Consider the following 72089-nt stretch of genomic DNA (forward strand, 5'->3'; position numbering starts at 1 on the left):
TGGGGGATCAACATCATGAGACAGTTCCCTGTGCGAAGGAAGCAGTTTAGATTCTTCATCATCGCAATTGACTACTTTACTAAATAAGTGGAAGCTGAGTCGGTAGCAATGATTTTAGAGGCCAAAATCAAAAGTTTCATATGGAAGAATATCATCTGTAGATTCGGGATCCCTAATACAATAATATCAGATAATGGGAAACAGTTTGACAACCCTAAGTTTCAAAAATTTTGCCAAGATTTAGGTATCAAAGAACCACTACTCGAATGGTCAAACCGAAGTGACGAACAAAAGTCTGCTAAAAATGATCAAAACTCGACTTAAGTGGGCAAAAAGTAAATAGCCTGAGGATTTACCAAACATCCTATGGGCATACAAAACAACCACAAGAGCATTAACAAGAGAAACACCGTTCAAACTGACGTTCGACATTGAAATTGTCATACTAGTGGAAGTAGGTTTGACAAGCATTCGGGTCAAGGCCTATAAGAACAGAGGAACCAATAGGAGCTTAGCAACAACCTAGACTTGGTAGAAGAAGTTAGAGACGAAGCTATGAAATAGATGACGAAGTACAAGGGAACAATGGCCAGATATTACAACAAAAAGGTGAAGGTCAAAAGGTTCGATACAGGCGACCCAGTCCTCAGGAAGGTTTCACAGGCAACAAAAGACCCATCCCAGGGGAAGTTAGGACTAGCGTGGGAAGGACCCTACAAAATCATTCATCATTCCAGACAAGGGTCATACTACCTAAAAACACTAGACGGTCAAGAATTACCTTGTCCATGGAACGTCGAGCACTTGAAGAGATATTATCAGTAAGAAATTCCAAAGTGTTTCAAAGTTTCTGTCTTTATCTGAATGTATTTTCATATATATTTCCATTTCATATACGATGATATATTTTTATCTCTATCAATAAAGCATGAGGAACAATATTATTTAGAAGTCATTATCGTAGTTATTTTTATTATAAAGCTATTAACTACTTTGTCATTATTACATGACTTAGGAAAAAAGTTGTTAATACATAACTACTTCGTCATTGGTATGTGACTTAGGATAAAGTTATTAATACATAACTCCTTCGTCATTAATACATGACTTAGAAAAAAAGTTATTAATACATAACTACTTCGTCATTAATACATGACTTAGAAAAAAAAAAGTTCTTAATACATAACTACTTCGTCATTGATACGTGACTTAGGATAATGTTATTAATACATAACTACTTCATCATTAATACATGACTTAGAAAAGAGTTATAATACAGAACTGCACTGTCATTGACACGTAACTTAGAAGAAAGTTATTAATACATAACCATTTTGTCATTGATACATGACTCAAAAAAAGTTAATAATACTTGATTACTTCGTCATTGATATGTGACTTAGGATAAAGTTATTAATACATAACTACTCTATCATTAATACATAGAAAAAAGTTATTAATACATAATCGCACCGTCATTGATACATGACTTAGAAAAGTTATTAATACATAATTATGTCGTCATTGATCCATGACTTAGAAAAGTTATTGGGAATAATGATATCGTCATTGACAAGTAACTGTTGAAATAAAAAAGCAATGACGAAGGAAAGCAAGCAAAGTTAAAAAATAAAAAGCAATGGAATATAAAGACACTCAGAAAACACCTGAGTAAACTATTCAAAAAAAGGAGATAAGTTTGCTCAAAACAGATGAGCCTGAGAGATTGTTCAAAAAAACAAAACAAATAAATTGACAATATTTTAAGGTAGATTAGAAGATGACGAATCGACTGCAACAGCCTCATCAACAGCAACAACCTCTCCACCTTCTCCAACTCCCTCGGTGGATTGACGATCAACTAATATCTCCTTCTCAACGGCCTCCATGTCAAGCTTTGAAAAGTCCAAATTGGGATGATGCTTGGCCAAGTACTTTCGGAAAAGTTCAAAACCTTCCACATAATAATCACACAATTTGTTCGAGTATTCGTCAGAAACTTTGAACTTCTCCACTACCTCCGAGCTAGCCTTATCAATCTTTAGAAGAGCTTCATCTATTAGCATATCCTTCAACTTGGAAAAGGCCTTCTCAATATCGATGCTTTTCTCTAGAGTCTTCAGATGATCCTTATCCTTCTTAGCCTCGTCTGAAAAAGCAGAAACTTGGCTTTTCAGCGACTTGTTCTCTGAAGAAAAAGACTCCACCTTGGACTGAGCCATTACGAATTTTTCCTCATAATCCAAGTACGTCCCAGAAATGAACAAGGATTTGCCCAATACCTGAGGAGAAGAAAGAAAGACATTGAGAAAAGAACTCAAGTAAAAAAAAAAAAAAAAGATTCGTAATTCATACCTGCATGATCTTATGTATGTGGGAAGACATCAACTTGTGAGACAGCCTCACTCCCAGAGGTGCAAGATCTTCAACAGAGATTGCCTCATGGGCCTTCAACACAACAACCCCCGCGTCTTCCCAAAAAGAGCCCGTAGGGGCCTTGTCCTTTCCCTTGGCCTTGGAGCGACCATCAGAAGGAGTGATTAGCTCTAAAGAAGAAGTAGACGAAGCTGGGCGCTGAGGTGTAGACTTAGCAACAGGCAAAGTCATCCTGGGATCATCCTTAGGTGGCTCGTTATCCCGTTGACACTTCCTCATTAGAAGGCCACCCATTAGACCAGCCTTGGCCTTCTTTTCTTGAATCTTAGTCATTTTGGCTTTACTGAATTTGGCCGTCATTCCTTAAAATTAAAAAAAAAAAAAAAAAGAGAAAAAAGAAACGATGAGCTCTAGTATACTAAACCTACTCGTGTAAATGGTGAGCCAGCATACTTACTCTTCTTGATGGTCTCGACGTTCTTTCAGACTTGATTAGAAGGCTCTGGGCCAAGGAAGTGAAGGAAGAGAGATTGAGGAGAAATGAGCTTGTCAAAATCCTTAACGGTTTCTAGGTACTCTCTAACCCTCTCCTAACAAGCGTGGTACCGTTTCTTCAGTCAAGGACGGACTTTATTTGCATAAGGAACAAATGGCGAGTCAAAACTACATACACAAAAGAATGCGAGCAAATAAACATGTATATAAAGATGCACCAGACACGAGAGTACCCCAACTACAAAGAAATTTGGGAGCGTCACACAAGTTTTCACTAGGAATTTTCTCCCAACCTTTACCAAAGACAAAGAAAAAGCTCGTCTTCCAGTTACGAAGAGAAGAAGGGGAATTGAGAATCAACCTCGAACTCCTATCCTAGGGCTTAAACTCCTAGTAACTAGGAATCTTAGATTGTCTTAAACGATAAAGGTACAAAAATTCATCTATCCTAATGGTATCTCTGTCATTAGTTGACATCCATACCACCATGCAACAAATGACTATCCTTCACGAGTTAGGGACTAACTGAGCAAGAGCAAGTAGCAAACGAAAGAAAAGCTCCCTGAAGAATGGATGGATGGGGAAACGAAGACCATTGACGAAGTCAGCCTCATAAAAGCATACTTCATCAGCGTAGGAATGAAAGGCCCTATCATCGTCATCAGGGATCCTAACCTTGACCAAAGAAGGAAATTGGAACCTATTCCTAATCCTTTTCTCATCTTTCTCCTTTAGGGAGCAACAAATGCTCCAAGCCTTACAAGGAGTAGATGGGGATGAAACCTTATGGGCTCCTCGATCCTTAGACGAGGATAGACCCGTTTCAAGCTTGCTAGTCCTAACCTCCTCAACGGACATTGTTAAGGATTAGGAAATTCCTATTGAGTGATGAACTAAGGGGAAGAGAAAAAGCAAAACAGGCCTATAAGGATAGTCTTTCCCTACAAAAAGCCTGACCCCAGGACGCTTTCTACCTATAGCTTTGAGTAGACCACACAAACGAGCAAAGAAAAAAGAAACCGATGGGCAATCCAACCTAACCAAAGAATAGTCTACCATAAAAGTACAAATACAGAGTAGAGAGCACAAAAGACTTACCAGAAAATGAAAAAGAAGGGAAGAAAACTCAGGGAGGAAGAAGAGCTCCAAGCAAACGAAATGTCAAGAAGAAAAAAGAGAAAACAGAACTAAAATGAAAAGAAAAGAAAGGGAGGGAAAAACATGGAATTACACAACGAGGCAATCCTAATAGTGCACATGTCCTATGGCAGGCGAAACATCAACTCACAATAAATGCGTCGAACACGGAACACGAAGCGACGGATGACTATGTTCCTATCTTGTCTCATAGATGAAGACACAAATAGGGGGGCAGTTGATGAGTCGAAAAATAATTTGATTGCCATTAACATAATGACGATCCAAATAAGCGTTATGCATTCATTACAAGAATTTATGTCAAGGAATAACGGACAGAGCAATGATAACAGATGAGCTGTGTACATAAAAGCACGGGTTTGTAACGTACTATTTGTTGGACTTAAATGCAGAGATTTATTTCCCTTTAGGCTTCATTTGGGAGTTCATAAGGGAATGTAATGAAATGATCATAAGGGAATGGAAAGAAATGGAATGGAATGGAATAGAATGTATTTAAGCAAGAGAAAGGAATGAAAAAGAATGGAATGTAATGGAATTAAGTAACCATGATTGGATGTTTTAAAATAAAGGAATGAAAATGAATGAAATGTAAGTAATTTTGTTTGGGAGTAACATAGAGGGAATGGAATGGATTCATTTTATGACAAAATTACTATTAGGCCCCTATTTTAAAATAAATGGTTGAATATATAGGGGTATTTTGGGAGTTTTAGTAAAAAAAATTCATTAAATCTAATTTCATTCCCTCCCATTCCTCCTAATTTCGAGGAATGAAAATTTGAGGTTTTAAGGGAACAAATAGGAATGGGTGTTCGATTTTACCCATTCTATTCCCTCCTACTTAAACTCCTACTAAGGGAATGGATTTTCCATTTCCTTCATTAAAACTCCCAAACAAGGGAAGGAAAAAATATTCTAAAATTATTTTTTTCATTCATTTCCATTCCATTCCATTCCCTCCTCCCAAATGAGAGCTTAAGGGAAATAGCAGCTATAAAAGAAAGGAAAGGAGGAACAAAAAGGTAAGCACAAAAACTTGATCCAAAAACTACTCCTATGTGAAATCCCTTTTCTAAGCCTTTTTTTTTTTACTTAATCATCGGAGGGTTTTTGACAAACACCACACCGGTGAATTCTTTTCCTAGTTTGACTCTTATTGCAGGTTTCATATTGGAGATGTACTTAACTACCTTCGTCCATCAACGTAGATGAGGAGCTCAACTGCTGACTTTTTGCATCATCAACAATTATGTCTTCCATCTCACAATGTATTCCTAATCCATGAGTTTTGAATAATTCTAGATTAAGAACACTTTCTCTATCCCTATCCAAGACACTTAATCTACATTATTTAACTATTGGTGTCCACATGGAGTGTTAGACTCAACCCAATTCCTTGTGCCCCAAGGTGAAAATGTAAAACCTTCTTCTAAGAAAAAAAATGTAGTATAACATATTGAATCACATCAAAGACATAATACTACATGATTGGCCAATATAGTAGTCCAAAAGGCATGCTTGAGATATATAAGTTTGTTGCAGAAACGTAAGGAAACATTATTCCAAATTAAAAGCACAATATTGATAGACGTTATAATGAGTAGAAACTGCACTAGATGTGGCTCACTACATAAGTAACAACTCATTAATGCCCTTAGCTGAGACGGCTTAATCTTGGATCAAGAGTGGGACATCCAAATTTAATATACAAATAGCTAAATTTCCCAATCCAATTAAATTGAAAAAAAAAAAAAAACTTTTTTTTTTAGAGAGTTTCAACTTATGGCTTCCGCTCCTGATGATATAACTCTTTATCATCAGACCAAGACACAAACCATCAGAAACTTTACTAGTTGAGCTAACTAGAACCCACTGGGAAAAAAAAAACTTAAATACGAGTAAATGGGTTTAAATTGAATCAAAAATCCTGTATTTGATATGTGACAGCTGGTCATGGTGGACTCTACTTACCTTGCAGTAATTAGCGCAACCAAATCATGCTTAGATTGGGTTTGACACAGGTAAGGAAAAACAACAGCAATTCATTGGCATCAGATTCAAACCCTAACTTCAAAGACTTGTTTCTCCAAAATTGAAGGTTTGTAGATAAGTATTAGAGAAAAACAACAACCCAACCCAACCCAACCATTGCTACTCTTGTATTCAACAAAAACAAAAACAAAAAAAGACCTTAAATTCAGAGAAAAGAGAAGAGGAAATTCCTTCAAATTAGTAGAGAATTAGAATATAAAAATTCCTTACGAATTACAAATTTTGAATTTATATCCAAAATTTAAAAGCTTAGATCAATGCCTTCACCCAAAAAAAAAATTATAAAAAAAAAAAATCCAACAAAAAGCTAACAAATTCAATCTAGGAAATATAAAAAGAGAAAACATAAAGATATAATATTAAAAAAACAGAGAGATACCAGTGATGAGGGCTTAATCATGCCAACTCTGCAACCCCTAAAATCCTTAAAGCCTTCCCTCTACTGTATGTGAGTTGTAAATTGCCACCGCCGTCCATCTCTTCTCTTCGCTTCTTGTCTGATTTGCGTCTAGGGTTTCCTGCGTATGGGTCTTGCAGTTGTGTTTTTCAAAGAATTTAATTTTGTTGGAGATTTCTAGTATCATCATTTAAAATGATGTAAAAATTGTGGTTTAAAAAGTGTTGTTGAAACACATGTTTATAGTATTCATAAAGCAAAAAATGTGTTTGGTACCATGTTTCAAATAACATGTTTCAGCATGTGAAAAAACATAATTTTGTGTTTGGTATGTGTGTGTTTTATTTTTAAAAAACTAACAAGCACAATACCATTTAATATTTTCTTATTTGAGGAGAGAGAAGTCAGTTTCTGTTTTGTCTAATTAAGTGGGCCCCATGGTTTTCAACATATTTACAAAAGTGCCATTGAGCAATATTGTTTGAAAACTGAAAACTAATAAGTGGAGTTTTCTAAATATAGTGTTTAAACACCCTAAAATGAGCAACATAACTCAAACGCTCTAGTGAAAAAATACTTTTACCAAACGCATTTTTTTTTTTGGGGCCCACAGTTTTCAGTATTTAAACACTGAAAACTGTTGTTCAAACACCCTAACCAAACAGGTCCTTAGGGCTGAGTTTGTGTTTGTGTTTGTGTATATTGGGTTTTATTTTTATTTTTATTTTTAAGATTTAAGATAAGTATCGGGTTTTTGTTTTGGGTTAAAGATATAAGATTTTTTTTTTTTTTGAGAGAGTTTCAACCTATAGCGTTCGTTCTGAATGATGCTCTTTATCATCAGACCAATACATCAATTGATTTTTGGTATAGGCAGGAATTGAACCCAAATTTCTTATTCAATCATCGAAGACTTTAACAATTGAGCTAACTGGAACCCACACATATAAGATAAGTATTGAGTTTTGTTTTGGGTGGAAAATTTGTTTTTTTATTATTATTTTAATATGGCTGTGTGAAAAATTGTGAGAGCTTCAAATCCTACATGACAACCTCCAAGGAAATTAATAAAAAGTAAAATATTGGTAAAAGGGAATTTAATAAAAAGTCATATATTGGTAAAAGGCTTCGGTTTTATTTATCTATATATATATATATATATATAGAACTTTTGAAGCTCCCACATTTTTCCACATCAGCATTATTTAAAAAATAAAACTATTAAAAAAATAAAACCCTAAAATAAAATAAAACTATTAATACATCAGCATTATTTTTGGCAGCTGTACTCTAATTCTCGGGATTTTGAAGCAAACGCGGCCACAGTCCTCATCATCCTCCTCTGCGCACTCATATGTGCTTTGGTTCTCAACTCTGCCATTTGCTTCTTCCTACGTGGTGGTGGTGGTGGCAATAATCACCAATAACCACTACCCCAAAACCAACAACAACAACAAGCCACAGTCCTTATCGTCCTCCTCTGCGCACTCATATGTGCTTTGGTTCTCAACTCCGCCATTCGTTGCTTCCTACATGGTGGTGGTGGTGGCAATAATTACCAACAACCACTACCCCAAAACCAACAAGAAGTACAACATGATGAGCGAAAGAGCACGCTAGAGAAAGAGGCAGCTGATACGTTAATTGCAGGTTCGAGCCTGGTGTTTTCGACAGGGATGAAGCTGGCTGTAATAGAAGCAAAGTGTACGATTTGCTTGTCGTAGTTCGTGGAGGGAGAGGGGATTTGTGTGTTGGGAAGGTGTAACCATGGCTTCCACGTGAATTGCATTCAACAATGGTTGTCTTCCCGCACCTTCTATCCTACTTGCCGCCGCAGCTATCTCCCTCCCTCTCTTATTCCTACACAACCCTGCAGCCAAACTAATACTGGAGAAGGACCAATTCTCTCTCTCTCTCATGATCACCCTTCAAAGTTCAAGGCTAAAAAAAAAAAACTATTAAAAAAAAAAAACTAAAACCCTAAACACCATAACTATTTCTAACCCAATAACTATTTCTCCCCGAAACAAACCCAATAAAATTTACTCTCTTTAATTCCTAAACAAAACCCAATACAAAAACCTATTTCTCAGTCTCTGTCTCTCCTTTAAACGCAAACACAAACTCAGCCCAACAAACACTACAAGACCCATACGTAGGAACCAACCTAACATTAGACTGCTGGAACGGCTACATGTAAAATCTTTTATATTAATTTTGGGTGTTTAATAGGATTTAGGTTTGGCTATTTTGTTTGATTTTGATTTAAGAAATTGGTTCAAATTTTGTTTTGATTTAGAATTGGTTTTAATCAATACTCAAAACCCTAATATAGGTTCTCCCTCAATTTTGGTTCCTTTCAATATATCAAATTTTACTACAGGATTGAAATAGTAAAAGACGGAAGGGCAAGCTACTTATATGGCTTGGGGATATGGGTTTTGGCATCAGAATCAACCCCACATCAGAATCAATCTAGGTTGGATTATAAATTGTCATGGGGTGGGATTGTGGAAACATCTGTGCTAATCGAAAATTTCAGCTTTTACTAAATGAAGCAGGCTTGATTTGATCACAGCAAGTTAGAGAGGTGTTCATTGTCCAAATGAACCTCTCTATCTCTCTCTTCTTTTTAAATAAGTGCATTCCAAATGATCGTAAAATTGTATCAGAAGTATTTAGGATAATCTAATAGAAAACTTTCCATCCTTACTGAAATAGTGAAATGGCTGTTTACCTAATTGTTCTAGAAAAAACATAGCGATTATTTACTTTTTTGTTGATGGGTTGGTTTGATTTTCTTTAAACTTTGTATTACATGTTGATATTGGTAACATAAATGTGCATACATATGTTTTGTTTGAAACATAATTTCCAATTAGCTTTTGTATAGCAAACAGTTTAGCCTTACTATAAAAATTGCTGGTGTGTCTTGAACTGAGTAGAATTTATTTAATTCAACAACTTACTTATTTTAAGATAAGTGTTAATGTAATTTAAAATTACTAGTTATTAAGCCAAGAGCAGCAGCAATTTTATCAAAGTTTGAGAATTTGACTTTTCATTGTATTGTGGTTCATCTATTTGATTTTTAAATAGTTTTTATGTTTGTATTTGTGATTAAAATGACCTGTACTCACAACCATTTTTGACAATATCGAGTCCAACCTTAGGAACAAACTCTGGTAGCCATGGTATGACTCCATTGTGCAGGTTAACCCTATCCTTTAAGAACTTTCCCGTGCATCGCATGGGTTAGCGACTAGTAGTGTATATATATAGATTAGATAAGAGGAACATTCCAATTAACTTAGCTATCAGGTAGCATTAGTGAATTCAAAAGAATTCAAAACATTAGTGAATTCTAAAGAATTCAATACATTTTTCATAAGTATTAACACGTAGCAAACAATTTTTACTACTCCTTAAATCAAATAACAAACATTTATATATACCAGTAATTTCCATATTAAAATTGCTAGAACTTTTAAAACAGAAATGATTTATAAGGAAATTTATTTGACAAGGAAATATTGCTATATACATTAGGCCACTAAAATTCATTTAGTCAGTAGTATTTATATTAGCCAACTCATCATAGAAGGTTGAATTAAAAATAAAGTTTGTCATTATAAGAAATTAAAAATTGACGTATTTGAAAATATTAAGATTATATTTGAATTTCAATAATAACAAAGTAACTGATATAGCCATTAATAGATAAAAATTAGTATAATCAATTCACTTAAAAATAAATTTTAATATTTTTATCAAAATAATCCAACAGAATTTTAATGCTTGCACCTAACCTTTGAGTAAAGGACATAACAAACTTCCTACGGGCTGCTTTAAAAAAAAATGGGGGTAAAAAAGGGTTCCTATGGATGAATCTATTGCATACATAACAAGGATCAACATTAAGTCCATATCTCTTTGCACTGATAATGGATGAGCTCATTACATCGTTCTAAGAGAAAGTCCTTTGATGTATGCCTTTTGTAGATGATATAGTTCTAGCAAATGAAACTAGAAGCAGAGTTAATGCCAAGTCAGAAATTTGACAAGATGTTATAGAATTTAAACACTTTAGATTAAGTATGACTAAATAGAATACATGGAATGTAAGTTTAGTAAAAGTAGAAACAAAAATGAAAGGGTAGTAATACTTAATGATCAAGAGATACTAAAGAATGACAATTTTCTATTTCTTAGATCAATAATTCATAAAGATGGAGAAATTGAAGAGTGTTTGAATTATAGGATATGAGCAAGGTAAATGAAGTGGAGAAGTGCATCAAGTAGAGAAATAGTGATATGATCCAAGTTGAGGGAACAAAAAATGTAGAGCAAACCAAAAATCACTTTGGTAGAAGTGTGGGCACAAGCACCTGCAATAGTTTCTCGTGGGAAGTACGCATTGGCCTAGTGGACTAGGTGGATGGATGGATAATGGAGTCGCCACTTAGATTAGGTCTAGGAACCATTTGTATAGCGCCTTTATGTGAAGGACTAATCTTACCAGATTGCGTGTCTGGAGTTTAGGTATGGGGATATGAAGAAGTTAGGCACTCAACCCCATCCAACCTATGGGTCAGCCTCCACTTATTATGTTCCACATCCTGATTCCATCAAAGGATCCTCTAATAGGTTATCTTATCCACACACACACACACACAAACCCCAAGCCTACCCTAACATGCATCTAACATCCAACATGACATCTCATTCATATTACATTCATGGCATAATATCACAAGGCAGCAATGTAAACATACATCCACAAATACCTCAACATATATTTAGACATGGCATCCATATACATCCTATCATTCATCTAGCATTCAATACTTTATATAACCAAGGGCAATAAACATCATATGGCAATAGCATCAAGCAAAGTAGTAAGATTGGATTCATCCAAAGGCAACACACATCGACCAAGCATGTCCACCATATCAAGTTCATTATCAAAATCAAACACATGTTCATATAATTATGCATGACTTACCTCACTTACCTTACTGTATTGTCATCTTAGCACCTATACATCAATGCATGTTCATATTTTTCATCAAAGCATATAAACCCTAATTATTAATCTAACAAATTAAATAAATAAAATGTGTTATTCTACTGACCTTAAACCTAAGCATGTGAAATATAAACTAAACAAACTCTAAACATGTGATTAAAACTAAGCAAAACAACAAAATAACAAAAACCCTAAATTTGGGTTTTTGGGCACAAGTATGCGTACGCATGTATGAAGCATGCACACGCATACCTACCTAGAAAGTTAGTTTTAAGATATCAATCAAAACAACAATTAAACACAACCTAGCATGTTCCTAATACGAAAGCTATAAAACCTAACCTAAAGTAGAGATATAAAAACAATAAACAAACAAAAATGAGAGAGACAAGTTTAGACCATTACCTCAAACACAAACTCCTTGAGATTTAATTTGACTGTTTCCCTCAATCAATCTAATCAAGATGAAATCAGAAGGTTAGTGAGCTTAAAACTCGAAGGTTAAGACTAGAATAGGTCCTAACCAAGTAAACTTTAACTTGAAGATGTTTTAGAATAAAAACTCCCTCTTTGATTCAATATTTTTATAGTGAATTCGGTGTATTTTGGGAAAAGAGCCTTTGGGGCCTTTTTATAGTCCTTATAGAGGAGTGCAGGGCAGCTCCCAGTTGATGTGGGACTTACTATACACGGATTTTATATCAAAAACTTTCCATACAAGTATTTTGAAACCCTACATGCATGTGCATACTCGAAGTATGTATACGCTTGGTTACAACATATGCGTGCATACTTAGGGTTCTTACAGGTTTTTCTTTCACCAAAACATCCTTCAAGCTAAAGACTTAAAAGATTGGGCCCTAAACCAGCCCTAGGCCTTTGAGTGATGTCGTCATAGGGGAATAGGGGCTCAAGTCGTAAGGTGTACAAAATAAGGTGTCTACAAGAAGTAATAAAAAAAGACATGTTAATTAAGGAAGCAATAAATAACATGAATTTAGATATGATAGAATGGAGGAAAATAATACATATGCAAACCCTAACTAATTAATCTTAAGGATTCATAGCACATCCAAAAATTTTGGGACTAAAGTTTTGTTATTATTGTTGTTGTATTGATCAACATGCGTGAAATGGCTACACCTCATTCTAATTTAGATGCACATTTTTGCTAAAATTAATAAAGGTTTCAATCAAAACTTGTCCTTAAAAAGTAGTAAGTATTGTTGTCATACAATGACTCTATTTTGATTAAAAACGAGCTCCCTAAAAATAAGAAAATAAAATTCTTAAAAAAAAAAAAATCCAATTGTGTCAATGTAGTCTTGATTTGAACACAAGATGTTGTCCACTTGGATTAGAAAGTGGATTGAAAGGTCTTTGGAATGAAATTGCGATGAATCTCTAGTTGTGTGCTTGTTAGAGATTTCTTGTTCATCGCATTCTTTGTGCTCTTCGTGGGTTCTTCAAATATTTTTTTTATTTTGAAGATTTGTGATGAAAGTTCTTCGAGGTTTTAGAGCTTGAATCTGATAAAGTTTCATTGGATCAAAGTCTTTGAAATTTCTAGAAGCTTTGAAGCTTGTTTCCAATAAAAATTTGGGACTTGGAAGAATGATTTGGATGAATATTCTTCGAAGATTTGTAGTGAAAGTTTTTTGGGGATTTTGAGGCTTGGATCCATAAAGCTCCACTAATTTGTAGTCTCTTGGTGTTTGTGGAGGTTTTTGAGCTTGATTCCAATGAATTTTGAGATTTAGAAGGATAACTTGAAAGATTTTGTTTCGAATGTTCTTCATATTCAAAGGTTGAAGTCCTTAGAGGCTTTGAAGCTTGACTCTAGCAGTGCTTCGAGATTTCTAAATGTCCTCCTCACCCCCCTTGTGCGGCGCCCAAGATTGAGGGGAGTCTTTATTTTATAGGAGATTTGAAAAAGATATATGATTGGCTCTCATTGGTGACATGTGTCATGATTTAAATGAAGGGACTTTATGCCTTGTTCTTCAATGGACACATGGTATTATTTGATTAGTCAAAGTGTTTTAATTTAAAATAACATATGATAGTATTTAATTGGACTGCTTATGTATTTTTAAATTAAATATCAACACATGTTGACATGTGATTGGCCCTTGAGTTTCCTTTGTAATTTTTATTCATTGACACTTGGAATATTTTCATTAGTCTATGAATAACAACAGTTGAACCCACTAAGTAGCCCATGGCACTATGGAATTGGCCCTTTTAAACATACTATGTGGACATGATGGATGACATGGAAATTTGTGAGTGGTCGAAATTTTTCACTCTCTACAGTTGGTTAGGTCGGATTTCTCACTCACTCTCATCCAAGCTCTATTGATGGTGTTTTTTGGTTGTGGTTGGGTTTTGGTTGATCTGGTGGGTTTCGGTTATGGTACTTGTTTATGGTGTTTTATATTTTATTTTATTTTAATGAGAGCTGTAGTGGTTGTTTGGTGAGTTTGCTATGAATTATTTTTATTATTTTTATTTGGGATGGCGAGTTTGTATCTATGGGTTGTGGCGGTTATCATGGTTGTGGTGGCTAGGTGGGTAGTGGGTAGTTGCGGTTGGTTGCAATGGATTTTTGTGGGTGTGTGTTTTGTCTATACTACTACTATTTAAGGGGCTTCTCATGTTTGAGATCCTCATTTTTATGGTTCAAAAATACCTCTACATTCTACTTTTAAACAATTGCAACAACAAATTGAGTTGGTGCACAAAAAGATCATGTATCGCACAACCAATTTTAAAATCATAGTGCTTTAGAAATTTCCTCATCAACACTCATATCACCAAAAGAGCACTTCCTATCATGTCACAACTACCTAGTGACAGCACAAACTAGATGGGTTGGCCAAAGAAGAGAGGGGAGGTGGAAAGTAGTGGTTGTGCAAGCACAACCATAATTCAAAGTGGTTGTGGAGGATGATGGCTCTATTATCGCATGGAGGAGGATGACAGCCTTGGGCTGTCACTCTCTCTCTTACGTTAGTTTTAGATTGAGAATTTTGGTTTGATTCGGGTATTAACCCACTTAACTGGGTCAAATATTTGCTTTTATGGGCTTATGACAGGTCAATTAAATTTGATAATAAAAATAAATAACATGTCAATTAAAAATGTTACAATACTATTTTGTTAGCCTCATAAAAGGATTAATAACACTCAATTCTGAAAACTTAAGGGAATAATAGCGCTCATTTGAAACTTAAGGGATTAATTGTGCATGCGAAATAAATTTTGAAGACTAAAGGTATAATTTTGCTTTTTTATTTTATTTTTTGTGTAGAATGAAGGAGTTTTTTTAAAGACTAAGGTCTCATTTAGTACATTTATTCAAATATATGTTTTCAGTTTTTAAATAACATTATACGTATTTTTATACATTTTTTTACTTATACGAATTTTCACATATATTTTTAATTTTTAAGTGCTTGTAAACATTGTCCTTTCCAAAATTGTTTCCCCAAATTTTTAATAGGTTTTACCCCGTCGAAAGACTCGAAACTATAGGACCCCAAGGAAACCAGCCAAGCCGCCGCTGCAAGATTCCATTCTTTCATGTTTCGTCATTTCCACTTCGGAAAATGTATTGCTTTATTTTTTTTTCCCCTGAATTGTATGATTTTAGTTATTAAATTATCAGTCCCCTTAATTTTTTACGTTTTATTTCACATTTTCTCTGTAAGAGATAGAAATATATAATAATATATTTACTTTTACCATTAAAGTTCAATTAGAACTTCTTCTCAAAAAAGAAAAAAAAAAGTTCAACTAGAACTCAGACGCTTCTAAAAAAAAAAAAAAAAAAAAAAAAGCGCAAAAGTAAATACTTCCAAGTCCAAACCTTATCATTCTTTTAAAAAAAAAAAAATTCCAAATCTTATTGTCAAGACTTTATACTTAATTGACTTTTTTTTTATGCACAAAATTTTTAAAAATCTAGGGAAATAATACGATTTGTAGATTAGCTGTATGCTATAATTATTTAAAAAAAAAAAACTTAAATCCTAATTTTTCTCCAAAAAAAATCATCATAAATTCTTGACACGATAGTCATTTTATAAGTATAAATATTTGTAGGATGCAAGGACAAAAATTAGGGTTCAAGTTTATAGTAAAATTGTTATCTTTTATATATATATAAATATATAATATCAAATCGTATTATTTTTATTGAAAAAAAAAAATCAAAATATTTATTAAATTCACTATTTTTAGTTTTTACAATACTATTCTCTATTCCTTAATTTTCCCAAAATCATATTTTCTTCAAGTTCAACCCCGACACACAGTACCAGTGTGAACTTTCTCAGTCGTTCCAAATTCCAAAGCCTCTCTGAGTCTCAATCTTTTAAGCCCTCAAAGTATCCCACTGTGTAGATATATAATAATATATGTATGTTTTTGCACTTATATTATCTTTGAAATATCTAGAATCTAGAAGCTGAACCACTAGAGTTTTTAAGGTACCTGCTCTGCTAAAGCTGAATGTTTTGCTGTGCGTGTTCTTTCTTTGCCTTCAGTTTCAACCCAAATTGGCTTGCTCCAGGTAAACTTTGCATTGATTCTTGAATTGGGTCGAGGTTAAAGCGGGTTCTGAACACTTTAAAAAACTTTCTTAGTTCACCAAACGTTCAACGCCTTTGATTGACTAGTTGGTTTTTGCGTCTCTTAACTGTTAAGTATATTTATTTATAGGCTTATAGCATCATAGCTTTCTTTTGGACTTTGAAGCCCTGTTCATATTGCCTTTCCTCTGGCAAAATATATTAAATTGGATACTGGGGAAATTGTGTTCAAGGCTTTTAATTGCTTGTTTATTATTTCATTGTTCATTTCTGAGCTCTTAGTGGGAATTTGGTATTGAGAACTATTACTAAATGGTTTTAAAGTTTTGGGGTTGGTGGGTTTTACTTGTTGATTGTGTCACTGTACATCCTCCTCCTCCAGCTTTGATGAATTGGGATATTGGAGGGCAATATTGAAGGTTATTGCATTGGACTTGTGGTTTAGAGGGTTTTAGTTGTTGAAGTTCGTGCACTTTCTGAAATGGGGAGTAATGGCGGTGTGGATCATTTGTCAAAAGAAATAGTTGAAGAAGGTCTTAGCAGCCAAGAGATGGATATGGGTTTTCAGCAGATTGGTGGTGGTGGTGTTGATGAATCTGTGGTGGAAAAGGAGACTCCAGATGAACAGTTAAATGCAGGTTATTTGGAAGAGCCAAAGGATCAGAAGAATTCAATGCGGCAGTCAGTTTTAGAGATCTCTCCGTCAAAAGAAATGAATGTTTGTTCTTCACCTCGAAGAGGTTCGTGCTTGGTAACCTTTAGTTTTGGTTCCTTTTGGTTACTTAACAACAGTTAGAGTTTCTTTATTGACTTGATTTTTTTATTTTTTAAAGTTTCTTCTTTTATTAGTTGTGCATTTAGGAACTAAGAATTCAGTTTGGCTATGAAGATAGTTGAGAAGGTTGTTATTTTCATTGGAATCTATTCTCTTGAATGTATTCTAGGTAGCACAGTACACAATTTTCCTCACTGTAGGTTATTTGGCTGAGATATTGGGCATCAAAATCATCACAGTTTGTTTAATTTTATGACACAAAAATCATAGGAGTTCTGTATTTTTCCCAAGCTTCATTTAATTGCGGTGGATCTAACGTTCAATCACTAAACAATATAGTATTTACATTGAATTCCCATTCGTCCTGTAGTTTTGTGTTAAGTAACTACTTAATTAAGTTACTCCCAGGTGTTGTATCACTATCAGTCGGATAGACATTCATATTGAAGAGGTGGAGTAGAATGACAGGTGATAGAAGGCATGACTGGTTGATGCTGCACCCTCAGTTTTTATTGCTTTTATCTATACACTTGATTTTACTCTGCATTTTCACATTATACTATCTAAATTGTGGAACAGTTTAAGCACTGAGCCCAATTTGCAGGAAATTGTTGTTAAAATTTTGGCCAACCTGTGGTATAAACAAAATTCCTCAAAATAAGGTCGCCAAACTTTTGGTTTCTTACGTCCAGATGCATTCTAATATGTCATCATTGATTAAAGGATAACAAATAATTATCTATGTATGGAGGGGCATGGAGTATTAGTCACTGTGAAATGTTTGATCTGTCTAAAAACAGCTCTACATCGAGACCAAAAAAATAAGTATTTAACTAATAATTTGGAGGCTTTATATCTCATTTTCCACTATTTTGGTTTGTGCCTTTGTTTTGGGGGTTTATGCCTTAAATCAAGCTAATTGTGAAGGTGACTCTCTGTCTGTAAAGCAATCATCATATTGAAACTAATGTTCACATGCATCACATTTCTTCACTGGCAAATTGGTAAACAAAATTATTTCTTTTTTGCTTTCGACATATTACTAGGTATACCTATAAATTATGTGATGAGGCAATGGGCATCACCATTGTCATCATTCTCTGACCATTTGCAATATGTATTCATTGTTAATTTTTCCTTATTAGTTGAAGTTTGTTTGCTTTCAAATGAGATTCTTTTATACAAAGTTAATAACTTCTTCTTAATAAAATTACATAAGTTTGGAATATGGTGCCAGCTTGTTTGATGCGGCTAGTGTGGAAGGAGCAGAATTCTCACATGTTTGAAGACACCAAGAAATCTTTAGAGCAATTGAAATCCTCTTTCCTATGCACCTTGTTTGAGTGGGTGTGGGTTTGGGGATTCACTCATTATACTTCCATCTTTGAGTTTCATAACTCTCTAAGTTTTTGTGATTGATTATTTGTAATCTCTTGGTTACTTTGTGTTCATCATCATGAACATGAAGTAAGTTTATTTCTTAATAAAACTTTATGACTTATCAAAAAAATTGACATGAAAGATATTTTTTCACTGTTTATGATTGAACAGATACTACAATGACTAATTATATTTTGAAAATTTGATGATATACTCTACCAAAGAAAGCCTTATTTACTACATACACACATATATATCACGGTTTATGATTAAACAGATACTACAATGACTAATTATATTTTGAAAATTTGATAATATACTCTACCAAAGAAAGCCTTAATTACTACATAGACACACACACACACACACACACATATATAGAATCTCTTCCTCTTGTAAAAACAGGTGGAGGGTTGAAATCATGGGTTCTAGATCCACTGGATGTATATATAACATACCAATAAAAAGATAATAGCTATTTATAGTGTTCACGTGTTTTGAAATTAACAAGTTCAGATCTATAATCAGTTATAATAAATATTTCTTCTTGAATTTTAAGCTGGATGGGCTTGGGAATGTTTCAATTTTATTTATTTATTTATTGGTTTAATTTTGAGAGGTAAACACAAGGCACCATGCTAGCCGCTACGAACGTCATTAGTCCATACCAATATGCTTGAACCACATGGACAGATAATTTCATTTTGTTACTTGTAAATCTTATTCCATGCATTCACTGATGTCAAAGCATCTATTCTTGAAGGTCTGGACCATTGCATCACTGCACCTGTTGGCATTCACAGAAGTCTACTATTTGATGACCATGGGATTTTATTCACTAGATCCATGACGGAAAAGAAGGAAGCTCCAAGGCATGACATAAAGTTGGATAGGCTCTCAGAGCGTGAAAAGGTAGACAGTAGAATCAAATGCGTTGCAAGTTCCTGATCCTTGTGTCAGCTTATATATTCAGAGGGATGACTTTACCAAATACATGAGTTTGGCATTGTTTATACCCATGAAACATGCATGACCGAGATTTTTATGTCTGCACAGTTGCATGCTGTCTCTAATTTATTTTATGGGGAATGACATAATCCCTGTTGTGTGGCCTTCGATCCTGTGCCTCCATCATTATCATTACCAAGTGATGTAATAGCTGCAATAATTGAGGCTACCAGATATTGACCCCACCTCATCTGTGAACAATAGTTTATATTATGAATGGTTCTATTTCTCTGTAACTCTTTGTAGTACACCTCCTGGCATTTTGATGAGCCAATATCTGTTAAGTGCTTTGTTGAGGAACTCATAACACATAGGGTTCTTTGTTCCTCCTTTTTCTAGACCTTAGTGCTTGTCTTTGCGGTTCATGTATGGTTTTTCTTTTGCTGATCATGATTACTTCTTGTGTTGGTTTTCAGAAAAAACTTATTGTGAACCTAGTAAAGATACAAAATGATGGTACGGTAGAAGTTGATATCACCAAAAGCACACCTGTAGCTTCGGAATTTTTGGAGCTTCACACTGCAGAAAGGACACATATCAATATTGATGGTATCACTTCTGAATTCAATAAATCAATTCCCAAGTTGAATATTGCCCTTCTTGTGGTCGGCACAAGAGGAGATGTACAGCCTTTCCTAGCTATAGCAAAGAGACTTCAGGTATTTGCAATAATTTGCTAGTTTACCGTGTTTCCCTGTTTTGTCAAGATAACTTGTTTATGTCACCAATTCCAGGGTCTTATCACATACCCCTAGGTGTTTAAAGTTTTAATATAATGACATGAATTTTGTTTAGGAGTTGGTTTCTTCTGGAATTTAAATTTAGTGCATCAATTCATTTTATGGTTGAACTGACAATCTACAAAAATAGGGTGGAAAATTTGCTTTTTTGTGTTAACGGTCTCTATCTTATTCAGTTGGGTGGGTTTCTCGGTTGTATTTTTTTTTTTTTTCTAGGTAATCAATCCACAGATAGATATATAATTTCTGTACATGCGTGCTTCCTAATTTAACTCTCAGTTGTTGCTTCTGTATTCTGCAACTGATATTTTTCAATTTTAGGGCTACTGGGATGGTGAAAAGCTTTTTATTTGCATCTATAATCCATTGAAATTGAAACTGATCTTATATCATTATACTTAGGCAGGCATAATAAATCTCTGATGTCACAATATCATGCTTCCCTCCCTAATTTATAGGAAGACAGGACCTTGGTCCTTGGCAGTTTCTTCTCTGCTTTATCTTTAATTATTTGATATGTTATTGAAAATGATTCATTGTTCATTTGCAGGAGTTTGGTCATCATGTCAGGTTGGCTACTCATTCTAACTTCGGCACCTTTGTAAAGTCGGCAGGGGTAGAATTCTATCCTTTGGGCGGCGATCCTCGTGTTTTGGCAGGATGTAAGAGGTCCCCATTTTAATATTCCTGTTACGTCAATGTATCATTGCAATTTATTTATTAAAAAAAAAAAAAAAAAGGTTTCCTTTGCAATTTTTACATGATACACAGTTCTGACAAGTGGGGTTGTGCATCCATGGTTTACTCCCCAGGGTTGTGTCCAATGGGCCTAGCCATGGTGAGATTCCATGTCTTCAAAAAAAAAAAAAAATCATTGTAATTTAATTTGTTTTTTGTGGTCACTCTGTTAACAGATTGCTTTGTATGCTCTTTCTTATACTATTTCTCTATGGCCTTTAGGAACCCATAACACAGTGCACTAACAACTTGCTGGCAAGCAATATTTCATTATTTTTTCTGAATATTGTGAGAAGGGCCAAATTAATTTATTTTTTAGTCCTTTTTTCATTTTGCTTTGTAAATTCACCCACCCACCCAAGGCAATTTGAACCCCTGATGCTGGATGGAAGCATGTATCTGGTTGTAGCCAGCTTCTAAATGATTAAATAACCCTAGAATCCACTAGGGGCCCTGGAATCTAGTAGGAATCCCCAAGTCCAAGAGGAAAAGGGGAGACTCTCTTAGAAAATTATATTGACATTGAAAATGATTGTTAAAACTCTCTCATGGAGGCTACTACATCACATTAATACTGAAAGCTTAGATACAGGAAATATAAGAAAATAGTCAAATTCTTTGGAAACCATCAAAATCAAGTGAAGACTTGGACTGTTTTCTGACTTATTTATTGGCTTTCTTGGTCTTCTATCAACCATGTTTCTCCAAATGATCAAGAGTTATGCAACATTCATCACTCTCATCCCTAAAAAAAAAAAATGTAGCAATTGAAGTCAAGGATTTTTGCCCCATTAGTCTTGTTGTGGGGTTTATAAAATCATTGCTAAGGTCTTAGCCACCAGACTTTGCATAGTCATGGAAGATATAATTTTAGCTTCATAGAATGCTTTTGTGAGGGACAGGAAAATTCTTGACCCTGTACTTATTGCTAATATTGCCTTGACAGTAGATTGAAAACTAGTTCCAAGGCTACTTTGCAAGTTAGACTTTGAGAAGGCCTTTGATCATGTAAACTGGGGATTTCTTATGCAGTTACTAGAACGGGGTGGGTTCTTTGCTAAATGGCAGTGGTGGATTTTTCTTTTGTATATCTATAGTTCGCTTCTTTATTCTGATAAATGGCTCTCCTTGTGGGTTTTTTGAGAGTTCGAGGGGGTCGAGACAAGGTGACCATTGTCCCCTTTGCTATTTGTCCTGGTTATGGAAGCCATTGGGAGAATATTGGATAAAGCTGTCCATGATGGTCACATGTTAGGATTTGGTGTGGTTCGTTTAGAGGGAAGATCTTTGGCGGTGTCTTATCTTCTCTTTGTGGATGACACTTAATTTTTTGTGATGCTGATCTGGATCAGGTTTTGTTTCTTCGTATGATCCTCATTTGGTTTGAGGCAGTCTTTGGTCTAAAGATAAATTTGGGCAAGTCAGAGTTGGTTCCTGTTGGTATGGTGCATAATTTGGACTTATTGTTGAATGTCCTTGATGTAAATAAGGTACTCTTCCAATGAAGTATTTGGGTTTTCCTTTGGGAGCTAAATTCAAGGATAAGACAATATGGAATCCATTTCTAGAGAAGATAGAATGGAGATTAGCAGGATGAAAATGTTTGTACTTATCCAAGGGAGGTAGAGTCACTTTAATTAAAAGCACTCTATCTAATTTACCTACTTATTTTCTATCTTTATTTTCTATTCTTGTAGCTGTGGCTAACCGAATTGAGAAACTTTAGAGAAATTTCTTATGGGGTGGCATTGGAGACAAACCAAAATTCCATTTGAATAATGGGCTACTGTTTGCACTCCCATTGTTTTGGGTGGCTTGGGGATAAGGAAGGTAAGACTTTTTAATGAAGCTTTGCTTGGGAAGTGGCTATGGAGATTTGGGATGGAGAGGGATGCCCTTTGGAGGCAAGTGATAGAGGTGAAACATGGCTGTGAATGGGGTGGCTAGTGTACTAGGCCTGTTAATGGTCCATATGGTGTTGGCTTGTGGAAAAATATTAGTCAGGGATGGCCTTCTTTTTCTCGCCACATTCTATATGATATTGGGGATGGGTCTAGGGAGAAATTTTGGCAAGACCGTTGCTGTGGTGAGACATCTCTTGTAGTCAACTATCCTGAATTGTTTATATTTTGCCAAGACAAGGAGGTTAGTGTGGCTGAGCTTATGAAGTTTGATAATGGAGTCCTGTTTTGGGATGTAAGTTTCTTTAGGGGTGTGCATGCTTGGGAATTAGAGGGACTGGCTGGTTTCATGGATACCATATACTAGAAAGCACGGGTGCAGCTCTAGGGCCGTCGCACCCTCACCAGACTCATGACGACACGGCGATGCTCCTCCTACATGCCGATTTGGCCACTTTTTTTTTTTTTTTTTTTTACGAGCTGATTCCCGCCGAAATTGGCCGAAATATCTGTTAAAAAAAATAATAAAAATAACTTGTGGGTTGTAATGTAATTTATAAATATCATGTTTTAGTTATTATCTATTATTACTCTTAAATTGGTATATATTTACAATTATATGAAAAAGTATGCTTAGCAATATATAGAAAATATAAATAAAAATATTTTTAATAATTTTTTAATCATTGCACCCCGCCATATTTGCACCCTACTTTTTCAAAAATTGCTGAGTCCCGCACCCGTATCCGTATCTGCACCCACACTCAAATCTGAATGTGCACCCGTGCTTCATAGACCATATATGGTGCTTCGGTGAAAGCGTTTGGTGAGGATAAGATGTGCTAGAAACTTGATAGCGAGAAGGGCTTCATGGGTAAGGATTATTATAGTGTCTTAGTGGGCTTTAATGACTATTGCTTTCCTTGGAAAAGTATTTGGAAACAGAAGATTCCTTTTCGAGTAGCTTTCTTTGTTAGGATTGCTGCTTTAGGGAAGTGCTTAACGATTGACAATTTACGAAAAAGGAAGGTTTGGATATTAGATTGGTGCTACATGTGCAAGTGTAATGGTGAATTGGTTGATCATCTCTTTCTTCATTGTCCAGTTGCAATGGATCTGTGGGCTATGGTGTTCGATTCATTTGGAGTGAGCTGGGTTATGCTGCAATTTGTAGTGGGGCTTTTAGCATGTTGGCAAGGCAGATTTGGTCGTCATCGAAATGGTTATATATGGTTGATGGTTCCCCATTGCTTATTGTGGTATCTTTGGAGGGAGAGAAATAGTAGGCGTTTTGAAGATAAGGAGAGATCCATATCAGACTTGAAGCTATTTTTCATTAGAACTTTAATGGATTGGTTGGTTGCTTTGCAGAACCAATCATTTTTATCTTTTCTTGATTTCCTAGATTCTTATAATTTTTTTTCTTGATTGTTTGACCCCTTGTACACTCCCTGTGTGCTAGGGTGTTCTCCTTTTTGATATCAATTAACTTATTACTTGTCAAAAATAAATCACTTTATAATTGTACCTTGGAAATGGCTCTAAGCGTTAAAGAGCTTTTCAGTTGTAGTTTTTTTTTTATCACAAAATTTTTCTAACTAAAAATCTGCTTTCTACGGCAATGTCAAGTAGGCTCTAAATTGTAGAACAATTTTGTTAGTAACTATGAGGATAGAAGTTGTTGGGGGTTGAATACTTGAAAGAATTGTGTTGGGATAAACGTGTAAGTGAAGTCCCACGTGAAATAATAATGAGAAGAGTGAGTGGTTAATATAACATAACTGGGTCTAAGCTCATAAGTTTAAGTTTTTGGGTTAAGTGGTGTCTTTATATGTTATATTAACTACTCAATTAGAGTCCCTAAGGTGCTATCTCCTCAACAAATGGTATTAGAGCCTAGGTGGGATGTGGCAAAGGTGACGAGGTGTTTAGGGTTCCCTTTTACAGTTAGAGTAGGGATAGAGCAAGCCTGAAAGGCCCACACAATTGATCTTGGATAAAGGCCCAACAAATGAGTATTGCCTAATGGTGCCAAATCACTATGTGGCGTAAGGTTCCCATGGACATGGAAGTGCAAGCCAAGTTCCCATGGAGAAGTGTGTGGGGTTGACACGTGATTCCATGGATGGTGTACGAGAGGCCCATGGATGACGTGTGGGTGATGGAAAAAATCCTTAGGCAAGGGAGAGCTAGTAGGACTTGTTGGTGGCCTATAAAGAGGTCTTAAGGCCCACGAGAAGCAAAGACTCACACATGAGGAGGAGATTGTTGGGTATACATGTGTGAGTGAAGTCCTACTTGGAATAACAATGAGAAGCGTGTGTGGTTAATATAATATAGTTGGGTCTAACCCCATAAGCTTAAGCGTTTGGGCTAAGTGGTGTCCATATATGTTATACTACTCAATTAGAGTCTCTCCGAGGTGCTCTCCCCCAACAAATTGTATGACGATGAAGCAAATTGTGAAGAAGTTTGGGAGAAGTTATGTATGAAGTAGCATATGAATGCCTCAATGCATATTAGTCAGATTGGATGTCTATCATAGGAAGTCATTCTATTTTTTCGGTCTATGATTTGATGGATGCTTGTAATTTATGTATATGATTATTTTGGTCCCTTGCTGTATACTTCCCTTATACTTGGGTGACTCAATCTTATGTCTTTGAATCAAACTTTCTTTACTTATCAAAAAAAAAAAAAAAAAAAAATTTCAGCGGTAGGGTCTATTGACATATCCCCCGTGAAGTTGCATGTTTCATAAAATTGACAAAATGAAACTTAGCATTGTATGAAGCTTAGCATTGTTTGATGATTTGGCAGGAGTGTAATAATTGTACTTTTGAAGATATTGTGAGATCAATAGATCTTTTGAAGCCTATACTAGTTGGGACCTTATTTCAATGGGATAGAATTTGGGGTTTTACACAATGTATTTCCATTTTTGATTTTCTTCTTTCTGTTTGTATCTCTTCTTGAGGTATTTGTATTTGTTTTAAGTTCAGAATGTTCTCCATCGTGAACATGATGTCATTTTTTATGCAATAAATCTTTGATTACTTATAAAAAAAAAAAAAAAAATGAAGCTTATGGGGAGACTTGTTTGTAGATTGGGTGGTGCTTGAAGCAATAAATATAATAGGAGTCCCGTTGATGTGGTATAGAAGGACTGTAGAGAAAATTGATGAAACAGTAAGTAGAGTTTCTATGCCTTACCTGCTGAAAATTATTGAGGAAGGTTTTTTGTGGGTTGCAGTGTGGTGTATGGTCCAAATGATGATAGTTATTGAGAAATTGATTAGAAGAGCTGAGAGAGGTGAATCAGAAGTGGGAAGTGGCCTGCTGTTTAGTAGGGAATTTCAATAAAGTTAGATTTCCAAGTGAGAGGCTAGATTGTGATAGATTCAGTTTTGCAATGCTAGAATTCTCAAGGTTTATAACAAAATAAAATCTTGTAGACATACCTCTCAAAGGGGGGGCTCATTTACATGGTCACATAATGCTGAACAACCATCAATGTCCTTTATATATCATGCATTGGTCTCATCTACATGGGGCTTATTTATGGATGTCAATCAAAGTTTGTTTCCAAAGCCAATTTCTGATCATAGCCCCAAAGATATAGGACGTATGTTGAGAGAACGGTGCTTTCAAATTTGACAAAGTTCAGAATTGCTGGAATCGGTGCTACTTATGCTGTCTCCATGATCTGTTTTGCCAGAATGGTATATTGAAAATGATTGAAACACACTTGTCATTCAGGCTAGTAAAAACCGGGAACTAAACCCATTTTCGGTAAACCCATTTTTGGTTCTTTGACTGTTCTGGTTTTTTAAACCATGCATGAAATACAAGAAATTTAATAAACTGCAAGTTCCTAGATGATAATCAAATTCCTTATCTTCAAAACAATCAAATTCAAGAATGAACTTGGATTACTGGCTTATTTATTGGCTTTCTTGGTCTTTTTCCTATTTTGCATACTAGAAATCTTAGACTGGAAATATGAGAAAATTAATATAGTGCAATTTCCTAGATAATAATCAAATTCTTATCTGAAAAACCTCAAATTGAAGAAAAGAACTTGGGAATGTTTGCTGGCTTATTTATTGGTTTTCTTGGTCTTCTTCCTATCTTACTTCTCCCAATAATCAATTGCCAAGTATCCTACATCAACCCCAGACCTTGACCACTACCCCATACTTAACAGGGTTGTAGCTGCCATTTGGCCCAAAGCTATTGGTATTTCTTTAAAGACTTGACCAAAGATGGTATCTTCTCTTGGAAATCCCATGAACCTTAAAAAATTGCCCTATTTTTTACTTTTCCAAATGTATGGTACTGTCAAGTTTATTCTTTTTTTCCCCCTATTTAATACAAAATTTGTTTTTCATTACTAAATATGAGCAAATTTTGACTTTAGATATGGCCAGAAATAAAGGTTTCATACCATCTGGACCAGGAGAAATATCCATACAAAGGAAGCAACTGAAGGCGATTATTGAATCTCTCCTTCCAGCATGCACGGAACCAGATTTGGAAACTGGTCTTCCTTTTAGAGCTCAGTCAATTATTGCAAATCCTCCTGCTTATGGTGAGTTTATACAAAAAAAAAAAAATATATATATATATATATATATTTTGGCACTTGATTTCACCATTTTAACCTATCTGCTGATTGTAGAGAAAGCTGAATGTAGTATTTATTTACAGAGGCATAATAACTGTACCTGTAAGCTTATTTGCTAGTCCTATGTCTTCTATTAAGTACCTCCGTAAAAGGGGTATAGTAATGGCAGATTGGTGTTGCATGTGTATATCTTCTGGTGAAATAGTAAGTCAGCTGCTGTTGCACTGTTTAATTGCCTATGATCTATGGGTTTTTTTTCTTTTGCGCCATTGGGATTACTTGGGTCATGCTGAATTCAGTCAAGTCTATACTGGAGTCTTGGAGGGGAATGATGAGGCCTCATAGGTATGGAACTGTGTGGGGAGCAGAGCCAGCCGGTATTCTATGGTGCATTTGGAGAGAAAGAAATCAACGGATATTTGAGGGGAACGAGATGTCTATACCAAGTCTCAAGTTTCTTTCTTGAAAACTCTCTTCAAATGGACGACACACTCTCCTACTATCTCAACACTTTCTCTGATGGAGTTTATAGATTCTTTGCTCTTATATTGCAAATCTTTACTTTCTTTTGTTTCTTTCTATTTTTCAAATCTCTATATACTTCGTGTATATGCTTTTCCAATTTTAATAAATTACAATTACTTATATAAAAAAAAAAAAAACGACAAGGATATAAAGCTGAAAAATAAGAAGAAATAATGCAGTGGGATAAAAGATCTGGTAACCATAAAGAAATTGAACTGTGATGGCTTTTATCTTCAGTTGTAGAGTTAGCTAAAAGGAACAAATTTAATGGGACAAGAATGGTGTAATAAAACATCTTATTTGAAGGTATTCAAATTTAATGACTTATATTGCCAATTGTTGAAACTTTAACAGATTCTTTTAGTAAATCAAGCTTTATGTGATTCTGAAATTATAGATGAACTGCTGCTAGCCAGTAATTCATTATAGCTTTATGAATTTACTTTCAACTTTATATTTTTTCTCATGTTAAAGGATATATTTTCCAGAATAGTGAATGTCAATTTTAACTTTAGCTCTGGGTTGTAGGACATGCACATGTTGCTGAAGCTCTTGGTGTGCCCCTTCACATTTTCTTCACAATGCCTTGGACGTGAGTCTTGATTATATTTTCTCTATATTATGTGTAAAATATATAGTGTTTTGAATATCTAATATCTAATATTTTCAATTAATTCTTCTAAAAGTGATATACTGCTGCTTTTTATTATTTATTATACTATTTTCAATTTTTTTTTGATGTGATGGATAAAATTTGTACTCAGGATAACAAGAACAGAGCCAACTTTCACTCACTTACACAAGTTTTCTTTATTATGTGTAATGCATTCATGATTCTGCTTTAAAAAAAAAAAAAAAAAAATGCATTCATAGAACTCTTGGAAAATATATGCGGTATATCAATAACAACAACAGAGCCTTTGTCCCAAAACTTTGGGGTCAACTATGGATCCTCAACAGATGAATCAGAGACTAACTGGGGATGTTCACATGTATTCTTTCATGTCATTCTATTATATCCAAAACAATACTCTTCTTCCCCTCCATAATTAACATGTCCCTTTTTTACTTTTACTAGTATTATTTCTAGTCTTCCTCTATCTCTTTTGATTACCTTATCTTGAATCACGTCACTCTTCCTCATTGGTGCATTGATCTCTCTCCTTTGCATGTGGACAAACCATCTGAAAGAACTCTCTCTCATCTTTTCATCAATGGGAGCCACCCCTATTTTAATTGAAAATATATGCTGGCATTAGGACAATGACATGATGAAAGCATTAGACATGATAACCTGTAAGAATAGCAGTTCCAACAATTTTTTTTTTTGGCGGGGTAGGGGGGAGTCTTTGTTGCATATATTGGATCAGTGTTTTGAGTCGGAGAGGAGTGAAAAAAAAAAAAAAAAAAATCAAAGAGTAGTTTTGAATTTCAAAAGCATCTTTATGTTCATTCAGTGCTGGTTTATTTTATCCAAAATTTATATTTTAAGTTATACCCTCTTACGTCTGTTTTCAATAGGCAGGCCAACTTATGAATTCCCTCACCCATTGGCACGTGTACCTCAAAGTGCTGGTTATTGGGTATGTTCCTAGTTGGGTGCTACATCATTTAATTTCATTGAAGGAACTGTTGGACTGATTTCATCAACAATTCTGATTCCATTTGTCCTTGCTATATCCAGCTTTCATATATAGTTGTGGATTTACTGATATGGTGGGGCATGAGGGGATATATTAACGACTTCAGGAAACGGAAGTTGAAACTTGCTCCTATTGCGTACTTCAGTACATACCATGGGTCAATATCTCATTTGCCAACAGGCTATATGTGGAGTCCCCATCTAGTGCCAAAGCCAACAGGTAGGGATTTTCTTGTTTGTTCAAGAATGTATGGTAATCATAGCGTATAAGATGATAATTATTTTGGTTTCAGTATTTGGTCATTACATTCTATTGAAGTATGTTATATGGTTGTTAAGAGTCATTTTGCATATCATAGAAGGATGAATGTTCAGTCAATCATCTTCTGCTCAGTCAATTATATTAGAGTGATCATCTAGTGATCTTGTAGTATTACTATGTCCTTGGGTTCATACTAGCTCTTAGATGGTTTGACAAAACTTTTTCCTTTCCAGATGTGTTCTGTTGTCTGTTTTATTCTTGTTGGTTTTGAAGATTTTTGCATCTCTTAACATGGACCATTTTTCATACTGGAAATTGGACATTCATATATTGTAATAGTAGCTATATAAGATGTACTGTTCACACTCCCAAAATCAAATTTGTATCATAAGTCAGTTCTTCCCCCCATAATGTATGTACCGACATCAATATGGGTATTTTGTGTTGTAAAAGGACTAAAAGTAAAAGAGGTCATCAGTTCGTTCTTTTTAATTGAACTAGGATGTGGATCAGTTTATAAATAAATCTCTTCCCCATTCCCCTCCACCTCACCCAAATAAGATGAAACTTCTAGGCACCAAACATATTCTAGCTACTTCTCTCTTAAAAACTATCAATGAATTTGAACATTTTGTCAATCTCTTTTCCACACCTCCATAAGCAGTATTTTGTTGTTTTGGAGGGGTCCATCACTTGCAATGTGTTCCAAACTTTAGTATAGATGAACAAATCACAGCAGGTCAAGTTTGATGATCTGGAGATTGCTTTCAGTTGCAACAGTTAAGAGAGAACTTTTTGTTTGATTATAGAATGGCTGTATCTTTGTTAGACACTTAGTTGACATGTTATGAGAATGACAAAAACTTTATCTGTACACTGTACTGTAGTCACTTGATGACCTAATAGTTTATTATGGATTTGAGATGGGCCACACAGCCAATACTCCCACTACTGCAACCTTCTTTCCAAGCAGATAAATCAAGAGATCCTTGCATGGTTTCCTCTTTTCACCACTTGAGCCAAGGAAGAGGAGCATGCAATGGATTAATTTCCTACTTCACAAGGGAGAAGCGTTAGAATAATAGTTAAGTAATTAAATTCATCATTTTCTATCAGTTTAAGTTTTTGTGACTAGTGGTAGTTTATTATTGTATCAAAGTAGGTGATCTTGAGTTTGAACCATGTTTTCACACTCTACCTCTATTTTAAAGTAAAAAAATTCCACACTTAAACTTTTGTGAGTATTGGTAATTTACCATAGATATAATCTTTTGCACATGCTCATGATCAATTACTAGTGCTTAGAGCTAAACTTTTTACTATTCATGGTTTTAATAATATCTATGAAAACTCACTTAGTGTATAAAACACTTGTGAATGTTTAGACCCCCAAAAATAAATTTTCCAATACAAGCTTATATTCAAATAATATATGTGCGGAATATGAAATATAAGCAATACCCAAATTAGCAAACTACTCTAAGCCATTAATTAATCACAACTAGCAGTTCTTAAAAGCTAAGAGTAAGGGAAAGAGAGATGCAAACACAAGATAACACTGGCACGTGTTATCGAAGAGGAAACTAAAAAACTCGGCGAAAAACATCTCCATCACCCTCCAAGCGGTAAATGATCCACTAGAAAATCAGTTGGGATACATGAATAGTAATAGACCCTCTAGGCTTAATCTACCTAATGCAACTAAGCCCTCCAAGCTTCTTGCTCCAATAAGGTTACGCTGAACTGTGTCTTCTCTAACTTTCCGAATCCTGCAATTAGCCCATTTCATCAACCAATATGAATTGGTTCTCTCTTGAGCTGCTTCCCAAACACCAAGAACCTTCTCACTACTCTAAATTTGATGAGATAAGGATTTGGTTTATGATCCTCTCATGGGTATGACAATGGAGAGGGTGAGAGTAGATAAATTTGGAGAATCAAGTATATTAGATTGTGAATGAATCAATTTTGTTTTTCTCTAGGGTTTTTCTTTCAAAAATCTCTCTGGAAGCTCTCTACATTTCGTGGGTATAAGGGTATTTATAGTAGGGTATGAGATGGAATGTGAAGTCACTTTTCAGCAAAGGATGGTGCACTGGAGAGTCACTTGTGACTGGGATGAGTCGTGAGTTCTAGTCGCGAGTTACTAGACTAGGTCAGACTATACTTTTTGTTATGTAGTGATCCAACTGGCCTGACTCTTCATCTTTCTGCATGCTTCACACGTGTGCTTTATTTTGGTGAGAAACCACTCGCGAGTCAGTCGCAAGTTACCTTCTTGCTGCATATTTTTGATCAAATCTTCACACTCTCTTACACACAACCCTTATATTATTCCCACCTAAATACAGGGTTTCTAAATGCTGAATTACAAGCAAATTTGGCACAGAATAAAGCCAACACATAATTGAATAAATTCAACTTTACAATTTGGAATGCTCAACCCGAATATTTATGTTCATAAATATCAGATTTATTAGAAGAATTGACTTCACTTACTATTTTGCAGATTGGGGCCCTTTAGTTGATGTTGTTGGTTTTTGTTTCTTAAACCTTGGGTCAAAGTATCAGCCTCAGGACAAGTTTGTTCAATGGATTCAAAACGGACCTGAACCTATATATATTGGGTTTGGGAGCATGGTATGGTTTCCTCTCAAAACTGTTGGTAAATTTATTTAGATTTTCATTTTTTTTTCTTGACATTGTTGATGTGTCCTTAACCTGGATATGATGATTTAATAGAATAGTTTCATACTTTCATGTCACCTGATCTGCCTTAGCCTAATCACTAGTTTGTCCTATAGATTTTCTATAGCATGTATTTTGTTCTATATGTTCTCTAGATTTTCTATAGATTTTTTTTAATGTTCTTATCTTATTAATATCTAAATTTGAAATACTGTGATATTACTCATAGAGATTAAATGCACCAGTTACTTTATGAATTGGCTAGCCTTTAGTGTGTAAATGAGTCCTGGATGGGGCTTGACATTGTATTTCCTTGGGCTTGATTCGATAGATTTGTTTATAATTTTTTGGCTATAGTAACTAAGGGCAACTGATCATTATAGAATGACTTTAGCAATAAACATGAAGGATCAAGTATACTTTTCAACTGATGTCACTATCAGTTCTTGTATCTATTGTATTACTTGGTCAATTATATGTCAAAAGAAGTTAGATATGAACTGTTTTAGATAACTTAAGCAAGGACAATGCTTGTATTTTTTGACCAAATTGTTTGGTTAGTAACTTGAGACAATTCCATTTCAAAATAGTTTACAACTACTTCCCCTTGTGATGCGTATTAGCTGATATCATTGTACATGGAAAATATTTTCATTACTACATATATACATGATGGACAAATTTGATTTGAAATGAATTTTCAATTGCACTGTTTAAACACTGTTTATCACCAGAACTATTGTTGTTAGTTATTTTACAGCCTTAGCAGCCATGTCAACCTAATAACCCAAGATCCATGATGTGGCGCATTTTAACTGAAATCTTTGAACATGAAAAATAAAAACTTTTGGGATATGGTAAATTTAATCATTTAACCGCACAATTTTAACACTCCCCCTCATGTTCGGGCCCAAATTTCTCTTAAGAGGTGAGGCCCAACACGTGGGAATTTAATAGTTGAGGCCCACTATTCCATTAGTAAATTACATGGACAAATCTGATTTGCATGAGTTTCCGATCATAATTTGTCTTGACACTGTTATCGCCAGAACTATTATTAGTGTTTGTTGTTGTTAGTTATCTTTCTGCCTTTGCATGGACAGAAATCTTAAATTTTCTTCCATCATATCTCTGCGTACCTTACATGGAATAGTGGATTGTGATTCTTCTTATCATTTGTGCTCATAAAAATGTCCCATCAATGTTTGGATTGGGATAGTATTTTTTCAAGTTTGCATCAATCAGGGTGACTTTAATATATTTGTGGCAGACGGCTTTCCTTTAATTTTCTTATTTCTTTTTTTTCTTTTCCTATCATACTATTCATGCCTATCAATATTGACATTAAATTTTATGTATTGGTTATATTATTGGCTATGTATGATTTGCTTGTTCTTTATCAAATTTTGGAGAAACTATATTGATAAATATTTTTTTGGGACTAAAGCTTGTGTTGTTGTTGTTGTTGTTGATAATGCTTTTGTTAAGCCTCTTGAAGATCCCAGGAAAACCACAGGCATTTTATTGGAGGCATTAAAAGGTACCGGGCAGAGAGGAATCATTGACCGAGGCTGGGGAGGTCTTGGAAATTGTAAGTAATTTTAATTTGGTTGAGAACAGTTCTTTTACTTGCCTGTATATTTCTTCCAAATTCTCACTGGTAGGTTGTAAGAACAAATTCTTGGTTAGACAATGCAAACAATTCTACAACCTAGAGTGAAGTACTTTTTATTGTCTTTTATTATTTAATTTTTTCAGTGAGGAAAGTACATTTTACTATCTCAACAGTCAAATTGCACTTTTTTGGATATGGGTTTATAGGATGAACTAGGGAGGACATAAAACTAAGTAGGCTGTCTATGGAGTCACACCCTAACTTATAACAAGTTAACAACTACTATAAACTTTACCAGATAAAGTAATTGTAGTGAAGTGGATTATATTCATAGCGAAAATGATTTTATTTGAAAGAGATGAAAAGAGCTAATTTTCCTAATTTTGGAGGTGTTTGACAAATGACAACTAAAGATGAAATAAAATCGTATCAAGTTTATTAGAATATATAGCCTATACAAGCTAACTGCAAAACTAAAACAAATTTCAAATTGAGTTAGACAAATTGCATGTTAACCTAAACCAGTTTTAACCTGAGCCTAGTCAAACTGGGTGTAAAATAAAACTAGTTCGAAATTGATCTGGTTTTGTTTTAGTTCAGATTATATTATAACTAACAAAAACTAGTTCAAAATTGAACAAGATATCTGCTGTAAAAATAAACTTGGAAAAGATGAGAATCTATCCCTTGAAGCCTTGATACACCTCATATCTTTAGGATGCTCTAAAAAGTGAATTCCTCTAGTATTATTGATGACATGATAATTCAGCATGTTACTCTTTAGCTTATGCTCCTGTGGAGTTTTTGAGGGCCTCAAAGATTGTATGCATGCCACGAAAGGTCTTCAATTGTATCTTAGTTATATTGTTCTTTTCTTCATAATTACCTATGACAGGTATTTTTAATGATAAATTGTACCTATGAATCTTTATATTACAAGTCTCTATCGTGTGCCAAGTTTTAAATTAGTTTTAAGACAGTTTCCTTTTCACTACCCTATAGTTTCTTTATTTTCCATTTAAACCCCTTCACATTTTTTTTTGTTAGAAAATTATACTCTCTCTCTCTCTCTCCCTCTCTCCCCCTCTCCATAGACAATCATCTCTCGTTATTATTTGATATGTTTAATTTCTTTATCGAAGAACAAATCAATGTTACTTTGTATGTCAATGCATATTCTTTATTGATACTTTCCAAAAAATAGTTTTGGTTTCATATATTTTGAGTGATAAGCATGCATTATTACTCTAATAATTCTTTGTCTTTTGCAGTTACAGAGGTTCCTGATAATGTTTTCCTTTTAGAGGAATGCCCTCATGATTGGTTGTTTCCCCAATGTTCTGCAGTGGTTAGTTTCACTTTATGTTTTGCATAAGCAAACTTTTGGATGTGGGTAAATGTAATTAATGAACTATGATTATGTAGAAATTAAGTGAATTTTGCACGATTCAATTAAGATAAATAATAATGCCACAATTCTATGTGCAGAGCAACTGGACAACTGCTATATGATTATCAATGTTAGAATATTCGTAAAATGATTAAATTTACTCTTTTCTATCAGCTTAATTTTTTGTGCTAAGTGGTAATTTTTAATGATCAAAGTATGCTGTATTGAGTTTAAACCTATGAAGCACGGGTGCGGGTGTGGCGGAATACGTTTACTAATAAATTATTAAATATATTTTTATTTACAAATTTATTAAATATATTTTCATATAATGGTAAACATATACCAATTTAAAAGTAATAATAACTGAAAATAATTCACTAATTTCAATTTAAGTTGTTGAACTTACAAATAATTTGACAAATATATAATAAGTTAATAACTAAATAAGAAATCAACTCAAGTTTTTATTTATTTATTTTTTTTAACATTATTTCAGCCAGTTTCTTGGCCAATTTCGGCTGGTTTCAGCCGGAATAGGAGCCGAATCGGCGCGAATTGGGAAACGAAAAAAAGAATGCGAATTGGTGCGTCGCCAAGTGTCTGGTGTGGGTGCGGCAGCCCTGGAGCCTCACCCATGCTTTCTAGGTTCAAACTCTATTTCAGTTCTATCACCTAATTAAAAGGTTACTCCACATGTTAGGTCTAACTTATTGAGGGGGAGTTAAGTCACACATGATAGGCAATTTCAAAATATCAATTAATGATTAAATTCACAATTTCTTATCAGCTGAAGTATTTGGGATAAGTAATCTTAACAATCTTTTAGAAATCTGTAATTGCATCACCTGACTTTTTTTTATAGATATGGTATAATGAGGGAACTATAAATACAAGATTTTTTTATCATAAAGTTCATTTATGTAAAAGAGACCTTGACTGGATGTTGAATTGCCACATATATGCAGGTTCATCATGGTGGTGCAGGAACAACAGCTACAGGGCTAAAAGCTGGGGTAATGTACTTTTCAAGTAGGGTTTTACTGATGTTTCTGATTGTGTCTTGAGTTTGGAATTAATCTGAATGTTTCAATATCTTTGAGATATTATTGTCATTAGATTTTTTTTAATGACATTAATGGAATGAGTCTATTTATATGATGTAAATATGTAATAGGAAATGAAATTAAGTTATATGATTGCTTGCCTATCTCTGAGCTACATGATTCAACTTCATTTGGAATCAAATTCATTCTTTATTTCTTTTATGATAATTAATCACTTATGAAGTACAATGTATTTATTTATATGTGTGTCTAATGTCTAACTTATGAATTACAGTGTCCAACAACCATAGTTCCATTTTTTGGCGATCAGTTCTTCTGGGGTGATAGAGTCTATCAAAAAGGGTTGGGACCTGCACCAATTCCGATAGCTCAGCTCAGTGTTGAGAGCCTCTCAAACGCAATAAATTTCATGCTCCAGCCTAAGGTAATTCTGATGTCTATATTTGCATCATCTCCTGCAGGATCACATATATAATTATAATTAATTACAGCAGCCATTTTTATATCATCTCGAGTTAGTCATTTATTGGTACGATCTTAGATAGGATAGAATGGCGGAAATGTTATGTGACCCACACAATTAGTTGAAAATCGATCCATGAAGCCAATCCCGATCTCAATTTAGTTGGGATTATGGCTTAACTGGATTGTTCTGAGTTGAGAGTGCAAAAGCTGTCTTTTTTAAAATAAAAAAAATGCTTTATTTATCACACAGATTTCTCCAAAAAGATATCGCATCTAAAAACTAAAAATTTGCATATTGGCTAATTCCCACCATTGGTAGGAATTTTAAAGTTGAGGAATATGCAATGTTATGTACCTGTATTGTAGCTCATTTTAGCACACAGATTTCTTTCTTTACTTATTTCCCCTAAAGATGTTTGTACTATTCTTTTTAATGGAAAAGAAAAAGAGTAATAGTCAAAAGAACTGAATGAGCGTCCCTTGTTATCTTATTGCATGAGTCTCATCAGTTTGTTCCTTGATTCTAGTTGACAGATATACTTTAATGGGAAGTCACATTGCTAATGTGAGACATGTTTTGGTTCTTAATGGGATAACACTTCCAGGTGAAATCTGAAGCAATGGAACTAGCAAAGTTGATAGAGAATGAAGATGGTGTTGCGGCTGCCGTTGATGCATTTCACCGGCATTTACCTGCAGAGCTACCCTTGCCTACTGCATACGTGGAGGAAGAAGAACAATTAAACCCTCTGCAGTGGGTTTTTATTCAAATTGGGAAGTGGTGCTGCCAGTCTTGTGGTTTGTAGAGTTCTTACTGTATTTTGTAGTGTTTGTATAGTTATGTTTTACTTTCTTTTTCATATTACCTTGCATTTCATTCATTTCATTCAAGGTCTTCTTTAAAGGTTTGACTAAAAAAAAAAAGAAAGATACAAGTGCTATTACATTTTAGCATAGGTTTTTCTCACATCTTGCCTGACTTAGTGTTCTTTATTGATTTGTAATAGATAAGTGAGGGTATAGTTATGCGAGTAAGTTTGGATGTTGCAAACCATTTTGTCTGTTATCATTTGACTTTGTATGATATTCTTTTAATATCATTGGAAAAAAGGGGATGGATTGGGGTATGGGATTTGCCGCGTACCTCTGCAATGTGATATAAGCTTTAAGAGTTGGAATTTTTAACATTCTAAACATTCGTTGATAAATAAGTGATTTCATTTTTGTCACATCATTAATGACTCGAATATATGTTTAGAATATTGCTTTTAAACTTATAAACATTAAAAAAAAAAAAAAAAAAAAAAAGCTTATTAGGTCAAAAACTAAACCACTCTTGTAGCATACTAAAATATTAGAATTTTATGATAAATTTATCCTAGAAACACTAGAGGATGTTTTCTAGAAAATGAGTCATTTTTCAAAAAGTATTTTCTATGAAACTATCTCATTTCCCCATGTTTGGTAGCAATCTTAAATGAGTTATAAAATGATCTCCTAACTTATTTTATTTAACTTGCTGTGAGTTAGAGCTGTTTTCTAAAAAAATTTAATGGAAAACAATCTTTAAAATAAGTCATACTTTTTTATTGACCAAAATTAATTTTCATTTGACTTATTTTTTCTGATGCTGCTAAATAATAAAAAATGTGGAAAATTATCTTCACACAATTTTCAATTGAAATAAACTAGTCGTAATTTGTAAATTTGACTTTTTAAGAATATTATGTTGGTCTCCCTGTGAGGAATTGTCTTAAAATATTAGGTGCGTAGAAGAGTTCTCAAAATATCATCTAGTTGGACTTGGTTCCAATAAAATCTAATAATATGTTTGGTAATTGTCTTTTTTTTTCCTCTTATTTTCTGTTTTCAAAAATAATTTTCTATTTTCGAGACTAAAAAACTTGTTTGACAATCCAAAATATACTGAAAAAAAAAATTGTTTTCAGAAATTGAAAATAAGCAAAAGATTGTTTTTAGTTTCTAGTTTTCAAAAATCAATAAAAACATGCGTTGAATTAATGAATTTGTCCCATTTAATGAGTTTGCGCCAGAGTTCAAATACTAGTAACAACAAAAGTTTTGTGCAATCTTCATCTAAAACTGATACGATATAGCTTTGTGCAGAGGGTATAAATTATATAACATATAGCTTATTTAGAAATTTGTAGTCACCCAACATGCTACATTTTGGGTCCGTTTGAATAGGCTATTTAAAACAGTGCGTTTTGAAACGCGTTTTGAAAACAAAATTTTAAAAACCACAAGTAAGTATTTGGTAAAAATGTAAAAAAGTGCGTTTTCTAATTTTGAAGGCACTGTAAGTGTTTGGATAAGTTGTTTAAAAAATTGTTGTTTTGGTGTAAATTCTGAAAAATGACTTAACTATATTGTTAGGGTTACCTTGTCAATTTTTATTTATTTATTTCCCCAGTAATCATCATTTTTGTAAAGGAAAATTTCTAATTAAAATCAACAATTGATGACAATGATGATGACGACTCATTTTGACAAATTTGTATTGACTTTTATGCATATTTATTTTGGTATTCCAATTCCCAATCATAAGTTCTTTTCTTTATCCCATTGGTTTGATTTGATTTGGATTAATAATTAGTTGTTTTGCAAGTTAGAATTTGATTTTTTTGATAATCCATTTAAAATCTTAGATTTTAAACTATGAGACTTTATTAAGTTTTATTTATTTTTTAAATTCTTTTGGTTGTACAAATTTGTATTTTCGTAGTATTTATTTTTGTTATATTCATGTTGCGTCACCTCATCTGCCATGTCATTAGCCATATAATTATTCGTTTTCTAATTTATTTTTTTATTCATATTTTTTGTTGACAATATCAAATATATAAATAGATTAACTTTGTACATTTATCTTGGGTAGTTTTAACTTTAATTACATATAATTTTGTCTTTACATATTCATCTACTTTAATTTAGATGTTTATAACTAAAAAATAAAATCAATGAATAATCAAAAGCTAAAAACAATGTTTATACATATCTATCTATAGTATACATAATATGGAATTTTTGCAATAAATTTACAAATTTATTTTTGCACCATGTCAATAACATCTTTTTTTTTTTTTTTTTTTGCAATTTGTACTTTATTCAATTTCCATATTAAATGTATAAAAAATTTGACTTTACACATTCATCTTGGGTAGTTTTGACTTTACATAAAAATTTGTTTTTACAAATTCATCTACTTTAATTTAGATGTCTATAACTAAAAAAATAAAATCAATGAAAAATCAAAAGCCAAAAATAATATTTATACATATCTATCTATAGTATATACAATATGGAAGTCTTGCAATAAATTTTACAAATTTCTTTTTGCACCAGGTCATTAAAATCCTTTTTCTTTTTCTTTTTTTCATTTTTAGTTGATTAAACCTTTCATCGTCTTCAACCATTGTCTTCTTAATTCAAATTTTCATCTCTTCCAATCATTGTTTTTTGAAAAAAAATTCATTTGATTCCTTTATATATTTTTAAATTTTCATCATCTTTTGAAATTCTACCATTACTAAATTGTCTTAATCATTGTCTTAAATTGATTTTCTTGTAAATTTCTCTTTACTTCATTTCCACCTCTCTCCCCTATTCCTTCCAAGTTGTTCATGCCAAAATAGATCAATACTCTCTCTCTCTCTCTCTCTCTCTCTCTCTCTCTCTCATTTTGTTTCTCTTTTGGTGAATTCTTTTATTGTTTCAATTTTTTTTTGGCCTATCAAGTGGTATCAAAGTGAGCACACTTTGATTAGGTTTAATCTTTGTTGTGTGATCCATTGACCCCTATTTGTCATGGATAGAGGACAATCTCTTATTATACCTCCTTTATTTGAAGGCACTAACTATGCATACTGGAAAGTATGCATGAGAACTTTCTTGCAGTTTTTAGATTAGAAGGTGTGGCAAGTTGTGGAAACTGGCTGGACTAATCCAAAGGAAGCACCGGCTGATTAGGATGATGTGAAGATCAAAGCAGCAAACTTCAACAGTAAAGCATTGAACGCCATTTTTAGTGCGGTCACGAATGAGAAGTTCAAGAAAATATCCTTGATTGAAACTGCAAAGGAAGCATGGACCATCCTCCAGACAACCTATGAAGGGACTAAGACTGTCAAGGATTCAAAGCTCCAAAGGCTCACTACTAGCTTTGAGGAGATAAAGATGGAGGAGGATGAGTCTTTTGATGAGTTCTATGCCAAGCTAAAGGACATGGTCAACTCAACCTTCAATCTTGGAGAAAGAATTCCCGAACCCAAGGTCGTAAGAAAGGTGTTAAGGTCTCTTCCTAAGAGATTTCATGCCAAGATAATAGCAATTGAAGAATCGAAGGACATTGACTCCATTCCTTTGACGGAGCTGGTTGGCAACTTACAAACCTATGAATTGGGTTTAACTAGAAGTGGGAAAGGAACCAAAGGTAATAATGTTAATTCTAAGAATGATGAAGCTAAAACTGAAATAGCTAATGAGAACTTAGATAAAGACAAATCTATTTTAGGAGCACCCCCTAAGGTTGAAAAGAAAGAGGCTAGAAACCCTAGGACTAAAAGGGAAAACAACAAAAAGTCTTAACAAAAAAAGCCGCATTTCTGTCATCACTGTGCAGCTTTAGGGCATACTCGTGTAAATTGCTACAAGTGGTTAGCCACTCAACAAAGTAATAGTATGCTTTTGTCTGGAAACCAGAATCAGCTTCCATCCTTTTTTGCTCCTCTTAGAGATCTTTTTAAGGCCCTCATGTTCCTTTCGAACTTGAACGGTTTCAATTCTTCCCCCTCACCTCCGGATCAAAGGTTCGCACAAAGGAAATGTTCTTCCAAGGTGTGGAAGGAAAAATGCTCAAAGTGATTTAGTCACTTTTTCTCCCCCCCCCCCCTCACCCCTCTTTTGGTTATGCATTATTTGTTTGTTTTGCTTTCTTATTTTGAGTCAGTCTAGTTTTATGCTTTGTGTGTTTCTTTGTGTTTTTGTTTGGTTGTTTTTCATTTTTTTTGTTTATTTTGCTTTTCATATCAATAAAAAAAAATGATAAATCATAAAAATACAAAAACAATGTTTTTGTGTATTTTGGTTTTTGTGTATTTTGGTACTTGTGTACCTTAGATGGCCATTGAACCAAAGTTTTCTGAACTTTATATCTCTTGTAATTGTAACTTTGATGAGCACCTCAATGCACAACTAAGAAAGAGAGGTTTGTGGCTTATATTTGTGATAAGTATGATTAAGATTGTCTCTTATATCTTTACACTCATCACTTTTTTTGACGGGAAGGACTAGAAAATCCTAAGAGAAAGGCATAAATAACCATCTCACCACTAAAGCCCGCCAATCATATATAATATCTGTGTGCTTCGGCATAGCAAAATTGTGATGTTTAAGCTTACATAATTGAATATTTTTTTTCTCTCTCTTATATGCTTATGCATGCTATGCTCAAAAGGAAAAAAAAAAATATGCAAAGAAAAACAAAAAAAAGAAGAATCAAAATGCTTTTAAATATAATTGCAAGCGTGTTTCTAGGATATGTGGGAGTTATAGAATGTACCTCAAATGTGATAGTCCCTATCAAGCAGTTATGATTATGTGTGAGTGTATTTGATTTTCTCATATCTCAAATTGTCATAATATGAGACACTTATGCACTCTTGCTATGTTTTCACACATAACAAGCAAACTCTTTGCTACTTTTGATACATGTGCAGGTACAATGTGATTTGGCCATCACAAAGAATACATGTGTTAATATATGCTCACTAAACTGTCTTAATTTTTTTTTGAAATATAAAATTGGTTAGACTTGTTTAGTGTGTGTGTTTTGGATCTTGAATGCTTTGCTTATTTTGTTGAGAGATGTTTTGAGAGCTTAACATGTTGATTGGATCTTTGGTTGAGTTGCTTGCTTATTGCATTCATCTTTATGTGTTTTTCCCTTCTTAAAAACATTCTTTCTTCAAGCTCGACAGCTTCTCGACAAATCCTTGATAGATTCCCTTCTATCTCCTTTTCTTGATAGATCTTGACAGATGTTGAGGATTTTTTTTTCCCCCCATGTGGCATTACTTCATTGGCAACCCATGTCACATCAACATATTATTGATTTTTTGGGTAAATCTATTTAAAGCCCAAAATAAGCTTATATTTCATTCAACTACGTGGATTGGGCTCACATGGTCCGTGAGATCCTTACTTCAAGAGGCGGATTCATGGCCTATATGTCCTTTTTATCAATTGGGATCATAACCTATGATACCATTAACATCAACATATGGATCGGGCTCACACAATGAATCAAAGCTCACAGCCCATATTACCTCTTTTACACTCATGGCAAGCGACTTCTTCAACAAGAGCCCATATTTACACAAAATGACAACAAAACCTGAGGTACATCATCTCATCTTCGACTTATGATCCAAGCTCATAAGTCTCTTTGGGGAAACTTTGGGAGTCGTGGTTTGGAGGGCCAAGAGGTATGTTCAGTAAAGCTCCAGCGGTTTAAAGTTGATAAAAGAGACATGTTGCTTGGCATGTCTTCTCCAACTCGCACTTAAAATGATAAAATTCTCCATTGCTCTTTTCCTAAAATTTAATATTCGTCATGTGACAAATACTCAATATCCCCAACCATCTAACTGCTGACTTCATTATATTATTCTACATAGATCTTATTACTTCTTTCAGCTAAAATCCAACTCAAACACATGGCCTAATCTGATTGGCTATCTTTACTTTCCAACTATATATAAAATATTCATGATATCTCTAATACCCAGTTGCTGTTTGCCATAATCAGATCATTTATTTCTCTGCCAGCTGCCAAAGCAGAGCATTAAATACTCTTGTTGCTCACTAAGATTATGTCACAACACAATGAGGCCTTGACTAAATCTCTAAAGCTTTATTAACTTTCAACCAATCCTTCTATTACTTACTAAAAATGTGTTGTAATAGAACCTTGGACCAAGAAACACAAACACCCAAAAAGGAAACATTTCTAACAGAACCCCAGCAGTGTATTCAGCACTTGACACCTGGCTGGAAGTGATATCATCAGTCATTTAATGCTGAAATCCTGGCAAACAACTGCTATACCAAAAATAGCAAGATACCTTTGAAAAAGATTTTACAATTTTCAGTCAAATCCATGAAATAAATGCTGAATGTCCTCTCCAACAGTCTGAAATCACCCAACTGACCTCATCTACTTTTGCCTAAAGAAAATAGCTGTCTTATGACAGCTATGACAGCTGTCTCATGACAGCTATGATAGTTGTCTCAGGATAGCTGTCACAACTTTTCCCTGATAGCTGGGACAGCTTTTTCAAAACAGCTGTAACAACTGACCCAGCAGCTTGAGCATTATTGATTTTTCCACATTTGGCTAAAAACAAAATCAAAACCAACTAAAGAAACTATCTTTCTCTTGCTAAAATACTTTCATTTTCTGCTACTCTTTCCCCAGCAACTCTTACCTGAAACAACAAGAACACCTTAAACCTAAACATACAATTTTTGGCCAAATCTTAGAATGGATTTTCTGAAAATTCATTGCTAGTTGGGATAGATTTTGAGTGAGATTATTTGCTAAAATACCCCCTTAAACTAAGCTCTAAGGGGGACCCTTCATCAACACCTCAAAAGGGGGACACCAATGGAGGAGAACTCTCTAAAAAACTTCCCTATTCTTCCTCCCTTTAATTTTCTTCCTAAGCTCTTGATGAAGTACTAAACTTCTGAGTTTTTTTTTTTTTAGTTTTCAAATTAGGAACTAAACTCTTTAGCTCTTAGCTCATAAATGCCCTTCATAAGCCTTCATACATCCCAGCAGAAAATCCCAGCAGCTTTGCTAAACATACTACAACATCATTACTCTCTTATACTCATTCTCTCACTCTCCACATCCAGAAAATATGTCTATCTTACTGCTCCTATCTCCAAATACCTAAACACATCTCCATACTCTTCTCTTACAAAATCTCTCCTCTTGGAAAGCAATCTTTACAACTTCTCTAGCAGTTATAATCCCATATTTTTACTATCTTTAACTTCCATATCTCTTATACTTCCATATATCATACATATTACAAATACTACATCCCACAAAACATCTATATATTTACCATCTCCACACTTCTCAAGAGATACCAAACACTCATACTAAAAGCCCTTCTCATGGAAGGCATAAACTTCTAATGCTAAAGCTCTTCTCCTAGAAGGCATTAAGATCTCATATCAAAGCCCTTCTCATGGAAGGCATAAATCCATCTTACATAAAGCCCTTCTCTTAGAAGGCACAAGTACTCCATACAAAAGCCATTCTCATGGAAGACAACACTATTCATGACTTCACAACAACTAAAAGAGTACTGTTAGGAGGAAAACTCATTTAAGTGCATGATAAGAGGGGCAAGCTTAACCAGCCTTTACACATAGCTGGACATACTTTATTTCCCTCCAGTTACATCCATTTTTCCCCTTCAATCTTGAAGTCATCATGGCAAATTGCCTCTTTACCGCTAGAGTAATTTTACTGGAATTCTATCAGCTCACTAATGCTATACAACTGGGGCTACAAACCCTACAAAAATAAGTAACTTTGCTTCCTTATCTTTAAATTTACATCATTGAGCATATGATTACTTTACCTTTAAATACATATTACTTTATTCCAACTACTATTACAACTATTAACCAAGGCTTAAACTCATTTAGATGCATGATAAGAGGGGCAAGCTTAATTAGCCTCTACCACTGGTATTCTGCTGGAGTCCTATCAGCTCACTAATGCTACACAGCTGGAGCTGTAAACCATACAAAGATAAGTGACTTTGCTTCCATATTTTTAAATTTACATTATTAAGTACATGATTACTTTACCTCTAAATAAATACTACTTTATTTCGACTACTAATCAAAGCTATCACATCAAACGCAAATTGTATATTTATTCGACCATTATTGTGATTCTTAGACTTTGGCTTTAATGGTTTTGTAGGCTTAAAAATACGCCGGTAGCCATTGGACCATGTAGCCCGATGTTGAGTTCCGAATGCAACTCCCCAAACAGAACCCGGGCCTAGTAAGGTTATCCCTCCAATGGACCACACGTGGCTGGGCAACTGAAAAAGGCCCTCGAACAATGGATTCTCAATCCATCAAGATTTCTGGGTTTCTCCTCGATAGATTCTCGACAGCTTCTTCGATCCATCGAGCCAATTTCTGAACCTTCTGTCTGGCCAATAGATTCTTGACAGATTCTCGATCCATCGAAGTGTTTTTGCCATCGACAGATCCTCGATAGCACCTCGACAAATTCATTTTTGTCGAGATTTAGTGATCGACAGATCTTGACAGATGCTTCGATCCATCAAGCTGCAATTTCTATATATAGGCTGAGTGCGAATCAGATCTCATTTTTCACTTCTCTCTCTCAATAGAATTTCTTTTTTCTCCTCCCAAACACTTTTCTTTCACTCAAAACCTTCCACCCTCGTGATTTTCGACCTAGATCAAGCCTCAATCACTTGGTATGTGTTCTTTAACCCTTCATTTACATGCATGCATGCATTTTAGACCTAGGTTTTGGGGTTTTTGAAAATTTTTGGGGTTTTTAAGATTTTTGTGAAATTGTTGGGTTAGGTGTTTTTGATTTGATGTTATCTGCTCATGCATTGCATTCTCATTGCATTTCAACAATGTTTCATGCATTATAGATGTGTGTTTGATTATTGGAATGTGTGTTGGTAGGTTTGGATTGGGTTTTACCCATGATGCTTTTTAAATATTGCACGACACATGTTCATGCATATTTCATGCATACGTATCTTTTCTTTTCCTTTCTATTCTTTGTTTTTATGTTGTGATTGTGTTCTCTCTTTCTTGGATGGACTGCGCCATGGCATCCAAAGCATGTAAATCCACTATGGTTCGGAATCCTCTCAGTTCTGGGTCTTCTTCTTCTAATCCTATCCCTTCTCTCCACGTTTGGTTCCGTGATGAGAAGGCCCAAAAGGACTTCTTGGAGAACTTTTAGAAACATGGCATTCATTTGGAGTGCCATGTTATTCTGTCGGACTTTTCCGACACTCCTCTCCTTGCCATCATTCAGACTCAAGGCTGGGAATCTCTACTTAAGAGTTACTTGAAGTGTCCCATTGTGTTTATACAGGAGTTTTACTCCAATATGCACAATATCGATACCTTTGTACCTTGGTTTGTCACTACATTTCAAGGTACACATATCGTAGTTACCTCGGATCTTAAATCTGAGGTACAACATGTTCCGCAGATAGCGCATCCTGACTACCCCGGCTGTGAGCGTCTTAGGACTGTGTCCAGAGACGAGCTTCTGTCTCACTTTTGTGAGATACCTTCCATATGGGGTGGCAAGCAAAACACCCCATGCTCAGGCTTTGCAAAAGGTCCGAGGTTCCTTAATATGGTGATGACATTTACTCTTACTCCATTGTCTCACTATAACTCTATCACAGAGCCTCGTGCTCGTTTTCTTTTGTCTCTTCTTGAGGACCTCTTTATTGACTTCCCTTCTCACTTCATCACATCTGTCCTCGATGTGTATCAGGATACGGCGACTCGTGATAAGCTTATCTTCCCTTCAACTATCACGCGGATCCTTTGCCACTTCTCCATCCCCATTCCTGACTCTCCTTATTTCACCACTATAGGTGCCATCAATGCCGATTTTGTTCGGCGGAGCGAGGCCCAGCTTTGACTGAAACGGCCACGTACGGAGACGGATGCTCCTGCTTCTTATGCTACTCTTCCCTCCTTCTCGGCTCCTTCCACCTTTTCTCCTTCTCTGCTCCTCCACCTCTGCTTCTTCTTCGGCAGTTGGTGTGACCTTGGAGGCCATCATGGCGCAGCTTCAACGCATGGATGCTCGCCTTGACTCTCTCATTGATGAGATGTGTTAGGTGAACACTCGTGTCGGCCATATAGCATGTTGACAGGCTCGCCTTGGTGGTTTTGCTGCCTTTCCATCTCCTTTTCCAGAGGCTTCGGCAGATGAGGATGGTGATGATGGTGATGATGAGAATGATGATGCTAGCTCTTCCGATGATGACGGGATGACGACTTCTCAGTGACTTACCCCTTTGTCATTCGTGACAAAAAGGGGGAGTAGTTTTGAGTTGAGAGTAGTCTTGTACTTAGGGGAAGAGTTAGTATAAGACATTTTTGTTAGGGGGAGTGTGTATATCTTTTGAGGGATGTAGTGAGGTTTACATGTACTTTTCTTTTCTTTCTTTTTACATTAGCCTCATGTATACTGGTCTTGTGACCATTTATTGACATACAATGTACTTTATTTTCATATATATATATATGATGTATGTTTTTCTTCACCTATCTCTATATGTGTTGTTTCTTTTCTTTCTTTATACACATGTTTCTTTATATACGCAATCTTTACTTCTATTTCACACATAATGCCTTGATAAGTTTCGTTTAAGTGTTTCAGAAAGACAGGTTGTGAAAGTCTACCATGCCATGAACTTTCTTCTTGCAAATTTTTTCAAGAGTTTATGTTAGGGTTATATTTATTGATTTAAAACTCCTCTCATGATTTCTTTGTTTGTTGTGGTTTTGTTACGGATTGCCAAAGGAGGAGATTGTTAGGGACATATTTTATGTAATTAGCTAATCCTTTAATAAAACACACTTTACTTGTAATTAGGTAGATCTAGGATATGTTTAGTACTTTAAGAAATAAGTGTTCAAGTTTAGTATTGAAGTCATGCAAATCTGACCAAAAAACAAGTGAAGGAAGTGCTGTTCATTAAAACTCGACAGCAGTCAAGACAAAAAGACTTGTATCGAGATTTAATGTTGCAGCTCGACACAAGTTTTATCTATCAAGAATTGCGAAATCAGATTTTTCAGATTTGATTATATGCATATCCTTGAGTATTTGTGTAGGGTTTCTTTTCTCACAACCCTAGATATATATAAGGATTATTTTAAGAGCCATCACAAGGATGCAAGATGATGCAAAGTGATAATACATGCATATTGTGACCAGATACAAAATTTTCTCTAGTTCATCATATTCTCTATAGAAGCTATTGCGTCTTTACACACCAAGGGTTTTGTAACCAAGGAGTTTCCTGATTTTCATTGTTGGATGAATTGAAAAAATTTGCAGGCAACATCTTCCTCAAGTTGTTGTGTTAGTCATGTATTGGGATCCGTACATCATTGGTTAGTCACATACCACCCAGTGGAGTTTTGCCTCGGTGGTTTTTCCCATTCGTAAACAAATCACCTGTGTCAAACTTATTTTCCGTTGCATTTATTTATTTGGTGATTTGTTTGTGCTACCACGCTATTGCATGTTAAATTGACTTAAGTAATTAACTTGGATAATTAATTCATTAATTTACCAAAGGGTTCAATACATTTTTGGCCTATCATTTTTGACAAATTTGTATTGACTTTTATGCATATTTATGTATTTTGGTATTCCAATTCCCAATCACAAGTTCTTTTCTTTATCCCATTGGTTTGATTTGATTTGGATTAATAATTAGTTGTTTTGCAAGTTAGAATTTGATTTTTTTTGATAATCCATTCTTAGATGCTAAACTATGAGACTTTACTAAGTTTTGTTTATTTTTTAATCCTTTTGGGTGTACAAAATTTTATTTTTGTAGTATTTATTGTTATTATACTCATGTTGTGTCACTTCATCTGCCACGTCATTAGCCATGTAATTATTCATTTTCTAATTTATTTTTTGTTTCTATTTTTTGTTGACAATATTAAATATATAAATAGATTGATTTTATACATTTATCTTGGGCAGTTTTAACTTTAATTACATATAGTTTTGTCTTTACATATTCATCTACTTTAATTTAGATGTTTATAGCTAAAAAATAAAATCAATGAATAATCAAAAGCTAAAAAAAAATGTTTATACATATCTATCTGTAGTATATATAATATGGAAGTTTTGCAATAAATTTTACAAATTTATTTTTGCACCACGTCATTAATATCTTTTCTTATTTTTATATTTTTTGCAATTTTTACTTTATTCAATTTCTTTATTAAATTTATAAAAAGATTGACTTTACACATTTATCTTGGGTAGTTTTAACTTTACATATAATTTTGTTTTTACATATTCATTTACTTTAATTTAGATGTTAATAACTAAGAAAATAAAATCAATGAATAGTCAAAAGCCAAAAATAATGTTTATACATATCTATTTATAGTATATATAATAGGGAAGTCTTGCAATAAAATTTACAAATTTCTTTTTGCACCACTTCATTAAAATCATTTCTTTCTTTCTTTTTTAGTTTATTAAACCTTTCATCTTCTTCAACCATTGTTTTCTTAGTTCAATTTTTCATCTCTTCCAATCATTGTTTTTTTTTTTTTTTTTTAATAAAAAAAAAACATTTGATTCCTTTATATATTTTTAAATTTTCACCATCTTCATGAATTCTAACATTACTATATTTTCTTAATCATTGTCTTTTTAAATTTTCAACCTTTCACCTACTTCAACCCTTCATCCATCTTGATTTTCTTATAAATTTCCCTTTTACTTCATTTCCACCTCTCTTCCCTATTCCTTCCAAGATGTTCATGACAAAAAAGATCAGTACTCTCTCTCTTTCTCCAATTTTATTTCTCTTTTGGTGGATTCTTTTATTGTTTCAACCTTTTTTTTTTTTTTTTTTGCGAATGATGCTTTTTGTTATTATTTATTTAATTGTCACATCACATTTGTTTCTCTTTTTGACAAATTTGTATTGAATTTTATGCATATTTATGTATTTTGGTATTTCAATTCCCAATCACAAATTCTTTTTCTTTATCCCATTAGTTTGATTTGATTTGATTTGGATTAATAATCAGTTGTTTTGCAAGTTAGAATTTAATTTTTTTTTATAATCCATTTAGAATCTTAGACGCTAAACTATAAGATGACTTTGCCAAGTCAGCTTATATATTCAGTGGGATGACTTTACGAAATACATGAGTTTGGCATTGTTTATACACATGAAACATGCATGACCGAGATTTTAATGTCTGCACAGTTGCATGCTGTCTCTAATTTATTTTATGGGGAATGACATAATCCCTCTTGTGTGGCCTTCGATCCTGTGCCTGTTGTTTAATCTTCAAAGAAGAGCATCATGCCTCCATCATTATCATTACCAAGTGATGTAATAGCTGCAATAATTGAGGCTACCAGATATTGACCCCACCTCATCTGTGAACAATAGTTTATATTATGAATGGTTCTATTTCTCGGTTTCTCTTTGTAGTACACCTCCTGGCATTTTTATCAGTCAAATATCTGTTAAGTGCTTTGTTGAGGAACTCATAACACATAGGGTTCTTTGTTCCTCCTTTATCTAGACCTCAGTGCTTGTCTTTGTGGTTCATGTATGGTTTTTCTTTTACCGATCATAATTACTTCTTGTGTTGGTATTCAGAAAAAACTTATTGTGAACCTAGTAAAGATACAAAATGATAATACCGTAGAAGTTGATATCACGAAAAGTGCACCTGTAGCTTCGGAATTGTTGGAGCTTCACACTGCAGAAAGGACACCTATTAATATTGATGGTATCACTTCTGAATCCAATAAATCAATTCCCAAGTTGAATATTACCCTTCTTGTACTCGTCGGCACAAGAGGAGATGTACAGCCTTTCCTAGCTATAGCAAAGAGACTTCAGGTATTTGCAATAATTTGCTAGTTTACCTTGTTGCACTGTTTTGTCAAGATAACTTGTTTAAGTCACCAATTCCAGGGTCTTATCACATACCCCTAGGCGTTTAAAGTTTTAAATAATGATATGGATATTGTTTAGGAGTTGGTTTCCTCAGGAATTTAAATTTAGTGCATCAATTCATTTTATGGTTGAACTGACAATCTACAAAAATGGGGTGGAAAATTTGCTTTTTTTGTGCTAGTGGTCTCTATCTTATTCAGTCGGGTGGGTTTCTCGGTTGTATTTTTTTTCTAGGTAATCAATCCACAATAGATATATCATTTCTGTACATGAGTTCTTTCTAATTTATCTCTCAGTTGTTGCTTCTGTATTCTGCAACTCATATTTTCCAATTTTAGGGCTACTAGGATGGTGAAAAGCTTTTTATTTGCATCTATAATCCATTCAAATTGAAACTGATCTTATATCATTACACTTAGGCAGGTATAATAAATCTCTGATGTCACTGTATCATGCTTCCCTCCCTAATTTATAGGAAGACAGGACCATGGTCCTTGGCAGATTCTTCTCTGCTTTATCTTTAATTATTGAATATGTTATTGAAAATGATTCAGTGTTCATTTGCAGGAGTTTGGTCATCATGTCAGGTTGGCTACTCATGCTAACTTCAGTACCTTTGTAAGGTCGGCAGGGGTAGATTTCTATCCTCTGGACGGCGATCCTCATCTTTTGGCAGGTTGTAAGAGGTCCCCAATTTTGAAATTCCTGTTACATCAATGTATCATTGCAATTTATTTATCCAAAAAAAAAAAAATTGTTTCATTGCAATTGTTCCACGTCTTCAAAAAAAAAAAAAAAAAAATTCATTGCAATTTAATTTGTTTCTTGTGGTCACTTTATTAACAGATTGCTTTGAATGCTCTTTCTTGTTGGGCTAAGAAAGATTGATCCCGATTAATTTATTTAATTACCCAAGTTAATTAATTAGGTAAAATTACATGCAAATTGTGGAGGCACCAACAAATCACCAAATAAACTAAGTGCAACGGAAATTAAATAGACACGGTGATTTGTTGACAAAAGAGGAAAACCTCTCACAAGGCAGAAACCTCACTAGGTGAATTTAAGGTTGCTACTCCTAAGAATCTACTAATCAATAATCAAGCGGTTACAAGCATGAGGAATCTTACCACTATCCTGGCCTATCCCAATATACCGACATACAGTTGAACCTTCATTTCAATACCTAATTGAACTTGATCTTGTAGCAGACTTCTTTCCTTTGTGGCACAAATATTCAATCTGTGACTAACTCCTTTGCAAGGATCCCATTACGTGACTAACTCTAGCAACTTGATTGATTTTTGTTAGCTGCAAAATTCTTCACTTCATAAATGATGAAGATCAGGAAGCACTTGGTTACAAAACCCTAAAGCGCACAAATGTAATAGCTTCTTATAGAGAGTATATGTTATAGGTTTCTGTTTTCGTGTATGATGACTTTTAAAATAAGTCTTATATATGACTAGGGTTGTAAGAAGGGAAACCTTAATTATTCAAGTCAACAAGGGTTGAATTTCAGATCTGAAATTTCAGAAATCGTATATCTAAATAGATCAAGCTTGTGTCGAGCTTCTCCATTAATCTTCGATAGCAGCATCTGTCGAGCTAGTGTCGAAATTTAATGAAACAACTTTTCTTCACTTGTTTCTTGGACCCTTTATGTCTTTAATGATATCACTTGATATGTTTGAACAACATACTACTTGATACATTAAACCTAACTTAGATCTACCCAATTACGAGTAAAGTGTGTTTTCTCAAAAGATTAGCCAATTACATAGAAAATATGACCCTAACAATCTCCCCCTTTGACAATCTGTGACAAACCATAAGCATAATTATGAGAGAAGTATAAAACAACAATCTCCATAACTATTACACAAAAAGTACATAAGTCTAACTAATACAATGAACTCTTGAAAAACTTTGTAAGAAGAGAGATCATGGCATGAAAGACTTGCAACCTGTCTTAGCTGAAACACTCAAACAAGATCGATCAAGGCATCAAGTGTGAAATATAGACAAGTTATATAAAGTAAGAAACATGTGTATAAAGAGAGAAAAGAAACAACACATGTGAGATAAAAGTGAGAAACATACATAATCAAATATATCAAAAGAATAAAATGTATGTAAAGTGGTCACAAGACAAAGGTACATGAAATAAGAACTGTACAACAAAAATCTCACTACATATCTCAAAAGAACTCTCCCTTTATCACTAGTCTAGCTCTCCCTTAAACAACATGACTACTCTCTCATAACCACCAAAACTACTCCCCCTTTTTGTCACGAGTGACAAAGGGTTAATCACTGAGAAACAATCATCTCATCATCATGACCAGAGCCAGATGCATCATCACTATCATCATCTCCACTAGCAGAGGACTCCACAGAAGGATCGGGTGAGAGAGAAGGAGCAAAGCCATCAAGACGAGACTGTTAGTGAGCGATACAACCAATCCTGGTGTTCATTTAACACATTTCATCAAAAAGATGGTCAAGATGACTACCAAAATCAGCACGCATGAGTTGAAGTTGATCCATGATAGCAGTGAGAGATGCCTCTATTCCAGAAGAAGAAGACGGAGTAGATGTAGAAGAGGGTGGAGAGGCATAGGCAGCATCCTCAGCAGCTCGAATGTTAGCCTCCTCCTGATGGGTGGGGGTAGACTCCTCATGAGGCTGCTTGGTCTTGGCCACCAGCTAAGTAGCACTCATTCGCATAGATTCCTGACTGATAGCACCCATGATAGAGAAGAAAGGGGAATAAGGAATAGGAACATGCATGTGTGTGAGAATGTGTGTGATGGCTAAAAGGAAGATAAGCTTATTACATGTAGTAGTGTCTCGATAGATATCTATCATAGATATTATCATGTGTGAAGGAAAGTCTATAAAGAAACCTTCCAAGAGGGAGAAAATAAAATGAGCACAAGGCTTAGTGATAGTGTTATAGTGAGACCGTGGAGTGAGAACAAAGGTCATCACCATATTAAGGATCCTTCGACCCTTAGCAAAGTCATATGTGGTGAAGTTAAGAAGATCACCCCACACCATGGCTTTCTCATAGAAACGTGAGACCAACCTGTCTCAAGAGATAGAATAAAGACGAGGATGACTAGGATAGTCTGGACGATCTACCCTAGGGACATGTAGTACATCAAAAATGAGCTCCGGTGTAACTATGATATGTGTTCCTCAGAATACCGTAGTAAACTGAGGTACAAAGATATTGATAGGGTGTTTGTTGGAGTAGAACTCTTACATAAACATGCTGGGACATCTAGAGGGTTTCTCGCAGAGAGATTCCCAATCTCAAGTGCTAAATACAACAGGTAGGGGAGTGTCTGAAAAATCAGACAGGATGTCTTGGCGTTCTGAATGAATCGCTTGGTCACAAAAGTTATCATCAAAATCCTTTTAGGATTTTGAATTATGGAACATATCTCTCGAAGGAAGAGAAGAAGAAGATCAAGAACCATGACAAGATATCAGGCTCTTTGAAGGAATGTATTTCTTGGTAGCTTAGCTAGAAGCTAAAGGAAAGAGCAAACAGAAGACACAATAGAAAATGATGCTCAAGAAAGATAGAGAAGAAAAGAACAATGCATGGTAATATGCCAAAAAAAATTCATTATAGGCAAAAACTCAATCCAAACTACGACACTCACATTTGATAATCAGTCACACAACCTAGAATGCATGAAAACATGATTATAATGCTTAGAGAATGCAAAGCTCACATTGCTTAGTTATGCATGAAGATGCTCATCTAAGTTATAGGAGATACAAAGTTAAGAAACCTTGTTTTAATGACCATCCAAAGGTACACAAGTACCAATATACATAAACACGAACTGTTTTGTGTGTGTATATATATATATATTTTTTCTTTAGATTTTACCCTTTTTTTTATCAAAAGAAATGAACAAAACAAGCATAATTAAAAGTCATTGAAACTAGACTGACTCAAAACAACAAAAACACACAATAGATGCAAGATAAGTAAATGAATCACTTAAATGAGTCTTTTTCCTTCCAAACGAGAGATTTGGAGGAAGAAGAAGCTTTCATTTTCCGATACCTCTACTTGGGTGAATATGAAGGAGAATTAAACCTACTGAAGTTTGTAAAAAACAACACGGCCTTTAGAAGAACTCCAAGATGAGCCAATGAGTTTTGAAGTTGATTTTGGCTTCCAAAAGATGACACACTATTGCTTTGTTGAGTAGCAAGCCACTTATAGCAATTTGGATGAGTGTGTCCCAATGCTCCACAGTGATGACAGAAGTGAGGCTTTTTCAGTTGAGACTTCTTATTAGTAGAGCGATGATTGTTCTGCTTAGTTTCTTTCTAAACAAACTTAGGGAGTGCTCCTAGAATGGATTTACCCTTATCATGTTTATCCTCACTAACAATGTCTATTTTAGGCACAGTTATCTTAGGTTTAGCATTAGAAGCAAGAGGAACAAAAGTAACATTATGTAAAGCACTAGAGGAAGTATCACAAGAAGAGAGAGTGATCATACCCGAGACCAGTTTTATCAGTGCAACCCTTTGGAAATTTAGCATTTCATCCAGCTTAACACTTGAAGTTCTTTCCAATTGTGCTCTCACTTGAAACAACTTTGCATTCAGTTTCTTGGTCTTCTCAACTAGGAAGTTGTTTTCAAACCACAGTCCTTTGATGGTTTCATTTGCTTCATCAACTTAAGTGGAGAGTTCCTCTTGTTGCAACTCCACTTCACTCAGCTTCATTGCATCTAGCATATAAAGCTTTTCATACTTCTCATAATTCTTGTAAAGCTTTGAGTAGGCAATATGGATGTCATCTTTTTTATCCATCTTCTCAAATTTTGACTCCATCAGTTCATCTTCCTCATTAACCAATTCTTCAGATTCCTTAGGGAATTCAATAGTTTCTGTGAAGGCCATAAATGTTCCTTCTTGATCACTATCCTTTGAATTGGCTTCTAGTTCGGTATCACTCAAGGTGGCAGCTAAGGTTTTGCTTTTGCTAGTTGACTTGAGATAGGTTGGACATTCTTGCTTCATTTTTCTGTACCTTTGACACCCATAACACTTTGGACCTACTAGAGTGTTGCTACTTTGTCCAACTTCTTTAGATTCTCTCTTGAATTTATCTTGAGACTTAAATTGAGAGAATCCAGACTGTTTGCGATCCTTGTCACTTGCTTGACATTTGCATTCTTGATGAACTTCTTGTCATTTGTATTCAACGCTCAACTGTTGAAATTTGCATATTTGATCTTGTCATCATCCCAAGACACTGGCGGATCAGTAGGTTTGGTCCACCCAACCTCAATAGCCAGCCGTACCTTTTCATCTAAAGACTACAAAAAAGCTCTCAAGCGTACTTTCCAATATGCATAGTTAGTACTGTAAAAAAGAGGAGGTATAATTAATGATTGTCCACGATCCATAACAACGGGGATCAATGGATCACACAGCAAAGATTAAAACCTAATCAGAGTGTACCCGCTCTGATACCACTTGTTGGGTTAAGAAAGATTGACCTCGGTTAATTAATTTAATAACCCAAGTTGATTAATTAGGTCAAATTACATGCAAATCATGGGGGCATCAACAAATCACCAAATAAACTAAGTGTAGCAGAAATTAAATAGACACGGTGATTTGTTGACAAATGTGGAAAACCTCTCGCAAGGCAAAAACCCCACCAATTGAATTTAAGGTCACCACTACCAAGAATCCACTAATCAATAATCAAGTGGTTACAAGTATGAGGAATCTTACCACTACCTTGGCCTATCCCAATATACCAACCTATAGTTGAACCTCTGCTTCAATACCCAATTGAACTTGATCTTGTAGTAGACTTTTTTCCTTTGTTGCACAAATCTCTAATCTGTGACTAACTCCTTTACATGGATCCCAGTACGTGACTAACTCCAACAACTTGATTAATTGTTGTTGGTTGCAAAGTTTTTCACTATATAAACGATGAAGATTAGAAAACACTTGGTTACAAAACCCTAAGGTGCACAAATGCAGTAGCTTCTCATAGAGTGTATATGTTCTAAGTCTCTATTTTCATGTATAATAACTTTTAAAATAAGCCTTATATATGACTAGGGTTGTAAGAAGAGAAACCTTAATCATTCAAGTCATCATGGGCTGAATTTTAGATCTGAGATTTCTGAAATCGTAGATCTCGATAGATCGAGTTTGTGTTGAGCTTCTCCATTAATCTTCGATAGCAGCATCTGTCGAGCTAGTATCGAGATTTAATGAAACAACTTTTCTTAACTTGTTTCTTAGATCAATGTTTGTAATGATACCACTTGATATGTTTGAACAACATACTACTTGATACATTAAACCCAACTTAGATCTACCCAATTACATAGAAAATATAACCTTAACATTTCTTTTTCTATTTCTCTATGGCCTTTAGGAACCCATAACACTGTGCACTAACAATTTGCTGGCAAGTAATATTTCATTAGTTTTTTTGAATATTCTGAGAAGGGTCAAATTAATTTATTTTTCAGAGTCTTTTTTTCATTTTGCTTTGTAAATTCACCCACCCACCCAGGGCAATTTAAACCCCTAACGTTGGATGGAAGCATGTATTTGGTTGTAGCTAGCTTCTAAATGATCAAATAACCCTAGAATCTACTAGGAATCCCCAAGTCCAAGAGGAAAAGGAGAGACTCTCCTAGAAAATTATAATGACATTGAAAATGATTGTTAAAACTCTCTCATGGAGGCTACTACATCACATTAACAATAAAATATTGGATATTGGAAATATAAGAAAATAGTCAAATTCTTTGGAAACCATCAAAATCAAGTGAAGACTTGGACTATTTTCTGACTTATTTATTGGCTTTCTTGGTCTTCTATCAACCATGTTTCTCCAAATGAAGAATTATAGACCACTTTATAATTGTACCTTGGAAACGGCTCTAAGTGTTAAAGATCTTTTCAATTAAAGTTTTTTTTATCAATTTCTTTTTATAAGTAATGTAAGATATTTAATTAGAAAAAACAAACTGAGTACACTGGAAGTGTACTAGATCGGCACAAATAAAGAACCCGGATTATAACGATCAATAAGATCAAAGAGAGAAAAACAAGTATAAAAAGGCAAAATTACACTCCAATTAAGGAGAGTACGGAAAAAGAAAGATTTAATGTCAAGAATAGACCGTTCACAATCCTCAAAGTATCTAGCATTCCACTCCTGCCATAAACACCAAAACAAACAATGCAGCACAAATCTCCATAAATCTATATTTTGATGCCTACCAAACTTGCCCTGCCAAGAAGCTAGCAACTCGCTAACTTTATATGGCATAACCCAATGAATACCAAACAAACAAAAAACTATGGACCACAACTCATAAGCTATAGGACAAGGTGATCCACCAATTCCCCACACCTTTTTCACATAAAGCACCACTCTATCATTGCAATATGCCTCTTCCAAAGATTATCTATAGTTAAGATCTTACCTAAGGCAGCAGTCCAAGAAAAGAATGCTACTCTAGGAGGAACCTTTGATTTCCACACCATTATTCAAGGGAAATCAACGACAGAAGAAGGAGATAAAAAGTGATAGAAACCTTAAACCTCCAAACCTCTACTCAATGCTGGCTTCTAGCAAAGTCTGTTAACACCAACACCCCGCACGTTCGTGGAATAAATCACATCCCAAAACAAATTGACCGATTCTTCCTCCCAATCTTGCAGAGGACGATGAAAGTCACAATGTAGCTGCCCATCAGAGAACTGCATAACCTCCGACATTAAAGACTCCTTATTCCAACTAGTACTATACAATTCTAGAAAAGCTACTTTAAGAGAAAAATCCCTACACCATTCATCCTCCCAAAACTTTACTCTAGTACCATCACCCACATCAAACTGAAGTAATTTAGAAAAGTCTAGCCAATCACTTCTAATGGATTTCCAAACACTAACACCATAAGTCCTTGACATCAGTTTGGTGCACCATCCACCCCCTCCATTCCCATATTTTGCCTAAATAACCTTCCTCCAATGGGCATCTCTCTCTGTTCCATAACTCCATAACCATTTGCCTAACAAAGAAGAATCAAATCGTCTTAGCCTTCGAATCCTTAAACCTCCATTCTACATCGGCATACAAACCTTAGCCCATTCCACCGAAAGAATCTTAGGAGCATTAATACCACTACAAAGAAAGTCTCTATGAAGTTTCTCCATATGATTAGCCACCTTTACTGGAACAGGAAAGAGAGAAAGGAAAATAGTAAATAAGCTGGATAGAGTACTCTTAATAAGAGTTTCTATGCCCCCCTTAGATAAATACATCCTTTTCCGTCCAGCTAGATGCCTTTCCATCTTCTCTAAAACAGGGTTCCAAATTGTCTCCTCTTTATGTGTCGCACCCAATGGAAGGCCCAAGTATTCAAGGGAAGCGAAGACTACCTATAACCCAAAATCTCCACTAATTCCTCCATATTAGGCACAATACCATTTGGTACCAATTCTGACTTCAACAAATAAATTTTTAACCTTGACACCACTTTGAATCTAGCAAGAATCCCACGCAAAGCAGCTAAATGGTGAGAATCAACATCACAAAAAATAAGTGTATCATCTAGAAATAATAGATGGGACACTGCAAGCAATGTACCAGCCGCATTACCTACTAAGAAGCCCGAAAATTGTCCCAGAATTGCAGCTGCATCTAAAATATGACTTAAAGCCACAATGACGATATCAAAAAGGAGTGGAGATAGTGGATCCACTTGACAAACACCCCTAGGGCTTCCAAAGAAATCAACTGAGGTACCATTTAGTAGAATAGAAAATTTGACAGTTGATATACACCATATAATCCACCTTCTCCATTTTTCTAAGAAGCCACACCGCCTAAGTAGGTACATAAGAAAATTTCAATTCACATGATCACAGGCTTTCTTAATATCCAACTTGTAAATAACCCTTGGCACCCCTGACTTCAACCTATTGTCTATACATTCAGACGCAATTAAAACAGAATCCAAAATCTACCTACCTTTAACAAAGGCGTTCTATGAGTCTGAAATAAGACTATGTGCCACCATACACAAACAATTAGCTAAAACCTTAGAAATAATCTTATACATCTCTCCCACCAAACTAATAGTGCGAAAATCATTCACTTCCATAGCATCAGGTTTCTTAGGAATGAGGACAAGGAAAGAGACATTAAGACTACTTTCAAACACAAATTTCTCATGGAAATTATGAAGAACTGGCATAACATCTTTTTTCAAAATGCTCCAGCAAGATTGAAAAAAAGCCATGGAGAAACCATTTGGACCTAGTGACTTATCGCCATTAAAACCACTAACCACCCCAAAAACCTCGTCCTCCTCAAAAGGTCTATCCAACCAACTAGCATCTTCCTCAGAAAATCTTCCAAACTCCACATCATTCAGAATAGGGCGATGAACCTCATTTTCATAGTAAAGTTGTCTATAATAGTGAGTAATACACTTTGCAATGGATCCCTAGTTAGAAGACAACACCCCATCTACCGTAAGCTTATCAATAGAATTAAAAATTTTGTGAGAGTTGGCCATACGATGAAAGAATATTTTGTTCTTATCTCTTTCTTTAATGCAAACCACTCTTGATTTTTGCCTTCAACAAATTTCTTCCAACAACATCATTTTTTCCAACTCTTGGTTTATTCTTTCCTTATCCAGCTTTTCCTCTACTATAAGAATGTGACTTTCCTCAACATTCTCCAATACCCTAAGATCACTCCATAACTTCTACCCCTTTTCTGCTACATTACCAAACTCCTCTACATTCCATCTCTTGAGATCAACCTTCAAAGCCTTCAATTTAATTGCTAAAATAGAACCAGGGGCTCCATGATAATGATAGGACTCCTACCAAGAGCGTATCCTTTCTACAAAACCTTCATCCTTTAGCCACATATTCTCAAACCGAAAAGGCTTCCTTCCTCTATGAAAATTACCTCCCTCTAGAAGAATCAAAAAATTCTCTAATAGCAATCTAGACAACTGCTTTTAACAAACAGAAGGAAACTTAATCTCCCACTTTGTTGTCACGAGAAATCTATCCAACCTTGACCTTGAAACAACCTCGCAAGAGTTTGACCAAGTGAAATTTCCCCCTTCTAATGGTAGATCAATCAAACCATGTTTGGAGATAAAATCTGAGAACTGATACATAGCCTGGGTAAAAAAAGACAGAGCCCAAACATTTAGAGGGAAACCGCCCAACATTAAAGTCTCCTCCAACGCACGAAGGAATATTCCACCAACTGCACACAACTAGATAGCTCATCCCATAATAACCATCTATCCCCGTCAAAATTAGGCCCATTCACTCTAGTAAATGCCCATTCAAATTAATTAACCACATTTTTAAACCTACAAGAAACCAAGAAATGCCCCACTGCTTCCTCCATCTCCACAACCTTTCTATCCCACATCATAAGCACCCCTCTAAAAGCATCCACAAAACCTAAATAAACTCAGTCCACATGTTGACCACCCCACAAACTATGAATAATTCATCTAGTTATTAGCTCCAATTTAGTTTCCTGAAGACAGACAATATCTGATTTCCAACTTCTAATCAAGTTTCTAACCCGAAGCTTTTTTTCCTAGTCATTTAATCCTCTAAAATTCCAAGAAATAATTTTTAAATTCATTGATGAAAAACAACAGCCCGATCCCTACTGACGCTTCTTCCCTTATCTGACTCATTTTCACCACTCCAAAAACTCACCAAAATTTTCAATTCTCAGTGGCCTTTTTGCCCCACCTTCACCATTTTCCTCTGTGAGCCTTCTAAAGCCAAAAACAAACCTATAACTTGTTCTTCAAAACCTTTCAATGAAGTCCCCACTGATTTCCTAAAAGCTTTAATCCTGTTGACTACCCATAATGATAACTGACTACAATTAACTTTTTTCGAACCCCCACCTTCCATTGGGTTCCCTTCAACCACCTCCATCTGGTTACTCTTAGATCCCGCCGAAATTTCCATTGCCAACGAAGCCACAACCAATGGCGCACACTCCAAATCCATACTAGTAGAAGCCAAATCCACCACACCATCACACTCATTTGCCTAACTAATAATTGGCCCATCACCAAGAAAAGAATTCGTACCTAGGATAGCTTCACTCTCCGAGATTGAGTAGTTCGAGACTAAATCCGGAGACTGATAAAGAGTGAGAGGAATCACAATCTGCCTCCCATCACAAAGCTCAAGTACCCAATCTTTAGAATTGTCCAATACTTTTCCCATATCACCAACAAAATCCCTAAGTGATAGATGCTGATTTTGTAACCCATCATCGGAAACATGTACGCTAGGCTTAGAGCTTTGAGATGACATTCTAAAGCAACCTCACCCTCCTCTATCTAACCTCGATGCGAACACCTAGGAGAAGTGTGGCTAGGAGCCACCTTCTTCATAATTGGGCCCACGGTGGGTCGAGGGGACTTACTAGAGCTTGCTTGATGAAGACTCAAAGTAGGAACACCAGCAAATGAAGAGACTGAAGCTACCAAACCAATTTCTAGTTGTGATAGAGTGGGGAACGACATGCTCGACTGGGTTTATCACAAAATTTTTATAACTAAAAATCTGCTTTCTACGGCAATGCCAAGTAGGCTCTAAATTATAGAATAATTTTGTTAGTAACTATGAGGATAGAAGTTGTTAGGGGTTGAATACCTGAAAGAATTGTGTTGGGATAAACATGTAAGTGAAGTCCCACGTGAAATAATAATGAGAAGAGTGAGTGTTTAATATAACATAGTTGGGCCTAAGCTTATAAGTTTAAACTTTTGGGTTAAGTGGTGTCTTTATATGTTATATTAACTACTCAATTAGAGTCCCTAAGGTGCTATCTCCTTAACAAATGGTATCAGAGCCTAGGTCGAATGTGGCAAAGGTGACGAGGTGTTTAGGGTTCCCTTTTACAGTTAGAGTGGGGATAGAGCAAGCCTGAAAGGCGCACACAATTGATCTTGGATATAGGCCCAAAAAAGGAGTATTGCCTAATGGTGCCAAATCACCATGTGGTGTGAGGTTCCTATGGACATGGAAGTGTAGGCCATGTTCCTATGGACGAGTATGCGGGGTTGACACGTGATTCCATGAATGGAGTATGAGAGGCCCATGGATGACATATGGGTGCTGGAAAACATTCTTAGGCAAGGGAGAGCTAGTAGGACTTGTTGGTGGCCTACAAAGAGGTCTTGAAGCCCGCAAGAGGCAAAGACTCACACATGAGGAGGAGATTGTTGGGTATACATGTGTGAGTAAAGTCCTACTTGGAATAACAATGAAAAGCACATGCAATTAATATAACATAGTTGGGTCCAAACCCATAAGCTTAAGCATTTAGGCTAAGTGGTGTCCAAACCCATAAGCTTAAGTGTTTAGGCTAAGTGGTGTCTGTATATGTTATACTACTCAATTAGAGTCTCTCTGAGGTGCTCTCCCCCAACAAATTGTATGAAGATGAAGCAAATTGTGAAGGAGTTTGGGAGAAGTTTTGTATGAAGCAGCGTATGAATGCCTTAATTCATATTTTCAGTGGTAGGGTTATTGACTTATTCCCCATGAAGTTACACATTTCATAAAATTCACAAAATGAAACTTAGCATTGTTTGATGATTTGGTGGGAGTGTAATAATTGTACTTTTGAAAATATTATGAGATTAATAGATTTTTTGAAGCCTATATTAGTTAGGACCTTATTTCAATGGGGTAGAATTTGGGGTTTTACACAATGTATTTCCATTTTTGATTTTCTTCTTTCTATTCATGTCTCTTCTTGAGGTACTTGTATTTGTTTTAAGTTCAAAGTTTTCACCATCGTGAACATGATGTCATTTTTATAAAATAAATTATTGATTACTTATCAAAAAAATAAAATGAAACTTATGGGGAAACTTGTTTGTAGATTGGGTGGTGCTTAAAGCAATAAATATAACAAGAGTCCTGTTGATGTGGTATAGAAGGACTATAGAGAAAATTGATGAAACAATAAGTAGAATTTCTTTGCCTTACCTACTGAAAATTGTTAAGGAAGTTTTTTTGTGGTTTTCAATGTGGTGTATGGTCCAATTGATGATAGTTATTGAGAAATTAATTAGAAGAGCTGAGAGGGGTGAAATCGAAGTGGGAAGTGGCCTGCTGTTTAGTAGGGAATTTCAATAAAGTTTGATTTCCAAGTGAGAGGCTAGATTTGATAGGCCAAAAACAAATTGACCCTTGTGATAAATTAATTGATTAATTAGCAAAGTTTATTAATTAATCAAATTAACATGCAAACGTGTGGTAGTACAAACAAATCACCAATAAACTAAGTATGCAACGAAAAATAAATTAACACGGTGATTTGTTTACGAATGAGGAAAACCAACACAGCAAAAACCCCATCTGGTGATTTTAAGGTCACCACTCCCGAGAATCCACTATTATCAAAACAAGTAGTCACAAGTAAAAAAATCCCAGTACCTAATATCAACCTACAGTTAAACCCTTACCCCAATACCCAATTGGACTTGTTCTGTAGTGACAATCTCTCCTTTTAATGCACAGCTCCCAGTACCTGACTAACCAATTTCGTGGATCCCAGTACGCGACTTCAGTCACCAACTAGAGAAGATTGTTGGCTGCAAAGTTCTTCAGTTCATCCAAATGATGAAGATTAAGAAGTTCCTTGGTTACAAAACCCTATGTTGCACAAACATAGCAGCTTCTTCACAAGAAAGATGAACTAGGGTAAATTCTGTCTCCAGTCAAAATTTGCTTGAACAAACTTTGCTCAACACTTGTGCAACTTGTGTCAGCTTTGACAACCCTTAAAATAATCATTTTATATGTCTAGGGTTGTGAGAAAAGAAAGCCCAAACATATAATCACGGATTAGAGTCAAAATAGAACTGACACTCCGTTTTTCATAAACCTTGACAGATACCCTATCTATCAAGCTGCTGTTGAGCCACAGGCTAGAACAGTTCTTCAAGGCTCGATAGATGGCTAACTATTGAGCTAGTTGTCGAGCTTTAATGACAGACAATTTTCAAACTTGAATCTTGGACAAACTTGCATGACTTTAACACTTGAACTTGAAACAAGATTTCTTGAAGTATTAAACACATCCTAGATCTACCCAATTACAAGTAAAGTGCATTTTGTCAAAGGATTAGCCAATTACATAAAATAGTGACATATGTTCCTAAGAAGTGAATCACATATGTCCTAACAATCTCCCCCTTTGGCAATCCATGACCAAACCACAACAAACAAATGAGATATGAGAGAAGTCATAAATCACTCAACCCATATTCACTTATTGAATACAATAAAATCTATCCTAACACAAACTTTTGAAAAACTTTGCAAGAAGAGAGTTTATGGCAAGAAAACTTTGACAACCTGTATTTCTGAAACACTTTAAACAAAACTCATCAAGGCATCTTTGTGTGAAATAGAAATAATAGATTGCATACAAGTTATAAGAACCATGTGTATAAAGAAAGAAAAGAAACAACACATGTAAGGATAGGTGAAAGAAAAACATACATCAATATGAAATGAATATAAGTACAATATATGTCAAAATGGTCACAAGACCAGCAATATACAAGATATGATGTATCTCAAATAGAGAGAAAAAAAATACATCGAAGCCCCACTACATCTCTTAATGTGCACACTCCCCCTAATAAAAATCTCCTCTACTAACTCTCCCCCTAACTATGACTACTCTTATAACCAAAACTGCTCCCCCTTTTTGTCATGAGTGACAAAGGGTAAGAGTGTCAAGTAGATATCTCGTCATCCCTGGGTAAGCTAATATCTCCATCATCCTTATCATCGGAAGCAGTAGCATCATCAGCACTGCTAAATCCATCACTCTCATCCGTAGAGGCTACCAGAGTGGAAGGCACAATGTAACCGCCCATTTCAGCCTAGCGTCAAGTAATACGTCCTACATGGGTGTTCACCGAACACAACTCATCACTAAGAGTGTCGAGGCGAGCATCCATGCGCTGAAGTTATGCCATGATGTCCTCGAGTGTCGAGGCGAGCATCCATGCGCTAAAGTTATGCCATGATGTCCTCGAGTGTCACACAGCCCGTAGAAGAGGAGGGACCGGATGTGGATGGAGCAAAAGGAGTGGGAGGAGCTACCAGACTAGATCGCCTCGAATGAAACTGCGCCTCGCTTTGTTTAACAGCAGCGGCGTCAATGGCACACATAACGGAGAAGTGGTCAAAAACGAGAAAGGGAATAGAAAAATGGCATAAAATCCGCATGATAGCTAAAGAGAAAATGAGATTATCACGAGTCGTCGTATCCCTATAAACACCTATAATGGAAAGAATGAAATGTGAGGGAAAATCTATAGTGAGATGCTCTAACAAAGAAAGCAAATATCGAGCACGGGTCTCTGTGATAGAGTTATAGTGAGAAAGAGGATGTAAAACAAAAGTCATAACCATGTTCATGAATCTAGGACCTTTGGCAAAGGTCGAACATGGAGTAAATTGACAATTACCCCAATCAGAAGGGCACTCGCAAAAAGCAGAAATCAACTCGTCTTTGGACACAGTCCTCAGACGCTTACAACTGGGGTAGTTAGGATGCTCTACCTTCAGAACATGGAGCACCTCGAATACAATATCCGGTGTGACCACTATGCGTGTACCTCGAATGCGAGTATGAAAGAGAGGTACTGAATAAATCCATGCATGTTGGAGTAAAACTCCTAGATTAGTACGAATGGACAAGTGACCGGGACGTCACATAGTGACTCCCAACCTCGACTGTGAATGACAGTGGGTAGGTCAGTGTCGGAGAAGTCCGACAAGATGACTTGGCATTCCGAATGAATACCTCGTTGAGAAAATTTCTCTGAGAAGGCCTTTCGGGCATCCTCATCACGGAACCGAACAGAAGAGGGGGTAGGATTAGAAGACGAAGATGCCCCGGAACGAAGAGGGTTCCGAGACGGAGTAGACTTACATTTTGGTGCCATGACGTACTAGCATAAACTAGAGAGTAAGGGGGAAGAAAGAAACACTCAGAAAAGTCCCAAAAACAGTTCAAAATATATAAAAATATATTGAATGTAAATGACGTATGCATGAAAAAGCATGAGCATGTGACGTGCAGAGATAATTGCATCATGAACTCAGCCCAATCCAAACCTACCAGCACACAAACAGTTTAACATATATAACACACATGGAATGCAATGCATGAAGTTTTTATGATCAAATCTTCAAAACCCATCCCAAAAATTTTGCAAAAACCTATTTGATTTTGAAAAACCCCAAAATTTCCAAAAATCCCAAAAACTTAGGTTGAAAAATCATGAAATGCATGAAAATGAGAGATTTAGACACTTACCAAGTGAAGAAGAACTTGATTAAGGTCGAAAAATCCTTGAGGAAGAGGTTTAGAGAGAGAAGAGAGTGTTTAGGAGGTGAACAGGCATAGACAGATCGAGAGAGATTAAGGAAATGAAGTTCGAATCGCATTTGAACCTATATATAGAAGTTTAGTAAATCTCGACAAATAGAGGTGTCGAGAGGTGTTAAGCTTTAAAGGCTTCGACAGATGCAGCTATCGAGAGGTGTCCAGAGGTGTCCATAGCAAAATAGGCTCGATGGATCGAGGAGCTATCGAGGGGACAGGAACTTTCTTGATCAATCCACCTAGTTATTGAGAGGTATTGAGATTGCGATAAAAAGCAATTGAAGAGCTCGACAAAAAGGCTAGGTATCGAGAGGTGTCGAGGAGCTGTCGAGATTTAATGACAGACACTTTTCATACTTGAATCTTGGACAAACTTGCATGGCTTTAACACTTGAACTTGAAACAAGGTTTCTTGAAGTATTAAACACATCCTAGATCTATCAAATTACAAGTAAAGTGCGTTTTGTCAAAGGATTAGCCAATTACATAAAATAGTGACATATTTTCCTAACAAGATTGTTATAGATTCAGTTTTGCAATGCTAGAATTCTCAGGTTTTGTAACAAAACTAGTCGCGTACCCACGCTATGCGTAGGAATATATAATTACTTTGTAATATGGTATAATGTATAATTAATTTTCTAAAATTTATTGAAGATAATTTGTTCTCTTTAAAAATTGAACTATTTCTAAAAGTATTTTCCATTTTACTATCTCTACAAATATATCATTCTATTATTTGAGTTTTTTTTTTTTTTTTTGGGAAAAAATTAGGTGTGTTTAATTGATATTATTCTTTTTTTTAGAAGAGCTATTATTCTTTTTTCAAGTGATCTATATTCTTCAAACTTTTGTTATAGTGTGTTATGTTTTCGTTTTTTTTTTTTTTTTTTCTACAACTAAATATTTTTAAGTTTCCAATTAATTATTTAAATCTCTCATTCTCTTAAGGAGATTGTCATTTTAATCAAATCTCATCACAAATTTAAAATTGATATTACTCAAATAATTGATAGGCACGTTCAAATATTTCAATTGTTCTCTTTGATTGTTAAATGTTATCTTATTGCATTATAAAGAATTAAAAATAGTATATAATAAATTTTTTTGTTCTCTTTGATTGTTAAATGTTATCCTATTCTATTACAAAGAATTAAAATGGTATATAAAATGGTATACAAGAATATAATATTATTCTATTACATAACATGATTTGGATAATTTGATGTTTATTGTTATATTTTTATTTTTTATTTTTTCTTCTTCTCATCTTATTTTATTCAACATTTAAATTCAATCACATCCTCCATATCATTAAATTATTTATATTTACTCTCCTTTTTATTTTTAAAAATTAAACATATAATATTTTACTTAAATTCAAGTAAATAAAATTGTTAAATTCTCACTTCCAAAATATCTAAGAATTAACTCAAACCAAAACTATAAAAGGGAGAGAGAGTATATATGATGAGAAACTAGCAACACATACCACCTAAATGCATTGACCCAAAGTATCTAAGGTAGAGTTGCAAGAAAGAATATATATATATATATATATATATATATATACATGTGTATATATATATATATATATATAAAGAGAGAGAGAGAGAGAGAGAGAGAGAATATTCACATATACTAGGAGAGAAAGTGAGAGAAATAACAAAATTATATAAAATAAGGTGAGTAGAAGAATATTCAAACGAAAATGTACAATTGTAAACAACAAATTATCCAAGCTATGTTGCATAATAGAATAACATTATGTCATTATATTAAATCATTGGATAACATTTAACAATCAAACAAAATAAAATAAAAAAAGACAACAAATTAAAATATAACCAAATGCATCAACCCAAAGTAGAGTTTAACAAATAAAATTCATCAACCTAAATTAGATGTGCAAAAAAGAATTAAAAATTCATAGAGAGAGAGAGAGAGAGAGAGAGAGAGAGTACTCACCTATTTTTGTGGGCAAAATATAGATAGAATGAAAGAAAGAAAAGAAAATATTTATAGTAAAAAAAATGGGGAGAAGAAGATTCAAAATAAAAGGAATATGAAGGGATGGAGGAATTGTAAGGTTAAGGTATAAAGTAGTGGGGAGATAAAAATGTAAAAGTGGGGGAAATGTTAGAGGAAGAGTTATTGTAAGGTGATAAAATAATAAGGATAAAAATAATTAAAAAGAAGAGAGAAGATGTTAGAAATAAGTGGATGATGTAGCCGCTGATGTACCTCAACAGGAGCGTTGTAACAATAAATGTTACACTTCAGCTTTTAGATATATATAAATATATATATATATATATATATATATATATATATATATAGTTCTAGGAGAGAAAGTGAGAGAAATAGCAAAATTATATAAAATAAGGCGAGTAGAAGAATATTCAAACGAAAATGTACAATTGTAAACGACAAATTATACAAGTTATGCTGTGTAATAGAATAACATTATTTCATTATATTAAATCATTGGATAACATTTAACAATCAAACAGAATAAAAGAAAATAAAAGAAAACAAATTAAAATATAACCAAATGCATCAACCCAAAGTAGAGTTCAATAAAAAAAATTCATCAACCTAAATTAGATGTGCAACGAAGAATTAAAAATTCACTGAGAGAGAGAGAGAGAGAGTACTCACCTATTTGTGTGGGCAAAATATAGATACAATGGAAGAAAGAAAAAGAAAATATTTATAGTAAAAAAAAATGGGGAGAAGAAGAGTCAAAATAAAAGGAATATGAAGGGATTGAGGAATTGTAAGGTTAAGGTATAGAGTAGTGGAGAGATAAAAAGGTAAAAGTGGGGGAAATGTTAGAGGAAGAGTTATTGTAAGGTGATAAATTAATAAGGAGAAAAATAATTAAAAAGAAGAGAGAAAATGCTAGAAATAATTGGACAATGTGGCCGCTGATGTGGCTCAACCGGAGCGTAATAATAATAAATGTTATGCTTCAGTTTTTAGATATATATATATATATATATATATTTATAGATAAAATCTTGTAGACATACCTCTCAAAGGGGGGCTCATTTACATGGTCACATAATGCTGAACAACCATCAATGTCCTTTATATATCATGCATTGGTCTCATCTACATTAGGCTCATTTATGGATTTTAATCAAAGTTTGTTGCCAAAGCCAATTTCTGATCATAGACCCAAAGATATAGGAGGTATGTTGAGAGAATGGTGCTTTCAATTTTTGAAATATGTGGTTGAAAGAAAATAGGTTTCTTGACAAAGTTCAGAATTGCTGGAATGGATGCTACTTATGCTCTCTCCATGATCTGTATTGAAAATGATTAAAACACACTATGTCATTCAGGCTAGTAAGTTCATATTAATATTAGAAATCTTAGACATGAAATCATGGTTTCAAAATCAAGACCTGGAATCGGTCTGATAAAAACCAGGAAAACTAATGGTTCAACCGGTAAAAACTGATAACTAAACCCATTTTCAGTTCTTTTACCATTTTGGTTTTTTAAACCATGCATGAAATACAAGAAATTTAATAAACTGCAAGTTCCTAGATGATAATCAAATTCCTTATCTTCAAAACAATCAAATTCAAGAATGAACTAGGATTACTGGCTTATTTATTCGCTTTCTTGGTCTTTTTCCTATCTTGCATATGAGAAAATTAATATAGTGCAATTTCCTAGATGATAATCAAATTCTTATCTTAAAACCCTCAAATTGGAGAAAAGAACTTGGGAATCTTTTGCTATCTTATTTATTGGTTTTCTTGGTCTTCTTCCTATCTTACTTCTCCAAATAATCAAGTGCCAAGTATCCTAC

The 72089-nt window shown here is 34.7% G+C and overlaps 1 protein-coding gene and 1 pseudogene across 7 annotated transcripts; both read left to right on the plus strand.

The window, feature by feature from the left end:
- Positions 1–6029: 6029 nt before the first annotated feature.
- LOC115964269 lies at positions 6030–9033 on the plus strand (annotated as a pseudogene).
- Positions 9034–15782: 6749 nt separating this feature from the next.
- Positions 15783–38074, plus strand: LOC115975545 (sterol 3-beta-glucosyltransferase UGT80B1). Of its 7 annotated transcripts, XM_031096359.1 has the most exons (15): positions 15784–16089; positions 16491–16848; positions 19027–19175; positions 19688–19930; positions 20562–20673; positions 27071–27241; positions 28331–28394; positions 29328–29385; positions 29487–29664; positions 32216–32346; positions 33883–33985; positions 35281–35357; positions 36368–36415; positions 36741–36890; positions 37537–38074. In XM_031096359.1, exons 2-15 carry the CDS (start codon positions 16590–16592, stop codon positions 37735–37737), a joined length of 1944 nt encoding a protein of 647 aa, XP_030952219.1. In that variant the 5' UTR covers positions 15784–16089; positions 16491–16589; the 3' UTR covers positions 37738–38074. The 7 variants fall into 7 exon arrangements, with proteins under 7 accessions (XP_030952223.1, XP_030952219.1, XP_030952220.1 ...); XM_031096363.1 differs by lacking the exon at positions 16491–16848 and having other exon boundaries at positions 15783–16089; XM_031096360.1 differs by lacking the exon at positions 15784–16089 and having other exon boundaries at positions 16096–16848; positions 20562–20680; positions 27081–27241.
- Positions 38075–72089: the final 34015 nt, after the last annotated feature.

Source organism: Quercus lobata, chromosome 2, assembly GCF_001633185.2.
Source record: "Quercus lobata isolate SW786 chromosome 2, ValleyOak3.0 Primary Assembly, whole genome shotgun sequence".
Classification (NCBI taxonomy): Eukaryota; Viridiplantae; Streptophyta; class Magnoliopsida; order Fagales; family Fagaceae; genus Quercus; species Quercus lobata.

What these genes read in the sequence shown, in the direction of transcription:
- LOC115975545 (XM_031096359.1), top strand. Translation starts at nt 16,590, where the DNA reads ATGGGGAGTAATGGCGGTGTGGATCATTTGTCAAAAGAAATAGTTGAA. An exon ending in CTATAGCAAAGAGACTTCAG is followed by an intron (nt 19,931 to 20,561) that starts GTATTTGCAATA and finishes GTTCATTTGCAG; the next exon opens with GAGTTTGGTCATCATGTCAG. An exon ending in CTGGGGAGGTCTTGGAAATT is followed by an intron (nt 33,986 to 35,280) that starts GTAAGTAATTTT and finishes TGTCTTTTGCAG; the next exon opens with TTACAGAGGTTCCTGATAAT.